This window comes from Engystomops pustulosus, chromosome 11 (genome assembly GCF_040894005.1).
Source record: "Engystomops pustulosus chromosome 11, aEngPut4.maternal, whole genome shotgun sequence".
NCBI lineage: Eukaryota > Metazoa > Chordata > Amphibia > Anura > Leptodactylidae > Engystomops > Engystomops pustulosus.
Window position 1 is genome coordinate 78,928,225 of NC_092421.1, and position 71,878 is coordinate 79,000,102.

A 71,878-nucleotide genomic window follows, 5' to 3' on the forward strand; every position below is an offset into this window, starting at 1 on the left:
TGTATATTGATGACCTGTTGCTTAGCATAGATCTCCCTGGGCAGACCCTGATCCAATGTCGCAGACTGCTCAGTGGTTGGAAGCAGACAGCTCCATATACCATATAGTGGCCATGTTGGGTACTGCAGCTCAGCTCTTATTCACACAAGGCACAAGGGTATTTTGTGAGGTGACCCCTTTCTTTTATTTTTTTGGTAAAGGGGGTCTATCAAACTCATGAAGCAATGCAGAGACAATCATCTTTATTTGGATATGCAAATAGGGCTTTAAGTGCAGAGGGGGCGGACCCAGTTTGCCAGACTGTTGCAGGTTCTCCAGCTTTCCTCTGGAATTGCTGCTCCTTTAACTTAACATTTCCAGCCTCTGTATTTGCCACATCTGCCTGCAGGCCAATCTTTTGCTTCTTCTACCTCCTCCAGGTGACTCGCAGGTTCGGGATCCCCGGCTTGAAGCAGGCCATGGAGTGGTTTGGATATCATGGAGGCGCATGTCGTTCGCCCCTTGTACCACTGACTGCACAGGAGACGAAGGATCTGAGGACGGTTTTTACAAGTAACGGATGGCTCCAGCAATAATAGTCATGAAAGTGAGACACATATTACACTGAAATCTGCTGTAAATCGTAACGTTCTCGTGAAATAAAACTGAACACGAGTCTTATACATTATGGAGCTGGATATATAATTATGATAAATACAGTATTAAAGTGTTATAAAGATTTTTGCTGTATATATTGTTGAAAATTTCACAATATGCACTGCAAATATAGTGAAACCCTTTGAGCAGACCACCCAATTTTGCATGGAAAAACTGTAAATTAAAGGGGTATTCCTCCCACGAAGACAAGTTTCTTATATGTACTCAGCACAACAAAATAACACATTCTCTAATTCACTGTTAATTAACAAAATGCAGCATTTCACAGATAAAAGTCCAACATGTCTCAGGTGGTCAGGTAGATTTCTGTGTGACAGCTGCAAGCTGAGATTTCTATGTCTCTCTGCTGTGAGCCTGTAGCCCCGCCCCCTGAACAGAGCTCAGAGACTCTCACTGATTCACTTTCTTTAATGCGTGCGGTCGCACTTCGATGGTGGGTGCTATTCTGGATTAGGGATCCCACCCCAATGGTATTAAAGAGTAAAGTAATCCAAGCACTCCTTAAGGTAATTTTGTATGCCAGAAAGTGATATTTATTTACAGATTGGTGATCAAATGGTGACGTTTCGGCCTAACATAGGCCTTTGTCAAACACGATCACAGAGGAGGTTAGTGGAAAAGGCTGGCTGGTACATCAGGCAATAAGTATTGACACTGTGGGGCACATTTACTTACCTGGTCCGTTTGCGATCCAGCGGCGCGTTCTCTGCGCTGGATTCGGGTCCGGCCGGGATTCATCAATGCAGTTCCTCCGCCGTCCACCAGGTGGCGCTGCTGCGCTGAAGTCCGCTGGAATGCCTCGAAATACACCGGCCTACCCAGGATGAAGGTGAGTGAAATTTTCGCGACACAATTTTTTTTTAAAATGCGGCGGTTTTTCCGAATACGTCGGGTTTTCGTTCGGCCACGCCCCCCGATTTCCGTCGCGCGCATGCCGGCGCCGATGCGCCAAATTCCGATCGCGTGCGCCAAAAACCCGGGGCAATTCAGGTACAATCGGCGCAAAACGGAAATATTCGGGTAACACGTCGGGAAAACGCGAATCGGGCCCTTAGTAAATGACCCCCTGTGTGTCTGGTAGAAAGTGTCACTGATTCACTTCCTGCCAGAACATTGGGAGCAGAGAGAGGCTGCAAACTACAAGGAGATAAGGGATCCAGGGGAAGGGGGAAGTAGGCACATATCTGTGAGATGTAGCAGAGCTCACAGTGTAACAGTGTAAAAGTCTGTCAGCCTCTGTGTAATAGTCATCTCATGCATCTCATCTCTCAACAGTCTCATCTCTACCTATGTGTCAGTGTGTTAGTACAATGTCAGAAGCCAGATGAAAGTGTATATACACCTGTACCCTGATAATCTAACCACATTGTCACCCCACAGAACTAGATGAATAATAATGTGTCTGCTTAGAGAGTCCCAGCCCACACCCTGGGATTTTGCGCTGAGCAGCTTAGGGAGTGGTGGGAGCTAAAACAGCAATAAAATTTGTAAAGTAATGGGTTAAAATAATCTTTACTGTGTAAACATCACTAGGGGATTGAGATCTGAGAATTTTATTTCATGGGAAAACCCCTTTAACTCCTTGCCGTCAATGGACTTTTTCCATTTTTCATGCCGCACCTTAAAATATCCATAACTTTTTTATTTCTCCATGTACAGAGCTGTGCGGGGCCTTATACAAATTGTATTTCCTGGTGTCAGTATTTATTATTCCACGACGTGTACTGGGAAGCTGGAAAGAATTCCAATGAGATGAAATTGACAAATAAAACGCATTTGCCCCATATTCGTGTGGGTTTTGTTCTTATAGCTTTCACTGTGAGCTCCAAATGACACCTCTACTTTATTCTTTGTGTCGGTACCACGGGGATATGAAATTTATACAGGTTTTAGTAGGTTTTAATAGATTTTAATTAAAACCAAATATTTTTGTTTCTCCATATTATGACTAAAATTTTTCCTACTACAGTGCACGTAACTATTTTGGGACTGTGTTGGGAAATGATGAATAATGATGAATTTCGTTGACTTTTTTAGGGTTTTATTTTCAGGTTTTTTTTAAATGTTTTATTCATTTAAACTTCTTTTTCTTTAATTCTTTCATACTGTATTTCTAGACCCCCCCCTAGGGTAATTGAACCCTAGGGGGTCTGATCACTTATACGCTGCATACATCCTTAACAGACATATGACCTACAGATATGTCTTATGCCAGGTTTAAAAGGGTGGTCTGTTCTTTGGGGGGGGGGGGGCAGTCTCCAAAGTGTTTAATGGGGAGAAAATAAATTGATCACTGAAAAAAAAAGCCTTTGGGCAATTGTAGCACATGCCTCCATTTTTTTTTTTTTGCTATATGTGAATACTTGAATTAGTCTGGACAATGTTGGAGATTTTTGTAAGAAAACAATCCAGAGGCCTCCTTTCCACGTCGATACACAGCTGCCTTCTGAAGTTACTATAAATGCTGTATTCATGCTTATACACTGAGCTCTCCCTAGAGGTTTCTGTAGGCTGACAGTTTTATAAATCTTTGCTAAATATATAATATATAATAATATATATAAGAGATGTCTGGTATAAATACATTGATGGTGTTGAGAATTAAAGGACACCTGTCATCAAGTCTCTGCCACTAGTCCTGTCACCACTACCTGTTGGAGCAGCTCACAACCTTTATCTAGTTATTTCATACATTAATCATTATAAAATCATCTATTCTTTATTATGTAAATGAGGCTGGTCACATGGTCAGAGGCAGTGATGTCACCCCTGTTACCCCTCCCCTCTCCTCTCCTCCCCCTGCTCATGTCTGTGTGTAATGTATAGTAAAGCATGGCTAGTGTGTGTGCTGCATCTGCTGACATGCTGCATCCTCCTAATACACAGGTGAGACACAGACATCAGCTACACATGAATCTGACATGTTCTGCTATAACATGGCTGCCTGAAGCTGCTGTATCTCTCCTATACACACACACATGCACACACACACACACACACATGCACACACACACACACACACATGCACACACAGGCTGCAGGGGGCGTGGCCACCAGCACCAGGAAGCACATCATTATACAGCCTCACACCATTATACAGGCTGTCAGTCATGCACTGGGGGTGTGGCTGTGCCTCCCACTCATGAATAAGGTGGACAGCTTGAATATGCTAATGCTTCATTGGACATTTCACAGGTCATTTGCATACAGCTTTAGGACCTCATTGCTTAGGTTTACAGGCATGTAGAGGGACAATGAAGAGATAGAGGCAATGCTTTCTAATGGCAGTTTATTAAAATATATTTAGTTTAGGGGGGTTAATTTGCCTGTAATACTAATGCATTTAGGTAAGCGAGGTTTTTATTATACAATGCAGCATAAATGAAAATAGTTAATATTCAAAAATCTACAAAAATTTGAGCAGCACAAACCCGCACAAATGTAGCAGAATTGATTGTCTCCAGTTTTGTTTGATTTGGGCGGGAAGTTGATGTGAGAAGGGGGGCTGGTTGGCCTCCGATGACCTCTGGAAAATTTTATTAATATCTTAAAAACGATATCGGCACAAACGAAAATTTCTGCTGCAAAAACATAGCACAAACGTTTGACACCAATTTTGTTAGATTTGAACAAGGTAGGGGGCCAACTTCACTCAGGTGTACAACAGTGCATTGTGGGAGCTTAGATTAGTTAAATTTTTTAATGTCACATGACGATCACAGGGGTGGGGCTTAACTGCAATTTATTCACCGCAGCTCCAACCGTGAAGAAAATGCCATGAAATTCCACCAAATCTGTACAAATGAAACTTTGCAACTTTGTACAAACTCTTATCTAGATTGTAACAGTGACATTTTTTTATAAATTTTTTTTTTTTTTTAAGTTGATTTACATTTTAAGGACTAAGTTTTAATACTTAGTTATTGTATCAGATGTAGAAAGTAGTGACGAGCGGACACAGGAGGATTTGGGTCGGAGGATTCGGCCAAACCTGAACCAAAAGTTCGGGTTTGTGGACCTGTATCCGAACACCTGCAAATGGCGCTTACACGGATTGCGGATGTATTAGCCCTTTAACGGACGTCTACCCCCAGTGCGCTTGGTTTAACTTGAACTTCTTGCTAAAGTCTGTGGACCCGAACCTGCGACATTCGTCAGGGACCGGAATATTGTGGTTCGGTTCTGCTCATCACTAGTAGAAAGTCATTTGAATTCTTCTCAATGATACAGAACAGGGTGCGCGGGTGACGTGAGGTCTCGGGTTGTCATTTCCTTCGGGTCTCTTTCGGTTCGGCTCTAATTTAAGAGAATATGAATGAAATGTGATGCAAACTCCAGAGACGCGCGGTGGACTCGGCGGGGTGTGATAACATTAGCATTTTTCTACATGTTGCCGCCCGTCTCCATTGCACATCTACGAAGGTGTAATGATTACATTACAGTACGACGCGTGGTCTCGGAATACGTCTAGAATTATCCGTGCCCTTCTACCCCGGGCCCATCTCACATTAGCAGCGCATAGAAACGTTCTCATCCAGAGATTCCTGCCGGATGATTTATGCCGAGTTTGTCAGACAGGGAAGCGCTGGTGAAATAACTGATATCCCGGGGGCTCCTTCTGCCTCATATATAATGTACACACATCATTCAGACGATGATGGAGAATGTGCCGGCTGCGTCAGGTTGTAGATGCCATTAGGAAGAGGGCAGGTTCTGATAAACGTACAGGGGATAATGGACACTTACTGTAAATGGGAGGATTACAAGTCACCAAGGACTTCATTCACCATATAAAAGCCATAGTACAGGTGATTTCATACAGAACATGGAGAGGAAAGGTGATTTATAATGTTATTAACCTCTTACTATTACTGCTGACTGAAACATCCTTACTGCAATATAACATAATAGTGTGCCACAGCACAGTACTACTACTCCTATCATGTATGTATGGGTACAGTACTACTACTCCTATCATGTATGTATGGGTACAGTACTACTACTCCTATCCTATATACATATAGGCACATCACAGTACTACTACTCCTATCATGTATGTATAAGCACAGTACTACTACTCCTATCCTATACATATATGGGCACAGCACAGTACTACTGCTTCTATCATGTATCATAGTATCATAGTATATAAGGCTGGAAGGAGACGCAAGTCCATCAAGTCCAACCTTTAAGAATGAAATAAATGTTTTATCCTCATAACCCGTGGCCTCTCCTGCACATGTACATAGAGTCCGCCATAACAACCTCCTGCGGCAGAGAGTTCCATAGTCTCACTGCTCTTACAGTAAAGAACCTTTGTCTATGGTGATGGTAGAACCTCCTCTCCTCTAGGTGTAGAGGATGTCCTCTGTCTATGGTGATGGTAGAACCTCCTCTCCTCTAGGTGTAGAGGATGCTCCTGTCTATGGTGATGGTAGCACTACCTCTCCTCTAGGTGTAGAGGATGTCCCCTGTCTATGGTGATGGTAGAATCGCCTCTCCTCTAGGCGTAGAGGATGCCCCCTGTCTATGGTGATGGTAGAACCTCCTCTCCTCTAGGTGTAGAGGATGCTCCTGTCTATGGTGATGGTAGCACTACCTCTCCTCTAGGTGTAGAGGATGCCCCCTGTCTATGGTGATGGTAGAACCTCCTCTCCTCTAGGTGTAGAGGATGCCCCCTGTCTATGGTGATGGTAGAATCGCCTCTCCTCTAGGCGTAGAGGATGCCCCCTGTCTATGGTGATGGTAGAACCTCCTCTCCTCTAGGTGTAGAGGATGTCCTCTGTCTATGGTGATGGTAGAACCTCCTCTCCTCTAGGTGTAGAGGATGCCCCCTGTCTATGGTGATGGTAGAACCTCCTCTCCTGTAGGTGTAGAGGATGCCCCCTGTCTATGGTGATGGTAGAACCTCCTCTCCTCTAGGCGCAGAGGATGCCCCCTTGTCCTGGTCACAGGCCGAGGTATAAAAAGATCTTTGGAGAGATCCTTGTACTGTCCGTTCAGGTATTTGTACATTGTAATGAGGTCTCCCCTCAGTCGTCTTTTTTCTAAACTGAATAATCCCAAATTTTGTAATCTGTCATTGTATTCTAGTCCCCCCATTCCCCTAATAATCCTGGTTGCTCTCCTCTTCACCCGTTCCAGCTCTTCTATATCCTTTTTATACACTGGTGCCCAAAACTGTACACAATATTCCATGTGTGGTCTGACCAGGGATTTGTATAAGGGCAAAACTAGTCTTTATCATGAGAATCTATTCCTCTCTTGATACATCCCATAATTTTATTTGCTTTAGCAGCAGCCGCCTGGCTCTGGTCACTAAAATTAAGTTTACCATCCACCAATACCCCCAAGTCCTTTTCAGCTCCAGTTTTACTAAGTAATTGACCGTTTAGAACATAATTATACTTTTTGTTTCCATGGCCCAAGTGCATAACTTTACATTTATCTACATTAAACCTCATCAACCATTTCTCTGCCCATCCCTCAAGCTTCCACAAATCCCTCTGTAATGCTAAACTATCGACCTCAGTATTTATTACTTTACACAGCTTAGTATCATCTGCAAATATTGAAACTTGACTGTGTAAACCCACTACAAGGTCATTAATAAAAATATTAAAAAGAAGTGGCCCTAATACTGACCCCTGTGGCACTCCACTAGTAACCTCAACCCAATCTGAGAATGTGCCATTAATGACCACCCTCTGTTTTCTATCACTAAGCCAATTACTTACCCAGATACACAGATTTTCTCCTATTCCCAGCAGTCTCATTTTATATACCAACCTTTTATGTGGCAATGTGTCAAATGCCTTTGAAAAGTCCAAATATACAACATCTACAGCGTCCCCCAGATCCAGTCTTGAACTTACCTCCTCGTAGAAACCAATCAGATTAGTCTGACAGGACCGATCTCTCATAAACCCATGCTGACGCTGGGTTATAAGGTTGTGCACAGTGAGATACTCCAGGATAGCATCTCTAACAAACCCCTCAAATATTTTCCCCACCACAGCAGTTAGACTCACGGGTCTGTAGTTTCCAGGATCACTATTTGATCCTTTTTTGTATATTGGTACCACATTTGCTATGCGCCATTCCTGTGGAATGTATGTATAAGCACAGTACAGTACTACTACTCCTATCATGTATGTATGGGTACAGTACTACTACTCCTATCCTATACATATATGGGCACAGCACGGTACTACTACTTCTATCATGTATGTATGGGTACAGTACTACTACTCCTATCCTATACACATATAGGCACAGCACAGTACTACTACTTCTATCATGTATGTATGGGTACAGTACTACTCCTCCTATCCTATACACATATAGGCACAGCACAGTACTACTACTTCTATCATGTATGTATGGGTACAGTACTACTACTCCTATCCTACACATATGGGCACAGCACAGTACTACTGCTTCTATCATGTATGTATAAGCACAGTACAGTACTACTACTCCTATCCTGTATATATGGACACAGCACAGTACTACTCCTATCCTGTATATATAGGGACAGCACAGCACTATTACTCCTATCCTGTATATATGGGCACAGCACAGTACTACTACTCCTATCCTGTATATATTGGCACAGCACAGTACTACTACCCCTATCCTGTATATATGGGCACAGCACAGTACTACTACTCCTATCCTGTATATATGGGCACAGCACAGTACTACTACTCCTATCCTGTATAAATGGACACAGCACAGTACTACTACTCCTATCCTGTATATATGGACATAGCACAGTACTACTACTCCTATCCTGTGTATATGGGCACAGTACTACTACTCCTTTCTTTTATATTTAAGCACAGCACAGGACTAAAACTACTATCCTGTATATATGGGCACAGTACAGTACTAATACTCCTATCCTGTATATATGGGCACAGCACAGTACTACTACTCCTATCCTGTATATATGGACATAGCACAGTACTACTACACCTATCCTGTGTATATGGGCACAGTACTACTACTCCTATCCTGTATGTATAAGCACAGTCCAGTACTACTACTCCTTTCTTTTATATTTAAGCACAGCACATGACTAAAACTACTATCCTGTATATATGGGCACAGCACAGTACTAATACTCCTATCCTGTATATATGGGCACAGCACAGTACTACTACTCCTATCCTGTATATATGGGAACAGTACTACTACTCCTATCCTGTATATATGGGCACAGCACAGTACTAATACTCCTATCCTGTATGTATGGACACAGCACAGTACTACTACTCCTATCCTGCATATATGGACACAGCACAGTACTACTACTTCTATCCTGTATATATGGGCAGAGCACAGTACTACTACTCCTATCCTGTATATATGGACATAGCCCAGTACTACTACTCCTATCCTGTATCTATGGACACAGCACAGTACTGCTACTCCTATCCTGTATATATGGGCACAGTACTACTACTCCTATCCTGTATATATGGACATAGCACAGTACTACTACTCCTATCCTGTATATATAGGGACAGCACAGTACTACTACTCCTATCCTGTATATACGGGCACAGCACAGTACTACTACTCCTATCCTGTATATATGGGCACAGGACAGTACTACTACTCCTATCCTGTATATATGGACACAATACAGTACTACTACTCCTATCCTGTGTATATGGGCACAGCACAGTACTACTACTCCTATCCTGTATATATGGACATAGCACAGTACTACTACTCCTATCCTGTGTATATGGGCACAGTACTACTACTCCTATCCTGTATGTATAAGCACAGTCCAGTACTACTACTCCTTTCTTTTATATTTAAGCACAGCACAGGACTAAAACTACTATCCTGTATATATGGGCACAGCACAGTACTACTACTCCTATCCTGTATATATGGGCACAGCACAGTACTACTACTCCTATCCTGTATATATGGGCACAGCACAGTACTACTACTCCTATCCTGTATATATAGGGACAGCACAGTACTACTACTCCTATCCTGTATATATGGGCACAGCACAGTACTACTACTCCTATCCTGTATATATGTACACAGCACAGTACTACTACTTCTATCCTGTATATATGTACACAGCACAGTACTACTACTTCTATCCTGTATATATGTACACAGCACAGTACTACTACTTCTATCCTGTATATATGTACACAGCACAGTACTACTACTCCTATCCTGTATATATGTACACAGCACAGTACTACTACTCCTATCCTGTATATATGTACACAGCACAGTACTACTACTTCTATCCTGTATATATGGGCAGAGCACAGTACTACTACTCCTATCCTGTATTTATAGGGACAGCACAGTACTACTACTCCTATCCTGTATATATGGGCACATCACAGTACTACTACTCCTATCCTGTATATATGGGCACATCACAGTACTACTACTCCTATCCTGTATATATGTACACAGCACAGTACTACTACTTCTATCCTGTATATATGTACACAGCACAGTACTACTACTCCTATCCTGTATATATGTACACAGCACAGTACTACTACTCCTATCCTGTATATATGGACACAGCACAGTACTACTACTCCTATCCTGTATATATGGACACAGCACAGTACTACTCCTATCCTGTATATATGAGCACATCACAGTACTACTACTCCTATCCTGTATATATGGGCACAGCACAGTACTACTACTCCTATCCTGTATATATGGGCACAGCACAGTACTACTACTCCTATCCTGTATATATGTACACAGCACAGTACTACTACTCCTATCCTGTATATATAGGGACAGCACAGTACTACTACCCCTATCCTGTATATATGGGCACATCACAGTACTACTACTCCTATCCTGTATATATGGGCACATCACAGTACTACTACTCCTATCCTGTATATATGGGCACATCACAGTACTACTACTCCTATCCTGTATATATGTACACAGCACAGTACTACTACTTCTATCCTGTATATATGTACACAGCACAGTACTACTACTCCTATCCTGTATATATGTACACAGCACAGTACTACTACTCCTATCCTGTATATATGTACACAGCACAGTACTACTACTTCTATCCTGTATATATGGGCAGAGCACAGTACTACTACTCCTATCCTGTATATATGGGCACAGTACAGTACTACTACTCCTATCCTGTATATATGGGCACATCACAGTACTACTACTCCTATCCTGTATATATGTACACAGCACAGTACTACTACTCCTATCCTGTATATATGTACACAGCACAGTACTACTACTTCTATCCTGTATATATGGGCAGAGCACAGTACTACTACTCCTATCCTGTATTTATAGGGACAGCACAGTACTACTACTCCTATCCTGTATATATGGGCACATCACAGTACTACTACTCCTATCCTGTATATATGGGCACAAGAAAAAGCCACCAAATGTTTCCAATCCAATCCCTGTAAGGGGATTACATTAATCCTTCATCCATTGTCCTGCATGCTTCCATATTGCCAGCCTTAGTTCTAGGCTATTTGTGATGCCCCCTATAATCCAGCATGTGAATATACCATTAGTACTTACCTGTGATGATGAGTTACATATAAATAGTTAGAAGGTGGCTGCTCTTTACCTCTTGTAGCAGAACATAGACCGGTGTCTTCAGTGGATTGTGGATCCATAACCAATGATACCAGACAAGCTGAAGACTCAATATGTGACTTTAATGCTTTTCAAGTATAGCAGAATTCAGACAGAAGACAACCAAGGCACAATTCTCCAAACAGACACATCGTGTAGTGTATAGTAGACATTCGATAAGTGAATTTTAAAGTACACGGATAAATAAGCGAGAAGTGCAAAAGACAAAAACATTTACATCAAATGGCTTCAAGTGACTGCACCCCGGCTCCTGAGATACGCCTGCTGGAGCTCCATGTAGGGTCCATGATGGACTCTAACCCTTAACCCTGTACGTCCATTCAGTCCGTAACTTTGTATGACCCGACAATCGAGAGCGTAACGACCAAAGGGTTTCTCCACCTTTATACTTTATGACTTAAATATCCAACTTACACTGATGTATAGGGATTTATATCCAACTCTAAAATACTGGAAATGATCCATACTGGAAAAGATGGGATGGATCTGGCATGAAGTCCGTTGATTGATGTGATCTGCCGACGATAGACTAATGGAGGACAGCTTATCCAATGAGGAACTTACCCAACTCTATATATGACCATAATATGTAGACTAGTGATGGTTCCATTAGACCATATGTCCGGGACCGGGACCCAGAATCATAGTCTCCTACAATACGGTCCTGTAGTAGAATTCCCGGGAAGTCTGGGGCAGGAATGGCAACATAAAGGAAAGCGTACTGACCCTTCTGGATCCTGTGACACTCAGATACTACCAGTTGTTGCCCGAGATTTGCTTAGGCAAATGAGTACCCTCCTTGGACGTTGGGACAACAAATAACGGGACATCCTATGTCTGAGGGGGCAATTCATTGGTTGGAGATGGTCCTGGAGACCCCCGGGAGCCTCTGGCCGATGAAAGTAGGACCAAAAACCAGAAGTAGTGGAGAGACATGAGAACCAGAAACTACAGAAATCCCACATATTATTGACCTTCTATCTGGGATCTGTGGACATAATCAGAAAATGTTCACGATATTATAAATCAAGATGGGGGTGGGTTTTTCCACCATAAAGAAGTTGGGTATATTTGTATTCACATTATATGATATACGTAATTTGGATGGTTATCACTTGGACAGAGGTGAAGCGAAACTCTCTGCTGCGGCAATAGAGGCGGCCCCTCCATCTCCTCCAGTAACAATGTATCAGGTTATTTTATTTAGTATATGGGTCCTCCATGCAGTGTCCATAATCTGTTGTGTGTCAATTCCTGCTTACTAGCAGGTTTTGGCAACCCTGATGCTGCCCCCCCTCTCGCTTCAGTTGGGGCTGCCTGAGGCAAGAGACTCAACTCGCTTCGTGGATGGTGCACCCTTGTCCATGGAGCATAGTTACGATTCACATTATCAAACAATCTCTAATTTTGGGGTGAATAATCTGTGGACAGCTCGACGTGATGACAAAGTTACTGTAGAAAGATCTATGATCTGTCAACTTGCTACTAAGACAACCCTCTATGAAGGGTTCCCCATGACTGTGACTCTCCAACGCTCTTCAGCTTTAGGGATCAAAGATGCCAATAATTTGGAATCTAGTAACTACACAAAGTGGACATACTGCATATATTATATCTCCTGGCCACCTCCATCTATTGCTATAGGACATTTGGTGGGGTGGACCTACCGTACGTGGTGGCCGTTGGTTGGTATATTGATGATTTCTATGAATTTATTAACATGCGTAGAAGGACATGTTGGGATTGGAGCTAAAGAAACCCTTAGACTTGTCTGAAAAGTCACTTTAGGTGTAAAAGGTGTGACATTTTGGCACAGCAGAATAAGGCTGGTGGCAAATATCTGTCTTAGGGGCAACTTTTTACATGAATTTGCTGTTACTTGTATTAGTTAGTATTGAGTTAGTTCAGGGAAACGTATTAAAGCCTTGGAATACAACTGGTGGTCTTCAGTACTGGCCAATGTAGTCTACACTACTTATTGCCAAAATCACATCTCTTGTTAATGTTGGTTCCATTTTTTTGCTCCATGTAAAACCCCAAATATGGAGAAGCAACCCCAGCCGTCATCATCACTGGCCGATGAGGGACTCCAGGGGGGGGGGTCATCAGCTACGGACAGTCAACGATGAGGACAAGTATCACATATAACATTCATAGCAATGAACAACGCAGTGGAATACATTCAACCTGTCCAGTAGACAGTGACATATAACAAGACGATTACATGGAAGGATTCCGAGTCTTTCCTCCTGGAGGATCTGACAATTGGGCGTCTTGGTCAATAGAGTCGATACCTAACTCATTCAGCATCGTGCAGCCTACGGGTCGTCTCAGCTTCCACTTTGCAACCACTTGTCCAATACCATAAGGAACTTAGAATGTGACTCCTCGACACAATGTAGACTAAAATTCTGAACATTGTTAACATAGTTTACATAGAGCCGGTCACCGGGACAGGACCCTTCATGGTAAGCAGCTTTGATGTTATGATGCCCACCCAATAACGATCCAAAACATCAACCAGGGGGGACTGAAAATAATAGCCTAAATATGACCACCCCACAGCCACTGAGCAGTAGCAAGAGGGGCACATGAGTCCTAGGGCACTTTACCTGGTGCCCATATATATTGCTGGAGATATTTGTATATATAGTCGTGTGACTAATCCCTAGACATATAAGAGCGTGCGTTGTACCCAACCTTCTTATATGCAATGGTAGGCAATTCCCTTTTTTCAACCCAGAACACATGCACACTTGGCCAAGCAAACCATTGGCCTCATGAGCTAGAACAGACAGATGTGTAACTTGTATGTAGTGTGACATTTCAGTAAAACCCCTTTAAAAAAAAAAAAAAAGATTTCGTTTCAAATGATTCTGCAATTCGATCATCGTCGTCTAAGTTACCCTTCTTGTTTGCAAACTAAAGGAATGACCCCCTGTATGTACATCACCTGAACAAAACCCCATGCGAACACCTGCCTTATACCTAAAATATCTTCAGTACCAAATTATTGCTGGTAATTATGCAAATTTATGTGACTGTAACATATGCAGGATGGATTTGAACATAAAGGGAACGATTTTGATTGACTACCGATTCCTGGTGGGGTCAAATCCCTTGCAATCTCACTTTGAAAAGTTCCAGAATATCCCTTTAGTCATTGGGAATGTCTAGAATGAATAAAGGGGAGGCACTGCCTAATAACACACGTTCTCCTACCTCATTTATCATTATAAACCTTGAGCCAGATCCTCAGGTGACGTCTAAGATGTGGGCGGTCCTTTCCAGAATCATCCCCGCCCCTGAGGAACAGGATGGGACACGCCTATGCAGTAAGTTACATTATACCACTGGGAGTAATGTCAGTCCATATATTTTGATCAATATACCTCCATGGCTGTGATGACGTCCTGTTCCGTGAAGACATATATCTTCTATTTCAGTCTTCCATGTATAATGCCCATGCAAATAACCTCAAAACTGTGCAAAGACAAAAAAAAAAAAAAATAACCCTGTGCAGAGGATCAAAGGGATCTGTGTCAGAATATACTGCAGGAATTGTATTCGTTGCGAAGCTGCTGAAGCGGAGGTGGACTCACGGGAGGAGGCACTGTATCAGTTCCATTGCACTTAAAGGGGAAGCAGCAGCTTATTACATTGAAGAAGACTCTGTCCCCGTAATAAATAACCATATATATACAGTATATCTATATATTCGTATAGAGCTATATGCCATTCAAAGCCTTGAATACAGCAGTCAGTCTGCTTTTACCAGCAAGCAGTGTAAACGAGCCAAAAAGGGAAAAAGAAAAAAAAAAACTCAAAAAATTAAAGGTGAGTGCACTTGTAGCGTGAGCGGTGACGTCCTCGGACTCTCAGACTGGGTTGGCGGCCAGGCAGCAGGAGGCTTTGGAGGCACTTACGGCCCTCTGGATCACCGCCTGACACTTCTCTCTCTTGACCAGTTTATTGTTCTCGAAGAGACCCTCGCTCCTCGGCATTCCATGGGAACCGTCGGGAAAGGTCAGAAGGCCTGGTCGGGAGGTAAGCGGATAATGGGGCAAACTTTAGAGTAAAGGAGGAAACAGGATGTTTCAAAGTCAAAATAATTTAAAGGGGATGAATGCATTTGTTTTCCAAAATAAAAAAACTAAACAAACAGCGCCACAGCCTTGTATTGGTTGTATCCGGTACTGCAGCTCCTAGAAAGTGGAAGGGCCTGAGCCTCCTCTAAATTTAGGCATATCCTGGTCTAAAAAGGGGCGGCGTTGATAAATAAGACCAACCCAAAATTAATGGTTAAATCTGCGTAGGAATTAAACCCTGTAATGAGTATTTAGTATTTAGTGTTAGGCCGTGTTCACATAGCATTTTTATTGAAACACAATTCAAAAGCTGAGGCCGCCTCACATGTCGTGTTAACGTTAAGTTAAAGGGCATCTGCCACCAGGATGAAGGACTGTATGCAAATGAGCCTCAGGGGTTCCATTAACACCTATGGAGCCTGTAGCCCCTCAGGTTAATTTGCATACAGTCCTTCATTCTGGTGGTAGATGTCCTTTAACATTGTGTTTGTGTAAACATAATGTTAACGCGCTGTAGACGCAATTAAAATACCACGTGTGGACATTCCAGTGACGCAGGACAGCTACCGACTTACCGTAGCCCTCAACCCGGCCTCCTTTAAATTCACCCTCATACTTCATCATGTCGTATCTGGTGAATACGCCGGCTCCTTGGAATTTTCCTTGGACAAACTCCCCTTCGTACCTCATAGGATTTAAATAGAAAAAACACTTTTTATGGGAAAGCGAAATGTTCGATATCAAACGCATTCTCAATTCTAGCGCTAATTTGAACGCAGAATTACAAAAAAATAATAATTTCATAAATTAAACCCAAAATTGATAAATAAAAAAAAATACCGTTATAATTTTTAAATGAAAAAAAAAAATCATGAAAATTTAAAAAAAAAAAAAATTTAAAAAAAAGAGGGTCACATGAATTTTTACTTGACAAATTTCTCTACGTACCTTAAAGGAGTTAAATAAAAAAAAAAAAAAATAAATTAAAAAAAAAAAAAAAAACCTTATTTTGAAAAAAACTTAAGCTGATTGGTTGCATTGTTTCGGTATGTAATGAACAGAGGTGGTGTGAACAGTAGTATATACTGCGCGCTCGTCTTACCTTGAGCCGTCTGGAAAGGTCAGGACCCCAAAACCGCTGAAAAGTCCATTCTCAAACTGTCCAATATAGATGGATCCATCGGCAAACAATAACTGGCCCAGCCCGTGCCTCCGACCTGGAGAGTTAAAAAAATTTTTGTTACAAAAAAAAAATTTCAATTATTCTATAAAGTCTAAATTTTTTTTTTTAAGTCTTTTTTTTTTTTTACCTGCTGCAATAATCGCCGCCCCACTTAACTCAGTGCAGTTGTCATTTTTTCTCTAGACCCCACTAGGAATTAGTGGCATATGGGTAATACCACATGTGGCGTTTTTGGTCCGTTTTTAAGCATTTTTGGTCCGTTTTGACCATTTCCCACGCGTTTGGCAGCTTACAACCTGTTTATCTATTAAGGTAATCCGGAAAAACAGTCAAAAACGGATGCGTTTTAAAACAAACACATGCTTAAAAACGGACCAAAACGCCACGTGTGGCATCACCCTTAGATCTCTGCTGTCAGGTGGGCGGTACTAGATTTTAACCCCAGTTCATCACCGCCCACCTGACACTACAGAGCTTCATTAACCTATGAGATAACAATGCCGAATGCTCGGGGGCGGGGACGGCTACGGAAAAAATTCCAACTGCTCCACAATCAGTAAAGTGATGCCCATTGCAAAGAGGTTTTAACCATTTTAAACTACCTTGCACAAAGCCCGTACTGTAGCCCGCGAACGATGCGATCCCTCCTATCCAATCAGCCGGGGGGCGGTGTGCTCCTTAAAGGGCTATGCCGAACTGAAGCATTTGCCACGTATCCATGAGATTGCAGCTAGAAGGAGTGAGATTGAAGAGGTGGTCCAGTGATAGGACCCCCAGTGATCAGGATCAGGTTCTTACCTTCTCTCCATTCTCCATGATACTCCTCCGCGGTGGAATATGTGAAGGAGCCTTTTATCAGTGTCATCACGTCCGGCAGTCACAGAGGATGATGAAAGCTGACGTAAAAAGAGACACATTAGTCTACATGTCAATTCTTAAGACCCTCATTAATAAGGCCATAGCTGCGGGTAACAGATTGCTTGTTGCTGGGGCAGGCAATGCAGCGATGTCCCATTCATTTAGACTATCCAAAGTGAGACAGGTGATACCCATACCAATTTACACATATACCCCCTAAAAAGATATCATACCCCAGATGCTGCAGAACCTCTTGCCTAAGAAAAAACACAAGTATCCCCTCAATTATTGACAGAAGTGCTGAGCCTTAGCCCTTCACAGCATTTCTTTTCCCTGATCACATTGCACTAATGGAAACCTTGTTCTAGTGGGTCCCTACACTACTGGGTGCGGCATCACATGGCGTCCACAGTCGCCACAACACAGCACCCGTAGGGACCAAGATCACATACTGACCGGTTAAACAGCCATGGCTCTGGTACCTGGGTCTGCACCAGCTGGGGCCATCCCTGTGACGGCTTGGTACCAGGGGGGATCACCGCGATGGCTGGTTACTGGAAGGGGGGGCAATCCCTGTGACGAATGGCTACTGGGGGGAAATCCCTGTGACCCTGACCCCTGCCTAGTGGGGGGGGGGGGGGGAGGGGGGAGAACCCTGTGGCGCCTGGCTTTTTTTGGGGAATCCCTGTGACCTCTGCCTACAGGGGGGGAGTGCATCCCTGTGATGCCTGGCTACTCGAGGGGGAATCCCTGTGACCCCTGCCTACGAGGGCGAAATCCGTGTGACCCCTGGCTACTGGGGGGAAGGGGGGGGGGGCTGAGTGCATCCCTGTGACCTCTGGCTACTGGGGGGTGCATTCCTGTGACCCCTGGCTACTGGGGGGGGGGGCATCCCTGTGACCCCTGCCTACTTTGGGGGAATCCCTGTGACCCCTGGCTACTGGGGGGGAGGGGGGGGTGCATCCCTGTGACCCCTGGCGACTGGGGGGTGCATACCTGTGACCCCTGGCTACTGGGGGGGTGCATCCCTGTGACACCTGCCTACTGGGGGAGGGGTGTGCATCCACGTGGCCCCTGCCTACTGGGGGTGCATCCCTGTGACCCCTGGCTACTGGGGGAGGGGTGTGCATCCCTGTGGCCCCTGGCTACTGGGGACTCCGCAAGGGTCGCAGCATTAGTTAAGTTGATAATCACTGTTCTAGGGAATATTCAATTTTTGTGCAGTGAAGTAGCGCCACCTAGAGTAACATATAGGAAAATGTAAGCCAAAACTGCATAAAAAAATCTGAAAAAAATATAAAAATATAATTACCACCAATTTTGTGAATTTAGAAATAAGTAAAAATATACAGAGTCATTATCAAATCAATTGGAAGTGAAAAAAAAACTTCCTTCGAGCCGGAATCGAACCAGCGACCTAAGGATTACAGCATCGCATATCCACTACAGTCCTCCGCTCTACCAGCTGAGCTATCGAAGGAGCCTGACATCTGCCTGTGCTGCCAGCTATGTAAGCGGAGACCATGTACACACAGGGAGCGTCATCATAGAGCAGCTGCAGCCCCCAGTCATCCATTACCTTCACTTATACAATGGTCACAATAAGTAACATCCCCTATAATCAGGGAATCATCTGCATTTCACAAACTTTTTATATAACTTTTTATAAAAGCTTTTCAATTTAATAAAAGACCTAAGAACAACAACAGCGCCTACGTCCTCTATACTACATAGAATAGTATGTGTTGAAATTCAAACTTTATAAATGATATAAAAATATACAATTATATAAAAGTAAAGTATATATGAAGGCTAAAAAAAAAAAAGAAAAATTGCTGCGTTGGCCGGGAATCGAACCCGGGTCAACTGCTTGGAAGGCAGCTATGCTCACCACTATACCACCAACGCTTCACATTCACGGCAGGGATCATATCCCATCTAGTCCGTGTGCAGTACACAACCACCACCCTAAGGGTTCCCTCTGCCACATGGCCGCTCCCTCTGCCACATGCCCCCCCCCCCTCTGCCACATGCTCAGAAGCGATTACTCCTCTCTACTTCTCAGGCTTTCTTTGCTAGTGAAGTTTTTCTGATCTTTTCATATCAGTTGTATTAAGTGATCTGCTATAAATAATCTTATCGTGTAATTGATTCAGCAAATGAATATTTTTCTAACTATTCAAAAATACTTTATTAGAGATGTTAAACACTTATACTAATAAAATTGGAAAAACTTAAAAAAAAAATAAATTATCTGGAGAATGCGGGCATCGATCCCGCTACCTCTCGCATGCTAAGCGAGCGCTCTACCATTTGAGCTAATTCCCCTTCCACAACACACACTGTGCTGCATCTATATACAGCAGGTCTCTATACATCACAACAGCCAATCACAATCTACTTAGCATTTCTTTCCAGGACGCTTTTCAATATAAAGTCGGACACTGATTGGTTGTTGAGTACATTTAGTTTCCCATCTTCCTGTAGAATATATTAGTAATAGTAATCCATCTCATTTTCCACTTTATACATTTATCAAATTACTTGCAACACTTTTGTTGATTAGCCCTGGAGGAAATTTACATAAAATGCCACATCTGGAGAACGCTTTGCTTAATTAAGGACATTGACATAGGGGGATAAGCAGCTGCAAACTCACCCAATGTATACCCCAGCAGCTCTCCTGCCCCTGGTATACAGTAACTGCATTGTATATAGGGCCGAAATGAACTCATTTGAATAAATCTCATCCACTATGCTGTGACCGTAAAGCACTTCGGGTTAGCTGCAGCGGGATCGTCGCTGGCTAACCCGAAGTGCTTTACGGTCACAGCATAGTGGATGGAATTTATTTGCTGTATGCTAAAGTTTGATTTTAACAAATAGTTTTTGCCAAATTTATTACAGGAGAACCTGTGCCATATTTTCCAACCCCCCAATGTGCACCTGACCTCCAGACCACCTCCAATGACCCCAATATTATGGAGTGTACATGATGCGGATGAATAATATACTACGATAAGCTCTGGATGATTTCACTGCCTGCAGGAGGTTGCAGAGCATAACATTTCAGGGAGCTCCGAGCCTCAATTCTGTAATTTGGGATGCAGCGCTCGTACCAGGAGCCTTGTGTACGTCTGAATCTGTAATGTGTTTTGACTGGGGCATGAAAAATGCATTAAATAGATAAAAATGCCCAGTGCATGAATAAGTAGAAACTGCAGAAGAGATCGGCAGGACACGGGGCGCCACTATTTGGCGCAGTTACTGTCTTCTATAGTTGTGTATTCTCTAAATACAAGATAGTAATTTTCCCCATACATGGTCTTAAAGGGGATGCAGAAGCGCCGCACCTGTCCACAGGTTTCAGGACCATCTCCGATTATTGGGTTTCAGAAATTTGTCATTACTGGGATCTTCTTTTGATATTTCTATTATGGCATCAATATCTGATAGCACACAGTCCAACCAATGAAACCCCCAAAGATTGGGAAAACAGGACTCTGAAAGGTCCCTTAGAGGGGCTGTTCAGACACAAGTTATCCCCTACCCACAGGATAAGGGATAACTTACTGAATGGAGAGGCAGTCAGACTTGGGCAGTAAAACTCCATTCACATTCTATGACGGGAAGGGATGTAGTCAACTAATGCGCCATCACCATCAGCTCCATAGAGACAAAGAAAGCAGCAGGTATAAGTACATGTAGCTGCTCTGTTAATTTGGGGACCCCCTCTGTTCTCAAGATCCATGATAGAGGACAACTTGTTGTGACTTTTCAACCCCTTTAAGTGTGCAAGCTCTTCATTTTCCATCGTTCTTACTAGTCGTCCCAGCAGTCGGACTTCAGGGATCAGATTTTTCCTGTATTTCCATGCATTTATGTGATAGCAGTAACAGATAATAAAACTACAGAAAATGTAATTTAAAAATGAAATAAGAATGAAGATGGTGGTAGATACATCAATATATCTGGGGCGATTTCCTCTGCAGTAGCCATAAAATCAGTAATGAAGGAAGATCCGGCGTCTGCACAGAGGGAGATTAATGTGATTGAGTCCAGACAGAAGGATGGGATGAGTTAATTGTGTAATGGATCCCACTCCTCATGTATGATGTCAGCCTCGTATTCCCAGGACGCCACTTGTCTTAATAACTAAAGAGCGACAACCCCACCTCTATATTACAGACTTACCCCCATCCCCAGGACAAAGACACAAAGTCACCACGTGGAAACATTCATTCGGCAACATGGAAAAATACAAAGATTGCTGAAAAATTGCCACAGCAATTCCAGGTGCCACGTCCAAATCTGATACATGTGGCCAATTGACTTGTTTCTAGATCAGTCCCATTCATATAATTGTAGCTGATGTGAAATACCAAGTACAGCCACTATACAATGTGCAGCGCTGTGCTTGCATAGAAGAGACTACAATGCTTATGCGAACACTGCTATTAAAGATTGGGGGGGTTCCTGGTTTGGACCCCTACTGATTCATAACGGATAACCTATCCTAAGACGGTGGATCAATACATGATACCGGAAAACCCCTTTAACGGTCTTTCAGAATACATTCCCTTTATTTACCGATCAGTAGATCGCACAGAACCCTCGGCTGTTCCTTCCAAGAGCTAATGTGATACCTCGTCTATCAAGTTAGAGTTTGAACAACTCATTTAAAGGGAATTTACCACAAATATAATTAAACCCCGATCCGACTGATAGAGAAGGAGCACAAATGTTCTTAAAGGGGTTTCTGGGTTTGCTGGGGGATGATGGGAGTTGTAGTGTTCTGAGCCTGCTGTAATGCTCAGATGACAGAGCCGCGTCCTTCACCTTCACAGTAAATATGTTCTCTAAGGAACACAATAGCCTCGGCTGCTCTATAGGCAGTGCATGAAAACCAATACCAAAAAGCCCTAAATTATTCCAATACCACAGAAGGGGGCAAAGGTCACAGGGAAACTAAGAGCAGTAAATTATTCCAAAGGAAGAGACCCTGGGGAGGCGACGGGTCATACCCCGTAATCAGTCTCTACAGTGTAATAAGCTGAGGACCCTCATCACTCTGGTTATACAATGTATTGTTAGATTTATAGTGTGTGATACAAAGTAACCAAGAATGAGAAACAAGTGTCCTCCGCCAGTAATCACAAGCTTTACCAACAGGGGGAGCCCTACTATGCCCCTCTCCTGGTGAATCCATATTCATGGCAAAGAACCTTCCACATTTATCCAATCCCCTTATTTTTCACCTGCTGGATCCCCATAACATAGCAATCTTATCATAGGAGCTCCAATACAGGCAGCCGCAGTCCCCCCCCCCCCCCCAATACACGCGCAGGCAGTTCCCCCCCCAATACACGCGCAGGCAGTTCCCCCCCCCCCCCAATACACGCGCAGGCATCCGCAGTCCCCCCCCCCCCCAATACACGCGCAGGCAGCCACAGGCCCCCCCCCCCCCAATACACGCGCAGGCAGCCACAGGCCCCCCCCCAATACACGCGCAAGCATCCGCAGTCCCCCCCCCCAATACACGCGCAGGCAGCCGCAGTTCCCCCCCCCCAATACACGCGCAGGCAGCCGCAGTCCCCCCCCCAATACACGCGCAGGCAGCCGCAGTCCCCCCCCCCCCCCCAATACATGCGCAGGCAGCCGCAGTCCCCCCCCCCAATACATGCGCAGGCAGCCGCAGTCCCCCCCCCCAATACATGCGCAGGCAGCCGCAGTCCCCCCCCCAATACATGCGCAGGCAGCCGCAGTACCCCACAATACATGCGCAGGCAGCCGCAGTACCCCACAATACATGCGCAGGCAGCCGCAGTACCCCACAATACATGCGCAGGCAGTCACACATTGCCCTCCTCACATTGTAGTAGATATGCACTGATCCCATTGTGACTATCACCATGCACTGAGCCCCATGACAAAGTTGAAGCTGCCCCAGAGACCCCATTACTGCTGCACAGCACGAGCCCTGTATTCCAGCAATAGTCAGACATATCAGCTGCAGACAGTGAGGTAAGTGTCTGGACTTACTGTTCCGGGCCTCCAGGCCTCTCCTGTCACTGGCTCCGCTCCCAGCCCTGTCTCTAGTCTCATCCCCCCCCAACCCGGGTATCTGTCTGTCGGGCCGATGGCTGTTGTCATGACAACAAAAATCATCGACGACTCTGATTGGTCAGATCCTAACATCAGGGAAACAGGAGAGCCGCCATGTTGAGTAATGGAAGCTAAATCTAACTGGTACCTTTCAGCAACGCATTTATTCATTTCCAATCTACACCAAGACAATGACGAGGAGATGACTCAAGTTTCTATATTGTGTTGACTATATTGAAAAATTCAAAGTAAATTAGTTTTGTTATGGAAGTCACGGGTACGGAAAGCCCTAGCGGCCATTTTTAAAAAGGGCTATACGTCATAAAGCGCGCCTTGTCACTACGACCCGTCCCCAAATGTAACTGGTCTGACATTCCACGCCCCCTCTCATATTATTGGTTAGGAGTTACAGAAGTATATGCCGCTGTCATGACAACGACAGTAGCCGACCTCTGTGATTGGACGGGGCTGAGTAGGACGGACGCCATATTTAGTGAGGGAAAACAAATGAAAGTGAGGAGCGTTTCCATTCTGATTATTCATTCCTCTCTGAACGGAACTAATTTGGAAATTTAAGATTTGTAAACTTTATAATCTCCAGTGAGAATTATGAAAGCAGCGTTATGACTTAATAGAGAAGGAGCGGTAAAGGTTCGCCGCAGCCATTTTAGAAAAGGGCAAATCTCCGATAGACTGTAACCTGAAGCGTTTATAGTGACAGTGGGTGGGGCTCGGTGATTCCCGCCTATCGCCTACTCTCGCTCCCATTGGCTGTCAGTTCCGGAAGTTTCTATGGGGGTGTTGTGAGTCAGCTGGTTGTCACCTGTCTGCGGCTCCGCTCGCTGTTCCCTCCGGCTGTCACCGGCAGCGCCCGGGCACTTGTTCCCCGTCAGGCTCCTCCCCGTATCGGGTGTCTGTTTAGGCCATGGACGAGAGCAGCCCGCTGGTATCTCCAGTGCGGGAACAGCCCGACTACACACAGTCCGACTACACACAGCCCTGCCCGGTGGCCCCGGCGCCGCTCAGCCCTGCCGCCCGCCTCCCCATAGTGCCCGGGGTGGTGGTGAGGATCCCGCAGCCTTCCCCGCACTGTGTCCCGGCCCCCTCTCCGCCCGAATCCCCCTCAGACAGGGAGAGGCAGCCGCTGCTAGAGCGGCATCCGCACCGGGACAAGAACTGCTTCCCCGACGACCCCGACTTCACTGAAGTAGTCAGGAGGGCGGAGCGAGCCATCGGCAGGGGCATCTTCCCGGAGAGGATCTACCAGGGCTCCAGCGGAAGCTACTTCGTCAAAGATGAGCAAGAGGTAAGAAATACTGAGATCCCCCCCAATGTGCTCCACAGAGGGGGACGCTTCCCGCTCCCCCCACCCTAATGTGCTCCACAGAGGGGGGACGCTTCCCCCTCCCCCCCACCCTAATGTGCTCCACAGAGGAGGGGACGCTTCCCGCTCCCCCCACCCTAATGTGCTCCACAGAGGGGGGGACGCTTCCCCCTCCCCCCACCCTAATGTGCTCCACAGAGGGGGGGACGCTTCCCCCTCCCCCCACCCTAATGTGCTCCACAGAGGGGGGGACGCTTCCCCCTCCCCCCACCCTAATGTGCTCCACAGAGGGGGGGACGCTTCCCCCTCCCCCCACCCTAATGTGCTCCACAGAGGGGGGGACGCTTCCCCCTCCCCCCACCCTAATGTGCTCCACAGAGGGGGGGACGCTTCCCCCTCCCCCCACCCTAATGTGCTCCACAGAGGGGGGGACGCTTCCCCCTCCCCCCACCCTAATGTGCTCCACAGAGGGGGGGACGCTTCCAATTTACATGGTTATCCAGGATTGTATGTTCTCCAAGCACACTGGGGGGGGGGGGGGGGTGTCCTCACACTGCTGTGCTCTGTGCTCCCAGGATTCAGCTGGCCCCATGCACATTCCAGCTGCTCCAAGCTAAAGTGCAGTTTAAGGCCTCTGACCCACGAGTGAGTTAGATAAATGTGTGTCGCCCTCACATCATGTGCTTGCTGCAATGTTGGGCCTAAAGAGACTGGAAGTGAACTCAGCGCGTCAGTTTGGTTCCGGTTTCTGAGCGTTAGGGGAAGACGCTTCAGCGAACACAGGATCCAAGTGTGACGCATCAAACTCGCTTGTGGGAGGGAGGCCTATAGAAAATCTACCACCCAAATCCATCATGATAAACCGGTGTATCTGCTTATATTTGTTATGGTCTCCTTCCTTCTAAAATCAACTTTCAAAATTATGCTAATGATCCTGAAGGGTTCTGGGGGGTGTTACTAGAAGCCCTCCATCCTGGAATATACATCCTTTTTTTGAGTCATACGACACCTGTGAGCTGGATCACATGGTTGGAGCCGGTCTAGGTTTGTGTGTTGTTAGTAGCAGCAGGACTGTGAAATATGGATTGTAACTTCTCTAAGTGCACTGGGGGTGTGTCCTTACACCACTGTCCTCTTAGATTTACCAGTGTTTGGTATTGCCTATCGTTTAATCAGACCTTTGTGTATTTTGGTAGCAGCAGGACTGTGAGTGTCCTCACAATTCTATGCCTTGTGCTCTCTGCATCCGGTGTTAGTTATTGCCCTTTGTGTCTGTGTAGCAGCAGGACTGTGAAATATGTATTTATATTCAAGGATTGTGACTTCTCCAAGTGCTCTGAGGTGTGTCCTCACACTGCTGTGCTCTCTGCAGCCAGTGTTCGGTATTGTCCCTGGAGAGATGTGTAATGACACCTTTGTGTGTTTTTAGTAGCACACACAATGGGGCTTATTTCCTAAGGGTCCGACGGCCTCATTTCCTACGTTTTTGGGGATTTGCGCCGCTGGGACAGGGATTTAGAAGGAGCAATCGCGCCGTTTTTCATGCCACAGAAAAGGGGGTCCGGGCCGTCGAACAATCAGACAGATTCGGACAGAGCGTGGGATTATAATTAAAAATTGTCGCAAGCCATGAACTCACATGCACCAGGAAGATGGTGAAGTCCGGGGACCTGAGCGGGGAAGCGACACATGCAGGAAATCGGGCGCACGATCTTCTTGAATCGCGGCAGAGTGCATTGCCGTCGGACACCTGTGATTACTGCCTAGCTACAATCATCAGCTGTAACAGTTAAGTACAGTAATTTACCAACATTCTAAGTGTTTGTAACTAGGGTTCGGGTGTTCTTAAGTAGGGGACCGCCTGTAATGGTGAAATGTTTCCATTTTGTTAGAGTAGATGGTAACTTGGGGCCCTGTTCTGTTGCTTGTCACTTGACCATTCTGTGCGTTCGCTCCTCAGTACGGATTTTACGTCAGTCGCCTGGTCTCAAGTGCCGCACTTATGGTGAGTGTGTGAGCAGGACAGAGGATCGGTGACGTTCCCAGGATTCCTACACATTCCTACACATACCGTCATGTCGTCAGTCCTCCTTCGCAGTTATTCATTGGTGCAGGTTCCAAGTTATTCAGGACACAGGGGGTAAAGTCAGGACTTCCCATAGACGGTCCCTGAGACCTCCGTCCGGGCCGCACAGATAGAAGAGGAACAGACAGTCGCTGTGTGGGGCTTATTAGATTTGTCTGCTTTCAGAAGCTTTTATGAGGTTACGATTTAATGGCATAATGTTATATTTCAGTATAATATCATTAGATCCCGTGATGTATGTGATAAAGAGCTGCATGCAGGAAGTGCTGAGCTTAAAGGGAACCCGTCAGGGCAATCTGGGAGACTAAACAGCCCACACGTCCTTATGGACCGGTGGTTTAGTCTCCCAAATCGCCCTGTTTGATTTTCAGGAAATGAGTGGAAAAAAAATAAATCAAAGCCTATATACTCTCCTCGTCCATCGCTCCTTCTGCGTCTATGTGGTCCAGCAAATAGTCTAAGCATCACTGCGTGAGTGCCGTAGGTACCGAATACTGTCCAGGCTTTACTTCACAATGTTACTCAGTGTTACTGCTGGTTTGGCTCCTATCACTCAGCGATTGCCAGTGTAAGGTTCCAGAGTGTGAGCGGGGACTCTCTCTGAGCAGACGCTTCATGATCCCGCTGTGCTATGAGATGCTGTGTGCTGACCATGTGCTAAGATTATCAGGGTACAAGGTTTATCTACACTTAGTTTTAGCATCTGAACATTGTACTAGTATCTGACAGAGAGAGAGATAAGACAGATCAGAGATGAGATGCCTATTCGACACAATGACAGTCAGCCCTCCTACATCTCTGCTATTCCACAACACACTGCTACATCTGCTGTGTCTTCCTCCCCATTCCCCAGATAAAGAACTTGTCTGTCTGTAGCTTTACACTCCCTATAGTGCTGCCGGCAGGAAGTCAGTGTCAGTGTGAACACTGTCCTGGAATGGGAGGAGCTAGAGTAGGAGCAGAAAGAAATCTCAACGTCACAACCAAGATGGCTTCCCCGGCCCTAAAGTCAGAAGTTACAGGGTCGTGTCTAGGGGCAACTGAAATTGTGTACAGTTGGACTGATAGAGACAGGTTGGACGTATATCTGTGAAATACTATACATTTTTGTTAATAACAGTGAATCATAGAGAGTGTGTTTTTTTTGTTATCCTGAGTATATTTAAGAATCTTGTTTTTGTGGGAATACTCCTTTAAGGGATGGTCCGTCAGTCCTGGATCAAGGACCTGTATTTACCTGCAGAACCTCCTTTATATGTCTGTGTATTCGGAGCTCCGGAGCAGTGACCTGTCTCGGTGACCTTTCCCTCCTCTGTCACTTTCCTAGGGTTCAGGAGTGAAAGTGCCCGGCGTCTCGGATATCTATCGCTCGTTTCTCGCCTTACGCGTCCTCCTGTTTCACCTTTACCTGGTTATCGTGCTGTTAGCTGTTTATGTAGTTGCTGTATCCGGATCCTGGATCTGCCGAGCTTCTATTTTTGTTTCTCCGGTCGGACCTGCTGGTTTCTAGTTATTGATTTTGGGTCGGCGCCTATCATCGAGCCTCAGCTATCGACAGCTCCTACTTAGAATAACAAAACAGCCTCATGTTTAAGTAAAGGAGACTAAGAATCTGGAGCGGAGAGAATGTATTCCTGCTGCTGCTGCCATCGATACGGTTCACGTTTCTTCCCACCTTCTTTCCTTTCACTTAGCCATTAAATTTTGCGCGATAAGTGATGGGTGACCCTGTTATTTGTCACCCAACCTATTGGACTGGAAATTTTAAAAGGTGTAACCATTCAGAGATGTGTAATGTGTATTTGTTAGTAGCAGCAGGACTGTGAAGTATGGGTTTATATTCTAGGATTGTGAGTGTCCTCACACTGCTGTGCTCTTAGCTCACAGCAGCCTGTGTTCTTTATTGTCCCGTAGAGAGATGTGTAATTATACCTTTTGTCTTTGTTGTTAGTAGCAGCAGGACTGTGATATATGGATTTAGAATAAAAGTACAAATATACCGGTATAAGAGGCAGGAGCTAAAAAACGTATTTCGGGGAAAACCCCATTTCTCATCTGAACAGCAGATTTCTTCATCACGGGTTCGGCTGCTCGGAGTCTCGTGTGCCGGAGTCTTCTTACACAATAGGAAGTCTGTCTCTCTGGTTTAATAGGATTTGTTATGCTTTTGGTTTTTATGAAATCTTATCTTCTGTACATATCACGTAGGGAGGGGCGACACGGCTCAGATTTTATCTTGAATCTATTTGTGTATCTTTTTATAAAATTACTTTTACTCCACCCCAAAGTGGTGTATAATATCTGGCACTTCCTAAAGGGAACTCGACAGTAATTTATGATCATATGGGAATAGCGTTATATCCTAAGCCTCGACTGAAATGCACAGTTATCCCCCCCCACCTCTCTTTCACTTACATGTGGGTTGCTCTGCCCTGCCCTGCCGCTGTGGGCCCCCCCCTTGGTTGCTCTGCCCTGCCGCTGTGGGCCACACCCATAGCCCCCCCCCCACCCCGGGTTGCTCTGCCCTGCCGCTGTGGGCCACCCCCCCCCCCCCCGGGTTGCTCTACCCTGCCGCTGTGGGCCCCCCCCCCTGGGTTGCTCTGCCCTGCCGCTGTGGCCCCCCAGGAACCTTTCTTTAGATTCAGGATAAGATCTTCATGCCCAGCTTATCCTTCACCTACAAGGGCCTATGTCTAGTTTACTGACAACCCCTCGAAACAATGCAGGGTTTTACCCACAATTCTTTGCAGTCAGGAATGGTGGTATCCGCCCATATTCCCGGGATGGGATTTGTGCATTGCTCTTCTCCATGTAGTCTCCTCCTCCTCGTGTGTCCCAGGAATATGTCACAGTCCCATGTTTCCGACCTGCAGCAAATACTTGGGAGGATTATGAGAAATCCCATATACCGGGTGTGGGATTTCACATGAATAGATTAATTACATTTAGCAAGTTGGTGATATCTGCTGCCCATATAGAGGACGGCACTCGTCCTGTCACTATGTACTTGTGTATATTTTCTCCATCTCAGTCACTGCGATTCTCAGGAATAACCCGAGAATAATGACTGTTACAATCCTCTATAAGCAGTATTTCACTTCTCCTTGGGTTGCTGCTCTCATGATGATATAATAGGGACATGTGAGACTTTGCTGACCCCTAGATGATTCATAGCCACATGACCTTCTCCTTTATCTTCCAGGAAATCATTGCAGTCTTCAAGCCGAAAACCGAGGAGCCGTACGGTCAGCTGAACCCCAAGTGGACAAAGTGGTTGCAGAAGCTGTGCTGCCCCTGCTGCTTCGGGAGGGACTGTCTTGTTCTCAATCAGGGATATCTGTCCGAGGCCGGAGCCAGTCTAGTAGACCAAAAACTGGAGCTGAATATTGTACCCCGCACCCGGGTAACGTCACCCTTCCATTATAAAGGCGGATAGATGTGGGATACAGCTCTGGAGTGATGCAGCGCTGGTTTGCTGTACAATTGCATTAAGCTGCATAACATACATTCACCCAGCACTGTCCGAAATATTATTATGTGGATTATGTCACCAAGATTGGGGGCATAACCAGGAGAGGCTGAGCCACCTAGCGGACTAATGCACGGGGCCCACTTTCCCCTGAACAAACAAAATACATCATTTGGAACGGTGAATCCAGCAGCTAGGCAGTTATAAAGACAACGTGGATAAAAAGTATCTGCTAACTATGGAGTAGTTCTAGATTTTGAATATGGCAGGCTACGTGCCAAGTCCCTAACTTCAGCAACATGAAGATAAGGTATTTATAGATAAAAAGTAGAATTTTATTTCATCCTTTAAAAGACGTTAAAAAAGGATCCATGGTTCCTTTTTTAACGTATTTTATCTACGTTGTCTTTATACCTGCCTGGCTACTCGTACTGATCTGGCTCAGTTTGTCCGTGCACCCAGCACTCCAAGACGTGGCTGAAAGAAGCAGGGTGAGCTGAAAGTTTTTCTCTTTTTTTTTTTCTTAAACAAAATACATAGACATTTATACACACAGACACACTAAATATATATCTTATATCCACACATAAAAAGTTCTACACTCATGCACATTTATACATATAAACACTCATATATATCATATCACACATATATCATTATACACACATGCAGTGGATGCACATATACAGTACACATGCAGTGGATGCACATATACAGTACACATGCAGTGGATGCACATATACAGTACACATGCAGTGGATGCACACATATACTCAGCAGTCTTCTTATTCTAGGGGGTGGTCAGAAATACGATTTCATGCTGCTGACCACATGGATGAAGTAGACGTCAGGAGTTAGAGCTGATGGATTCTTATCGCTGCCGTTTTGCTTTCTCCTTCGCCGACATTTCTTGTCTGTGCTGCCGGCTCAAGTGTGTACTGTGGAAGATGTGCCCTGTTGAATACATATTATGCTGCCTATTATATATGTATATAATGGTGCTCATCTTCCTTTCTTTAGTGTGGCAGGTCAGATGGCTGGTGCCCCGTAGCAGCTGTTACGTCTTTTACCCCTGTAGTTAAACCCCTGACAAATATATCAGGTCACTTTTTTGTGCTAAACTATTGACTTCATTTCAACTCAAAAAAGTTGTCGGGGCTTCACCTGGAATTCATGTGATTTAAATTTACAATCATTTAGGCAAGAGTCTAAAGTGAAATAGATCTATTTCCTCTCCTAGATGGCATAGGTCCAGACATATGGGCCATAGACTGCAATTTACCTACCTAAACTAACTGCTATGATATGTAGGGCTATGGCCACACATACATTTGTTTTTATTGTCCGGCTGCTCCTTCCGGACCAAAAGTTCACCTTAGAAATATGCAAATATGGCTGAAGTGATTCGGGTGTGTTAGCGGAGCACCTCAGCTATAACAGCGCCCCTGATACACTTCCAGCACCCAGCGCTTACTCTCATCCATCCCTCCTTTAGCTACATCACTTCTTGCTCATTATCTGCACACTAGGAGCAATGAAGCCCTCGGATCTGTGATGATGCATCTGTTTCCCGGTGCCCCGGGGTTTGGCCGGTGCATGTGGACTTGAGACGAGGAGACATGCGCTGGTATCGCTGTTCCATGTGCGCATTATGCGTAGCTTTCTGCACGTGAGCAGGAATACGCTGGAACCAGAAGTGAAGTAACTGACGGGGAAGGATGAGAGAAGACGCTGGGTGGTGGTAGTCTATCAGGGGCCTTTGTTATTGCTATGGAGCCAGACAGCTGAGGTGCTATCCTAACGCCCCAAAGCACTTCAACCCTAATAGCATATTATTTCTAAAGTAAGGTTTTGGCATGAAAGAAGCAGCTGGACAATAAAACAAAGGTATGGATGACATGGATGTGGGCATTGCCTTACATAACAGAGCAGTTGGGTGTAGAACCAAATTGCAACCAAAGCTGCTGCATCAGAGCTCCTGGAGTGATGGCTACTGACCCAAAAAATTCGTAAAAATTGTCAACATAATATAATGCATATATATATATATATATATAATATACTATATTGCACAACCATTATGACCGTGGGAATTGATGGTGCTCAGATTTTGCTCCATGGTAAAATTCTTAAAATCAAATTGCTTGCACCCCTCCATACCAGTATCCCAGTGATGGGCCCTTAAGTGACCTGCTATGGTGACCTGCCCTAAATGTCAAGTCACAACAAATCATTGGAAGCTGGTAGCACCGGGCTACCGGGATGGTAACAAAGGAGGGGGAGGGTGTTCTGGTTTTTAAAGGAACACTCCAGTCGCAGCTGATTCATTGCATTATACCTTGTGCAGGTTCTAGGAATACAATGAGGATGAGGCCCTGCACAAGGTTTAATGTAATGAACCTTGATTGCTGTGAGACTACTTTACAGGCTGTCCCAGACTTAAGGACACCCGACTTACAGACGACCTCTAGTTACAGACGGACCCCTCTCCCCTCTGTGAACTCTGAAGTCTCTGGATGTTCCTATAGTCCCGGACTGTAGTGATGAGCTGTTACGTGTCTGTAATGAAGATTTATTGCTAATCCTTGTTCCCATGACTGCACATTTTGAAATTTCAATTGTCAAATTGAATTAAAATAATAAGATATACCAGTTCCAACTTACATGCAAATTCTACTTAAGAACCTATCCTGTACATATCCCGGGGACTGCCTGTATATTCAACATGTGATTTTTTTTTTATTTTTTATTTTTTTTATTATTGTTTTTTTTGCTTATTATTATTGTTTTTATTGCAGGTTGTATATTTAGCCAGCGAAACGTTTAATTACAGCGCTATCGACAGAGTAAAGTCCAGGGGGAAGCGGCTGGCTCTGGAAAAAGTGCCAAAAGTCGGTCAGCGGTTTAATCGGATTGGATTGCCTCCTAAGGTAAGGTAGGGGATACAGTGCAACACAAAACATGTAATTTCTTTTTACGGTAGTTTGTGCAAAAATAGTAAAAGGAGAGAAAACTATAAATTTCGTGTAATGCTGTTATTATAAGGATAGCCAGGATAGAGATAGAGGGGGCTCTAGGATTAAGGGTGATGCCACACTTGGCATTTTGAACCCGTTTTTGGTCCGTTTTGTTGAAAACTTATCAGTTTTTGACCATTTTCAATCAAGATAATTGGTAAAACCTGTAAAAAATGCAGGCGTTTTTTTAACGGACTGCTTAAAAACGGACCAAAAACGGGTTCAAAACGCCATGTGTGGCATCACCCTAAGGCTCGGTCATTCTTTGCAGATTACTGGGGTCTTACGTCCAGGTTATGTGTGGATCAGCTGTAGGGATGGAGGCAAATGGCTCCATACGTTCTGCAGTGGCCATACTGTGCAGGTGCAATGTGACTTTCATTGATTTCAAAGGGATCTGAACTGAAATGTGCAGGGCCTAGATGTCAGACTCCATCCAGTCTCTAAATAATGACCTCCACTGACTGTCATTTTTCGGGGAACCCCTATATCATCTTGGCATGAAAAATCAGGCTTTGATCATTCGAAATCTCACACATTGTAATAACAGCGATTAAATACAAGGCGGAAAGTTTTTAAAACTAAGTGAGGTGTCTTAATAATAATATTAATCTATATAGCGGCATCATAGTCCGTAGCGCTTTACAAATCATAGGGGACCTATACAAATAAAATGCTACATCACAGAGTACAGACAGTCATATAGCGCAATAGGGGTCACTTCTGTGTTGCAGAATTGTTCTATAATTGTGGACTGACCGTCTCCATCTTGTGTTTCTCCTGTAGGTTGGCTCCTATCAGCTGTTTGTTAAGGGCTACAAGGATGCGGATTACTGGCTGCGGAGGTTTGAGGCAGAACCTCTTCCTGAGAATACCAATAGGCAGCTGCAGCTACAGTTTGAGCGGCTGGTGGTGCTTGACTACATCATCCGAAATACAGGTAGGTACACCACTACTCTTTAGGCTGGTTAAACACGAATGTGTATACGGAACCGCCGTTCTGGTTCAGCGGTGTGGCCGGCAGAGGGAACGTCCTTCCATTATATCTCTATATAATGCAGGGACTCCTGTCCACTGCACTGTATGCACCCCCTGGGATTGTGCCACCCCGGGCTCCACACGTTCCCGAGTTTCTAGCTTTATTCTGACCCTTCTCTTCTTCTGATAATGAACATATGAAATTCTGGAGCATTTTTTCTCGATGGCATTTTGGAATCTCCATAGAGAGATGGGAAATGAGATCCAAGGGCAAAACAAATGTGCTGCATGTGAAAATGATCAGAAATGCACTTTAGGATCCTTCTGGCATCACTTCCCTTCTAGCTTGGTTATATGTGAATGCAGCCTTATTGCTCCTAGAATCTACTGTATAAATTGGCAGGTGGAATGGAGACCTTTTATAAAGAATGGTAACACCCAGTTGTCAGTTTATTCATAAATAGTCAACAGGAGTGACAGGGGAACAGCATAACGCAGACTTAGGCTATATTCACACTGCCGTTGCCCGCCCGTACCGTAGCGGGCAACGGCAGTGTACGGGGAGAGGAGGAGGAGGTGAGCGCAGCTCACCCCCGCCCCTCTCCATAGCAACCTATGGCGCACTGCGCCGTATTACGGGAAAAGATAGGACAGGTCCTATCCTCTGCTATATTCATACAACCTGCATCCACTTTAATGGGGAAATCGGGCGTGAAAACCGTCTGTAGGCCCTACTTTTTTTTTGCACGGACCGCGCCAGCTGATCACTACACCTCGTCCTTTCCGATTGGACTTGTGTGGCCCTAGGGTTTGTGTTACCCGCCTCTCGCCTCTTTAGTCTCTGGTATTGTCACTAAACTTTGTAACTACAATAAGGAGCTTGTCATTTGGTTATGCTTCATGTGGCCTTTGAACCCCTGCATCAAAGCCATTCATAGTCTATGGGGCTGACAAAGACAACAGAGCACAGATTTGAACGGTGGATGTCACTCCTCATAAGACCTGTCTTCTGTGATTTAGGGTGGTGGGGGGGGGAACTTAAAAATCCATAGTATGGGTGTAGTATGTAATGCAATTGATCAGCTCATTGATGTCTCTGAATTCATTCCTTTCCTTAGATCGAGGTAACGACAACTGGCTGATAAAGTACGACTACCCCATGGAGAACGCAGCAAACCGGGTCAGTACATCATGAAGCTCGGTAATGATATTCAATGCAAAGACTTGATCAAGTCTTTTAGAACCGCTTCCTTCTCTTTAGGATTCAGATTGGGTCTTGGTGAGAGAACCTGTTATCAAGATCGCTGCAATAGACAATGGATTAGCCTTCCCACTCAAGCATCCCGACTCCTGGAGAGCCTGTAAGTCCCAGATATATTCTGTGTTCTGTTATACTACTCCTCCCTCTAATAACCTCTTAGATGTAGTGGTCAGAATTGAATTCGGTACCGAAAAGGTGGCCAAGACCAACGAGGCCCCATAGTGATTTACAGTATGTCATGATGCTAAGTCTGCTCAGTGTAGGTTCTGATGTGCAGCCTAGCTCAGCACCTTGATGAACAGTTACATTGCAATGCAGGAAGGGGTTAAAGAAGTTTCCTCTATATTCTCACCTACACTGACTGATGGACTGTTAAAGGGGTTGTCCACTTTCAGCAAATAATTGATATGGTTTGTGTAAGGAAAAGTTATACACCTTTCCAGTATACTTTCTGTATCCATCCTCCCGGTTTGTTTTCTAGATCTCTGCTTGCTGTCATTCTATAGGAAGCTTCTATGTTTACTTCCAGTGGATAGAAACCTGTCCATGGTCATGTGATGCCATACAGGTGCACAGCTCCTTATATCCATGGTCATGTGATGCCATACAGGTGCACGGCTCGTTATATCCCTGGTCATGTGATGGCACACAGGTGCACGGCTCGTTATATCCCTGGTCATGTGATGCCATACAGGTGCACGGCTTATATCCCTGGTCATGTGATGCCATACAGGTGCACGGCTTGTTATATCCCTGCTCATGTGATGGCACACAGGTGCACGGCTCGTTATATCCCTGGTCATGTGAAGCCATACAGGTGCACGGCTCGTTATATCCCTGGTCATGTGATGCCATACAGGTGCACGGCTCGTTATATATCCCTGGTCATGTGATGCCATACAGGTGCACGGCTCGTTATATATCCCTGGTCATGTGATGTCACACAGGGGAACGGCTCGTTATATCCCTGGTCATGTGATGTCACACAGGTGCGCGGCTCGTTATATCCCTGGTCATGTGATGTCACACAGGTGCGCGGCTCGTTATATCCCTGGTCATGTGATGTCACACAGGTGCGCGGCTCGTTATATCCCTGGTCATGTGATGTCACACAGGTGCGCGGCTCGTTATATCCCTGGTCATGTGATGTCACACAGGTGCACGGTTTGTTAGTATCACAGAGAGTCATCAGAGCCATGTGATATAAAGAGCCGTGCACCTGTGTGATCATAAACCGATTTCTATCCATTGGAAGTAAACATAAAAGCTTTCTATAGCAGGACAGCAAGCAGAGATCTAGAAAACCAGGAATTGATACAGAAAGTACATTGGAAAACTGTAGAACCTTTCCTTGCTGAAAGTGGACAACCCCTTTAATTCTTCAAATCGCAATTGGTTGTTGTTCCCTCTTTCGTAGATCCATTCTACTGGGCGTGGTTACCACAAGCCAAAGTTCCATTTTCCCAAGAGATCAAAGAACTCATCCTCCCGAAAATCTCAGACCCGAATTTTGTCAAAGACTTGGAGGAAGATCTCTACGAGCTTTTTAAGGTTAGTTTTCTGAACTAAGTTACACCTTTTTCAGGAAATTGTTTATTTGGTTGGCTTGGCAAGTCACTGATGAGGTCAGTGATTGGCAACTGCCTAAATTATAGGGGTCAGGTAAGTTTATTGTACTCAGATGCATTAACTGAGTCACAATGCCATTAAGGATGTGTGAAGATCTGACAGGCTGAGCCCTCTGCACAAATAGTGGGTGTTTGCACCAAACACCCAGCACTGCCATCTTTAACATACTGTATTTTTCGGACTATAAGGCACACAAAAAATCCTTTGATTTTCTCAGAAATCAAAGGTGCGCCTTATAGTCCAGTGCGTATTATATATGAACCGTACTTACAGAAAACAGCTGCCTTGCACTGTGCACAGGTCTGCCACCTGCTGGTCATTCATCCTTATAATCAGGTGCGCCTTATAGTCCAGTGTGCCTTATATATGAACCGTACTTACAGACAACAGCTGCCTTGTACTGTGCACAGGTCTGCCACCTGCTGGTCATTCATCCTTATAATCATGTGCATCTTATAATGTGGTGCGCCTTATATATGAAGAGGTGGTGCGCCTTATAGTCCGAAAAATACGGTATTCTCCATATACAGGCAGTCCCCGGGTTACATACAAGATGGGGTCCGGAGGTTTGTTCTTAAGTTGAATTTGTATGTAAGTCTAAACTGTATATTTTATAATTTAAGTTCTAGACAATTTTTTTTCTTTTGACCCAGTGACAATTGTAGTTTCAAAATTTTTGCTGTAATTGGACCAAGGATGATTCATAAATCTTCATTACAGACACCTTACAGCTGATGATTGCAGCCTGGGACTATAGTAAAGCATCCAGAGAGGTCACCAGAGGTCACAGTGGGCAGAGACATCTGTCTGTAAGTCGGGTGTCCTTAAGTAGGGGACCGCCTGTACTGAAATACAGTAGTATCGGAGTATATGTTAGGATCCATCAGCTCCCTAGGGTTAAGGTAAAAATTCTAATCACACCTCCTTTCCCCAGAAAAGATAGAAAAATAAACTAAATCATAAACTTAATTGGCATCACTGTGTCCCAGAAGTCCTAATCTCTCAAAATCTAAAAATCATTATTCCCAGCAGTGAACCCTGTAACTTTTTTTTTGCCATTTTGCAACTCCTATAAAACGGAATTCAAAAAATGACCAAAAGATTGTACAGTCCCCATAATGATAGCAATGAAAACTTCATCCCGGAAAAAAAAATAACACCTTACAGATTGGCAAATACGAAAGTATGAAAAAGTTATTAGCCTAGGAATAGGGCAAAATGAAGAAAAAAATTTTTGTTCAAAAGGTTTTAATTTTTAAAAATACATTTAAACCAATGTAACTTTGGCTTCCCAGTGATCATACCGACCCAACAAATACGCAGAAGGTGTCATTTTGAGAGCATAGCGAAAGACGTAAAAGCATCCACCAAAAATGGCGTAAATGTTTTTTCTTCAGTTGCATCGCATTTGTGTTTTTTTTTTTTTTTTTTTTTTTTTTTTGTTCAGCTTCCCAGTAACTGCCACTTGGAAGTAGAATTTTTGAGGCAAAAAAAACAAGCCCTCACATTTTTTTTAAGACTGAGTAAAAATGTAAACTCAAAAAAACTAAAATGGCCTGGTTATAAAGGGGTTAAAGCAGTTTTGTCTTTGAGTTTTATGACTCCTTTAGGTAGTTTTAAAGTACTTGCTCCAAGTTTCATTGTTACTCTCTATCCGAAGCATAGTAGATAACAATCTGACTACGGGGGTCCCTTCTTGTGATAGGTGGGGGCTCCTTCAATAACGCCCTCACTGATCAGGTTGTTATCCCTTATTCTGTGGATAGTGGATAACAATGAAACTTGGGACAACCCCTTTAATATATTATTATGTAATGTGCTTGGTTTTGTAGCTTTTATCTTAAAGGGTTTGTCTGGTTAAGGTAACCCCTCATGAAATGACCCAGCTGACCTCCCCTGTTCTTACACTTTGACCTCCATGGGCCTTAAAGGGGTATTCCGGGAATATGAACGTCTGACACAAAAACCCATGATGATATAAATAAATGAATACAACAATACTCAATGTCATTAGTCACAAAACGGAGCTAAAATAATATGATTTTATGATTTACAAAATTTATGGCCTCTCTAAAGTAGGTGGAGTTATCACTAAGATGGCTGCCACTGGAAACTACAAGTTCCATGATCCTTTAGTTCTCAGTAACTCCTCCTACCACTTATGCTCTGCTAACAGTGATGATGTAACAGGTTTTCTTGCTCTGTTACCATAGTAATGATGTGTAACTGCCATCACCACAACACTGACCATACTGGATGCACTGCAACCAACCGACTACAGCCAAACGTAGTGGTGATCACATGACCCTGCCCAGGCAGGTACAGGACATGTGATGTGGACATGTGACCAGCGGCCATCTTCTTTTCTGCGACGGACCGCGCGGAGGAAATTAACGGACTGATTAAAGGGCCGGTAGCATTTTAATTCTCCATCATAGTCTATGTCCCCAGCATTTTCTGCTAAGGGGAGCAAAATTTTAAATAACAACTAATTACACATTAGCTTCTATTTTGAGTGCCCACTTGTATATGAATTATGCTTATTCCTGGAATACCCCTTTAAGTGTTGTCTTGGTGTGACGACCCTTTAACTGCTGATCAGTTATGAGAGGAAATGTAAAATGTTGGCATTTTGTAGGTCAGATTCATCCTCTTGTGTTCATCCATGAGCTTCAAAGAAAGTGTTTGTTCTGCGGGTAACAATGGAGCCTCTGTTCTCTGCACGTGTCACATTCCTTCCTACACTTTGGACCGTTTGCCACAGCTTAAAGGGGAAGTTCATGGCATTTGGAGATTGTGGTTCTTTGAAGCCTGGCTTTCCTTATAAGGAGTCCATTACTTATGGATAACATGATGACCCCTAGGCTACCTTCACAGGGAATATAGGGGCTGTCACTCAACCTTTCTTTTCCCTTTAAAGGACATCTACCACCAGGATGAAGGATTGTAAATCAAGCTCAATGAGATACTGGTGTTTGCCCCCTCTGGAAGGATCTGCTCTTCCTAGAGCTTCTTATTCCCTTGTTTTTCCAAAAAAAAGGCTTTCAAAAATATGCAAATGAACCTGGTGGCGCTAGACTCAAGCCCCTTTGGGCTTATTTACATAATTTTTAAAGTCTTCCCCCCCCCCCCTTTCAAACAAGGCATAAAAAGTGAAAAGAAGAGAGGATCCTGCCAGAGGGGCTGCACACCAGTATGTCAGTGTACTTGGTTTACAACCTTTCATCCTGGTGGTAGATTTCCTTAAATAGCACTAGATATATTATGCATTATACACCCCCATAAATAAACTTGCCTTCTACTTCTGCTTCTAAGTAGCTATGGTACGTTATTAAAGAACCAGGAAGCCCAGGATGAATATGAAGCTGATGGCCATTGTTAGTAATGTCGGCAGAGGTGGATCTTCTTCCCATTTTTCACTACTTGCAGGTTTCTGACAGATTTGCTCCAAGTCCTGAGCGGTCTTTATTTCTCAGCCTCTTGTGGTGAAGCCACATTAACCCATTGTTTTTTTTTTTTCATAGAAAGATCCTGGGTTTGACAGAGGACAGTTCCACAAGCAGATAGCAGTAATGAGAGGGCAGGTAAGTGTCTGTGATGCATCCGCAGCAGCCTATATGTCCTATAGAAGCCTCCCACACATTAAATGTATTCCCTTTTCTGTGCAAAGGGAGTAAATGTCTAATCGCTGGGGGTCCAGCAATTATGAGTATGGGGGCCTTTAAGTCCCCACGTGGTGCTTAACCTGCTCTTCCTTCAGATCTGTGGGACTTCCAGCACGGCTGTGTTTCGCTACCCCATACAAGTGAATGAGGCCCAGCTACTACATTCTAACTGGGACACTCTTTGGTATCTGCAGGCCCCCTTGTCGGGATAACTAAGACTCGTATTCCCTTTTTGTGTATATGGGATCATTTTTATTTTTGGGACTACACTTAAGGGTTCAAAATACTGTTATTTATATATCGAATCCTTCAGGGAGTCCTCTGCACAGGAAATGGTGGTAGATGATAGTGAGATTAAAGGGGTTGACCTCTTTCAGCAAATAATAGATTTTCTGTGTAAGGGAAAAGTTATACAGATATACTTTCTGTATCCATTCCTCACAGTTTTCTAGATCTCTGCTTGTTGTGCTTCTATGTTTACTTCCAGTGGATAGAAAGCTGTCCATGGTTTTGTGATGTCACAGAGATGCACATGACCAGGGATATAACGAGCCGTGCACCTGTGTGACATCACATTACCAGGTATATAACGAGCCGTGCACCTGTGTGACATCACATGACCGGGGATATAACGAGCCGTGCACCTGTGTGACATCACATGACCAGGGATATAATGAGCCGTGCACCTGTGTGACATCACATGACCAGGGATATAACGGGCTGTGCACATGTGTCACATCACATGACCAGGGATATAACGAGTCGTGCACCTGCGTTACATCACATGACCAGGGACAGATTTCTGTCCCCTGGAAATAAACAATAAGCACAGAACTGTGAGGAATGGATACAGAAAATATATTGCACAATTGTATAACTTTTACTTACACAAACCATATCAATTATTTGTTAAAAGTGGACAACTCCTCTAAAGGCAATTGGGTCTAGTGTTTATTTGTTTTTTTGTTGCAGAAATGAATAGAGCAGGTCATAATAGTAAACCATTATAGCAAAGCAGCTTCTCTGGGTCTTTTGTCTGCTCCTTCTTTCTCCTGTAGTGAGTAGTGTATCTGAAATCCTATACACAGCCATGGGCCATGTAAACTCTTTCCATACCTATAGAAATTTCCCTTGATTCAGCGCTCTAAGGAGATTGCATTATACTGGGTCTATCTGGAGTTAAGTCATTAGACACTTTATCAGATTCCTCTACCTCTCAGCTGTATCAATGGATACAGGACAGAAATGAAAAATAACAAAAGCATATTTTCACGTTTTTAATTATTTGTCAACTAATTCTGCAAAAAGAAAGTGTTAGTGCCTAAGGTGCTGATTGGTGGGGGTCTCTGATGTACCCCTATCGCAACCCTCGTAGCACCACCGTTCATCTCTAGGAAACTGAGGGAGATTGCCGAGTGCCGTACTCGGCAATCTCCGTCGGCTCCATAGACATGAACGTGTCAGTCTGGCCATCTCGGTGGTGCGAAAGGGGTACATCAGACCCCCGTTCTCATGATCTGTGGGAGTCCCATCACTTGGACCCCCACCGATCAGCAAGTTAGTTGCTTTATGGGGAAAATCCCTTTAAGGACTAGTTTTATGGCTGCCACTTTTCAAGTTTCCTGAAGTTGGCCTACTCAATCATTGCAATGTATCTTCAGTTTTTCCCCTTTGTGATATTTATTGGCTTCTGAATGAAACAATTTCTTCTTGTTACAAGTCATAACATTTTACTTCTATAACTGAAACGATCCACATTTCTGTTTTCCCAGATCCTCAATTTGACTCAAGCACTTAAGGATGGAAAGAGTCCTCTGCAGTTGGTCCAGACCCCCCCTGTGATAGTGGAGACGGCGCGGTCACATCAGAAGAGCAGCAGCGAGTCCTATACACAAAGCTTCCAAAGCCGCAAGCCCTTCTTCTCCTGGTGGTGATCACTGACCGCATCACAATGGTGTCAATGTGCAGCTGCAAAGCCGCTTCTTGGACATCAAACGATGGGGAAGCTACGGTCTGGATATCGGCAGAACTGCTATAAATGACTACTACGCTGCCATGGAATGTATCCCTGAACTTAGGACATTCCGGGTGCATGCATGTGGCATTAGGGATACTCTATAACACATTACTAGAGGCGACCCAGAACCTACAACCTGTAATTCTACTCCTAAGCCTCTTCTAGCCATGAGAATACATCTACATTCTCAGATCTAGTACATGGATTGCTGGAACTTGTAGTTCCAGAGAATCTTAATGCCTACAGGTCACAAGGCAAACTTGAAATAACCTAGTCATGCACGCAAGCCTTCCAATGAAATGGGTAGAACCAGAAGTTACCACGTAGGTATTAATCACACGTGTGCATGTTCTAGATTATTTATCGGCGCGCCGTACAGACTGCCACCTAATGGATGCCAAGAGTATTGCATGCAGTAGACGTGCAGTCTAATATCAAGGCAAAGTAGCTTTCCCCCCTAACTTCAGAGCATCACTCTGTGTGTATTTGGGAAAATAGACACGCCGCCTCACTCTCGATCCCTGCTCATGTCCCAAAGTTTAAGTTACAAACCCCTCAATGAGGGCTGTATTATATTTTTTTAAGCTAAAGATAGGACGGGTTGTGTTTTTAGCTTCAAAAAAAAAAATCTGCTGTTTATTATTATTTCTGCAAATCTTTGTGGATTTGTTAGAAAAGGTAAAAGGCGGTTGTTAAATTGATGATTTTTTTTTTTTAATATGATCCCAATGGCAGATTAAATAAATGTTAACCAGTTAGAGGTCTGTGTTTATTAGACATGTTAAGTGTTTATTAACATCCACACAACAAGGTGTCCAAACTTTATTTTTGTGCTCCTTCAGACTCGCGAAAGAAGCACATGGTGGCCAGAATTCAGACCAACCCCAGTGTCAGGGACCAGACTTCATGCATTATTGTGATGAATGATGCAAGGAGTCCCTGCATCTACTGCAAAACAGCAATTCTGAACTCTAATCATGGTTGCAGGGTCGGCGCTGCTGTTCGATGGGGCAGCAGGGATTCCTTGCATCATATATCCCGATGATGCTCAATCTGTGAAATCCAGCCAGCACTTGATCCTCGATTCACAGGCTGACCACAGTTGGCGGACGCGTTGACTGCGGGATTTAACGGGTTAAACGCCCGCGATCGGAGCCCACTCCGACCACGGGTGTTAGCCGGGGTGTCAGCGGTAGATCCTGCGACTTCATTTCTAATTGAAGAAATGTTAATACGTGGCAGAATAATGAAACTGAATGTGGCTGCCCAGACGAGAATATCCCTTTAAGGTTTAACATTGCTTTGAAAACATACCTGGCTTTTTCAGGCTCATTAGTGAAAAAAGAAAAAAAAAAAATGTTGCATCAATTTTTTTTTGCAGCCCCATAGACTTCTATTGCCTTCCATGATGTGCATCAGTGGAAAAAAAGACACGTTTCATTTTTTTTTCCACGGACAATGGATCTGTAGAAATACAGGCCAGTATGAAAACATCCATAGAAGTCAATGGCTTTGTGAGGCATCCGTGGAAATTACTGAACCACGTAAGGGTGATGTCAAATGTGCCGTCTTGGCTGCGTTTGCAAACGCAAATCAGGCCGCACCCGCCGGTGTTTTGTGTTAATTTAATGCAAAACACCGGCGGCTTGTTCCCAAGCGCAGGCGTTTCCATAGAAACGCCGATGCGATCGGGCCGCGGCCCGCCCCTGCTGGGTGCGGCTTGGTCTGCATTTGCAAACGCAGCCAAGACGGCACATCTGACATCACCCTAAGAGGAAAAACAACGACAATGTGAAAGAGCCCTAGATTTATTCAGACCAAGACCATTGATTCTGGCTCCAGCAGAGATCCCTAAACAAAACCCCTACATTAATTTAGTTACCAAATTAGAACCATAACTAAATCCAGAACCTAGGTGAAGAGTTACAAATTAACCGATTAAGGACCGGGCCCTTTCCTGTTTTTTCATGTCCATTTTTCACTCCCCACCTTCAAAAATCTATAACTTTTTTTATTTTTACACGTAAAGAGCTGTGTGATGGCTTGTTTTCTGCGTAACAAATTGCACTTCATAATGATGGAATTAAATATTCCATGCCATGTACTCGGAAGCAGGAAAAAAATTCCAAATGCAGCGAAAATGGTGAAAAAATGCATTTGCGCCATTTTCTTGTGGGCTTGGATATTACGTCTTTCACTGAGCGCCCCAAATGACACATTATTCTTTGGGTCGGTACGATTAAGGGGATAACAAATTTGTATAGGTTTTATAATGTTTTCATACATTTACAAAAATTAAAACCTCCTGTACAAAAATAATTTTTTTGATTTTGCCAACTTCTGGCGCTAATAACTTTTTTATACTCCGGTGTACGGAGCTGTGAGTGGTGTCATTTTTTGCGAAATTTGATATTTTCAATGACTGTAGGACTGTATGACCTTTTTATCACTTTTTATAGATTTTTTATATTTTTCAAAATGGCAAAAAAGTGCCATTTTCGACTTTGGGCGCTATTTTCCGTTACGGGGTTAAATGCATTGAAAAACCGTTATCATATTTTGATAGATCGGGCATTTTCGGACGCATTGATACCTAATGTGTTTGATTTTTACTGTTTATTTATATTTCAGTCAGTTCTAGGGAAAGGTGATTTGAAATTTTAGGTTTTTTATTATAATTTTTTAAACTTTTTTTAATTTTTATTTATACTATTTTTCCGACTCCCTAGGGTACTTTAACCCTAGGTTGTCTGATCAATCCTATCATATACTGCCATACTTCAGTATGGAAGTATATGGGGATTTTCCTCCTCATTCATTACAATGTGCTATCAGGCTACCATGGAGACGGATCGCCGCCCCCCTGATGACGTCACGGACAGCGGCGATCCCAGGTAAGATGGCGACGTCCATGCGATCGCGGGTGTTACCGGTAAGCCTTTGCTGCAATATGCACGGCGGGCGGTCGCGAACCAGTTAATATAGACCCAAGATCAAGCCCATATATTAATCCATACTTCAAATGAGACACCCAAATTAAAAAGACAGAAATACCCAAAGTTGAAATCAGCCATCAGACCTTGAGGGTGATGCTACACGTCACATTTTTGGACTGTTTTAAAGCATGCGGTTTTTATTCACGTCCTTGCCTGTTTAGCATGCGTTCAAAGCGGCCAAACGCATGGTAAACGGTCAAAACCGCAACTAAAACCGCATGCTTTAAAACGGTCCAAAAAATGTGACGTGTGGCATCACCCTTTAGATGTGGTCACACGTGACGTTAACTAGTATAGAATCGTCCGCCGGCTTTAGACGTCAGTGGATCCAGGTCCAGAGACATTGCTGCAGTTTTCTACTGCTCCCATGCTAGCAGGACTTGGTCTGATATATAGAGACTATAGGAAGAAGGGAGATGCAGTTCATTACCCCTTCTCCACTCCTCGCAGCATCACACTGAATGAATTTAGACCAGGTCTAAACAGAGCTGCTCCGGCTAATTAGACCCAGTCCAGCTCTGAAGAGAATTTCCAGTCACAAATGGTCATTTACCCTGTAACAAAGGCCCTTATAACGCCTCTGCTACGGGAGGAAAACTTAAAAATTAAAGTAAAAAAAAAAAAGTGAAAATGTCCTCCAGGGGTATTTTATGACCTCACTGGGGACATAAAGTAAAAATACACACAAAAAAAAAAAAAAATTCATAAAAATACAATATGACATTTCCCCATATATATATAAAAAAAAAAAAAAAATCCCCCGCTACACTACAAAAAGCATTGCCATAGTCGCCCCGCTTGGATTTGTCCAAATGTAGAAGTACTCTCCTATTCACAGGTCCATTGGTCAGATGATCATCTCCTCTCCTGTGCACACCATACAAAATCCAGAGTGGATTTGATGTAGAGGAGGAATTCTTAGTATAGAGCAGGGAGAGAAGTAATGATACGGATGAGCAATGCTACGGAGTCACTAGGCAGAAGATCAGATCTACAGCTGTCAGTATACGAATGCTACAGGGGAACTGTAGGGCTTCACGACTTACTCAGCAATGTTCACCATTGTATTTGGAACCCCATGGAATCTGTTCATATAACTACATTATGCTGTCCCTATGTTACTCCTTATAGAAATGTATGAATACTTTACCAATTTTTATCAATAGGGTGTGTCCTTACTGTACAGCACTGCTTGGATAGTGTTAGCAGAACACACCCAGCTATTTCATTATAACACAATTACATCTGGAAAAAAAAAGATTTTATAGACCGACCACCAGTAAGAATCACATCCATCAGTTTTTATTTGTTGCTCAGTCCCAATTATATAAATGAGGCTGAGCAGCAATACCAAAAACAGCCACTATACAATGTAAGGTGCTGTGCTTGGTAGCCTGAAGATGAAGGGGGAGGCTCCTGCTGCAGCCAGATCTCTTTACACCAGGAAAGAGACCCAGGGTCAACATCTGCAAAGAGTTTGTATGTTTTATCCGTGTTTGTGTGGGTTTCCTCCGGTTTCCTCCCACACTCCATAACATACTAGTAGGTTGATTAGATTGTGAGCCCCATTGGGGCAAACTATGTGCAGCGCTGTGTACTCTGTGTGCGCTATATAAATAATGATATTATTATAGAGGAGGGAGTGGGTATAGCTGTGTCTACAAAAGAATGCTACTAAATGGAAACCTTGTATTAGGAGCATAAATTGTTCCAGACATCATTACTTGTAATCTAAAAGTTGCTTGTATATCAAAGCAAGTTTTCACGCAGAAAATTATTAAAAAACGCAGACTGTTTGTTTCACACCCCAAAAATATTTAGTCAAGTGTAGTACTCACACTGCTTATATTATGAAATTGTAAACAAAGTTACAAATTTTTTGGAGGATGCAAGCAAAACACAGACCAAGTTACTCGTAATCCAATTAAAAGGGTTGTCAGAGTAAAAAATAAACAAAAAAACTAAAACCCAAACATACTTAAACGTGACCGGGAGTGAGCTGCTTTAAAAAAAATATATATATATATACTTACTCCACCCTCCCCCCCCCCCCCAGTGTGCCACGCTGCGTCTCTCCGGGGCACAGAAGCTGCACCGAGTTTGCACTGAGTGTGGCCATGCCCAAATATCTCACCCCTTTAATTTCAAATCAAAAAACAAAGTCTGTTAATAGAAATGATATTCATGGTTACATTTATACATCTACATATAGGGCAGGGATAGCAAACCTTTTGGAGACAGAGTGCCCAAGTTACAACCAAAACCCACTTATATGTCGCAAAGTGTCAACATGACAATTTAAGCAGTAATTTATTGATCCCTGCTGTATCACAGGTTTTAATCGTATTGGCGTCCTGAGTTCACCAATACATTAGAAAGATGATGGAGAAATATGGATTGTAGCTTCCCTCCTGGGTCTCCTGAAGAGGCAGAATCAGGGGACCCAGAGCAGGAGCTCCAATGACAATCCATCCCTTCATGCTGCTCCTGTAGTTCTGGCAGCCAAATAGCGCTGAGCATGGCGCATTCTGGGCTATATTGAATAACAGGAGAAAACCTTGAGTCCTAGCTGGCAAACTCAGTGTTTGTGAGACCTGGGTGCCCACAGAAAGGGCTCCAAGTGCCACCTCTGGCACCCGTGCCATAGGTTCACCACCACTGATATAGGGTATTCCGCTCATGGTGTATAGGAGATGCCATTACTTTCTGATCACTAGGGATCCAATCTATAACCCTGATATGTCTAATCTATATCCAATCTATACCCATGAGTGTACTGCATGGCAGCTTGTAGTGGGAATGTACATAACATTTTTATTGATTGAGCAGATGAGGGTTTTCCCAGCATTATGCACATGTGTCTACTACATCCATTGATATCATTGTGTTCAAGGGATCTGCATCTGTTTGTTCAAATTTGGTTAAAGGGGGTTTTCTTGAGAGTCAGAATGAGCCCTTATGATGTGCAAATCCCTGGATAAGCTGCAGTTTTTATTGAAACTAATTTGAGGCTCCACATCAACGGCTATTGAGTATCACAAAATCATAGTGTATTTATATTGTGCAACTCATTTTTGCATCAAAGTAGAGAAGTAAAACCATATATACTCATCTCTGTGGCACCCAATCCCATGAGACTGGCGATGTTGCCATAAAGTGCACATGACAGCAGAGCCAATCGTTGGCCTCAGTGGTCAGACGCCATTCATTCGGATATGACCGCTGTGGGCAGAAATGGGTTCAGCCAACATGCACTATATTTGTGACCTCGTACACATCTCATCTTAGGTTACATTGACACGGACATTGCTCGCCCGGCTGAGTGCGCTGCTCACTCATGTCCTATATATCGCCAGTCACGGTGCGAGTAGACAACGTGTGCTCCCCGCACTGGGGCCATAGGTTTTTATGGGAACCAATATCCATCCACAAACGGTGCAGCCAGATATCGGTCCACATTAGGTTTGTGTGAATGAGCCCTTAGGATGTGCAAATCCCTGGACAGGCTGCAGTTTTTATTGAAACTAGTTTGCGGCTCCACATCAGCTATTGAGCATCACAAAATCATAGTGTATTCATATTGTGCAACTCATTGTAGGAAACAAAGAGCTAAGTAAAATCTGTATGTAGCCCCCTCCTCGGATACCCTCCTGTGATGATGACAATTAGTTCAAGTCACTCCATAGAAAGCGGGAGATTACTCTCATAATGATATGCTTTATATCAGAGGGTGGACATGATATTGTAGACAGTGTAATCCTTCCAGAAGCCAATCTGTCTCTGCCATAAGAACTTTCCTAGAAGTCAATGAATCAGGTTCTCCATGATCAATAGATCCATAGTGTTTCGCCCCTGCAGCAGGGAATAAATACCATAAATAACTGCAGGATGGACCAATGCTCCAGAATATAAAGCTACTGTAGATGAGCGTGGATCTGGAGTGTTATATAGGGATATTGCTTCAGTAGTGCAGACTGACAAGAAGCAGCCAATCAATGGTTGTAGTCGGCGGCTTTTCCTTGCGTTAAAGTTTTCCGGTCCTTATGTTAGCAGCAGTAACACTGTCCCAGAGACTACGCACACTTCATCGCTTTATTTGGTGCAAGTAGCTTGAGATGTGTCTCTCTTGATGCCGTCTTAGTTTAGTCTCAGTTCTCTGGGTTCCTGGTGCTTTCTTGGTCCCGCAGCATGTCGGCTTGTCCTGGGGATCACTGGCAGGCTGAGGGCGATCCTCATCTTCTGGAGGCTCTTCTTCCTTAATGCTGATAGAGAATTATAAAAAAGGGTTAATGTACCCCTATTAAAATATATTTAATCTTAAGGTAAGCCAAAATTAACAACTTATCATCTATGCACAAAATTGGGGTCAAAATGTTAGAATCAGATAACCATTTGGTTACCTGCTGACAAGAACAGGAGTCTCAGACACATTCAACCTTCCACTCTATTCAATACTAAATATGGAATTGGAAATTACTAAGCAGATTGTATGGGTATTGCTAGCACGCTTGTAGGCAGTGCAAGTGTCTGGAAATACCCAAGCACTGTGATCAGCATTTTCCAAAAACTCCTTCAGTATTAAAAGGATGGACTGGATAAGCATGTACCCAGGACCCCTGCTCTTGTGAGTCCCAGTAGTCAGATCGCCACAAGTCAGATTATTATCCCTTTTACTGGTTGAAGTCTGCTGCAAAATGACAGCACAGGGCATGTTATTATGGGTCAATGCGTGTGGGTCACGGCCCGAAAAAGGGTATAACTACCAGCAGGCTAATAATAAAAGTAAGGACTATGTCCACCAGGGCTAAAGTGGGACATATGGACAGGGGATGTATTAATTAGAAGGCCCTTTACATCATTCTCCACAAGTAGCGGTGATCTCCTGACTGCTGTCCACCCAATAAAGCCCCTTACCAGAGTCTACTGAAGTTCTGCACGGACAGTCCTCCCAATCCATCTCCGCTTAGTTTGGGATGCGACAAATGAAACCCCTTGTTCTTCTTCTTCCTCCGGAGCTTGGCGAGAGCTTCTGCGATGCGCCTGTCCCCGGCATAGTTATAAATGATCTGCGCCCGCTCGTCCGCACACTCATCCCCGCTGGTACGGAAGAGCGTCTGGATCTGCAGGAGGTCAATGTCTTTGAAGATGTTGGCGGAGGCCTTCTTCCTGATGCGTGGTTCTGGGGCCTGCCATGTAGACGGAGGGCAGCTGATGACAGACGCTGGCGTGCCCATGATATAGTAGACTGGCAAATGCTGCAAGGGAAAGAAACCAAGCTCAAGACTTGTATTCACATGTGATGGAGGGCATCTGCTTTATATGTTTTCTATCCACCGCCCACAAGATGAATAAAAATAGAGTTTCAGTTCTTTATTCTTTATAACTAGTTCTGCTTTCTGCCACTGTGACCTAAATCCAACATCAAAATCCATACTGATAAACAAGGGACATTACTCATAGATCCAGGCACCCGGACTGTAATAATCTTCTTATATTTGTTAACCATGTCCTCCGTCCTTCTAAAAATCTACTTTTATAATTATGCTAATGAGATAGAAGGGCAATATGAGCATTACCAAGGCCCCTTCATGATGTAACTTTTCAGCATGTTACACTGTAGCCTCTGCCCTATGCCTGCTGCAATCTCACACAGTGGAAGGGGGGGTGCAGCATGTGAAGTTAATGCCCACCAGAGCCCTTCTGACTCATTAACATAAATTGAAGACTTGATTTTAGAAGGAAGGAGACCACAGATAACTATAAGAAGTTTCTCTGCATACTTTAGGTCTATGCACTCTCATGTTCCTTATATGTTCATATTTCAGCGTCTGAGAATGCTCAGTTGTCGAAACGTCACACTGTATTTACCTAAATAAAGACTATTTTTGCAAGAATCTATGTTCAGACTTCAGTTCATATCTAAATGGGGGTAGGATCTTAGTCTTGATTGGAAGTGAAAACTGTACCTTCTTGAAGAAAATTACAACAGTCCCGGTGCCTGGATCAGGATTTTAAAGGTAGATTTCCTTTAATGCCAAGAAATATTTGTGTATATGCAAATTAGCATTTCAGGGCACCATGGGCAGGTGCACCCTCTCTTGTCCAGTTTCCCATTAAAGCAGGGCCCTGCTGATTAAGTATAAGTGGGAGGTTAGAAGAGATGATGCAGAGAACCTCAGAGTCTTGCCCATGGTAAACTGCAATTTGCATATTCCTTTTTTTTTTTTTTGTTTTAAAGGGGTTTACCCATCATCACAGAATCTCTGTTGTTACCACTGAGCACTCAATTTCTATAGAGTAAGGGATATAGCCACACGCCGTGCCCCAAAGCCACAATCCAGTCGTGAATCATGTGACCAGATCACTGCCCCCAGAATGGCCGTGTGAGTGTACCCTAAGCACGTGGACGTGAGCTTCATGGATCTGTGTGAAGGTAGTCACATCCACATGAACCAGCCACTTCATAGGGTGATTAGTGCTGTAAATAATAAAAGTCCTTTAAAGGACATCTACCACCAGGATGAAGACTATGCAAATGAGCTTGAGGGGCTCCAGGCGCCATTAACACCTTTGAGGCTTGAGCCCCTCAGGCTCATTTGCAAACAGTCTTCATCCTAGTGGTAGATGCCCTTTAATGTAACATTTCTTCGCCACATACCAAAGCAAAGCAATAAACCCAACCCCAACAATAAAATCACAAAACAAGAAGCCACAATACACAATGTTCTCAGATTGGGGCTGGGATCACACGGTCTGTGGTTAGGAGTACAGGATGTTACCAGTCCTACATGATAATAAACAGCCATATGTCACACTACTGGCGTACACATGACAGCCGTATACAACACCCACTGCTGCTGCATTACCCAACACTTGCCAAGCAGAACAAATCCCGGCTAACACTTCCGGATTAATCTGCGATTAGCGGGCATCTCACGTCCTGCCCTGGAGCCATGCCAGACTTATGATCCCGGCCTCAGCCCATGTGAGTCACAGAACTGCTGTATACAGCAGGGGTCACAGTGTAGAATTGTACACCCTGGTATGTGAATATATACTAGAGTATACTGCCCCTTATTGGCAGGTGCTTGTATCCCCTATATATTCTATAGGACTGGGGATGAGCCACAGAGGGCACAGTGTCCTTGTCCTAACATAATAATATCAGTGTCCAGTTTATTAAAGCTATAAAAAGTAACGATTTGAAGTGTAAATATTTCTATTTCAAGTGTAAATAATATTTTGTTATGAAGTCTATAAATATTTTCGGATTCCATTAATATAAATATAATACTTTGAGTCTATTTGCTACCATTTAGCCGTGAAGATTCCATTCACTGACAGCAAGCATCGCAGTTACCCTGCACAAACCTCATACAGGTTAAACGTTACTAGGATTGTATCCAAACTGAGATAAATATAGAATTTATCTCCATTACAGATGTTTTGCAACAATGTATCAGAGTCTAATCTAGTATCTGCCTGGAGTCTAGGCCAATACAACTGTGACAACTCCTCAGCTGTGCACAGAAGCATTAGGTCAATGTGAGAATTTGGTGCATCGGATTCTACCTTTCTCTACTAGATATCCAGGGCTTGTATCAAACACCAAATCAAGCTGTGGCCCCATATACCCAGAGTCAGTTATATTAACAAGCGCCGTGTCCGTCTCATGGGGCCGTTGTATCCCCCAGTGACCGATATGTCAGGTCTGTGACGTCAGAGATAACAGGCTGCACCCGGCTCCGCTCCTGTTGTGTTTGTTATTCTTGCAAGAGTCTTAAAGGGAAAGTGCAACCTGTGGCTGCGTTCACACGTTCCTCCCGAATTGTGTTTCATGCCCGACGCTCCAGTGCTTACCGATCGCTTGAGTTTCTCTTGAAACACATACGCAATTGCAGCAAGTCCCTCCTTGTTATGGCCGGATTGTGTTTGAAATGCAATCCAGACAGAAGGTATGAATGCAGTTTGAGGTCTGCTGCAGTATGCATCTGCAGGGCATGCTGGGAGTTGTAGTTTTACAGCTGGAGACCAGTGCTACATAGTACACGTAAGTTTTAGGCCTAAAACACAGTGATGGATCACAGGAATATTATATTATAACAATCAGTTCCATAAAACATAACACTGCACAGCCAGTGATTCATGGTCAAACGCCTAGGTTGCGTTCACACATACAACAGCTGAGATTTGCCCATTTACATTGCTGTTAACATTTGCAAAACGCACTGTTAACATGGTGTTAACACATGCATTTTGTAAGTGCAAACGTTAACAGTAATTAGGCAAATCTCTTCTCTTTAGCTATTGTGTTGCGGATCAAAACGCAACGTAAACACCACGTGTGAATGCAGCCTCAGGCCCCGTTGCCGATTAACGTGTTCAGCCCCTGGAAATGGACTGAGCTCCTGACATCATACAGAAATATGATGCAAGGACTCCCCGACTCAGCAATTGAGCCTCACCTAGAAGCTGAATACACAAAACACTGACTACAGGCATCCATATCTTTCACGTTGCCAAAGACTGAAGGCTCCATACATTACACATGATATATCTTACACGATATTGTGTGTATTACACATATATGACTACTACACACGTTACTTATATCATGTAACATACACAAGACAAGATACTGTATGCATTACCTAACCTACATCTGTACATATATGACACACTATGCATATAACACACCAGCACATACATGTGATAGGATACTGTGTATGTATTACACATCTACCCTATATACAGGTACCATATGTGTACACGGTACACGCAGGACACACAGTACATACAAGGCTATAGACACATACGTTATAATAGGAGCACATACCAGTGCAGACATCCGGTGAGTGCGGTTCTCTGTGCGGTAACGCTCCGGTACCGGCCGCTCTGCTCCCCAGTCCACACTGACCTCCGGTCTTTACCTCTCAGGCCCCGCCCCGCCTCACTCGTTTGACGCAAACACTCGGCTCGGCCAATAAGCGCTCTCGGGGGCGTGGTCTCGCCATTGGCGGGAGACGTGGCTCAGGGCCATTGACGTCATGAGGGAGATGTGAGGTGATTGTGTCTCCAGTCAGGCGGGAACAACCGCAACCCCTGCCCGAGGCCCCGGCCGCCTGACTGCCTGCCCGCAGCGGCCTCAGTGCGGTCACCGTGTACCATACCTCACCAAGGAGGCCGTAGTCACATGCACACTGTACACACAGATTCAGTTGCGTTTTTATGGTATGTTAACATTGTATTTTCCAAAACACAAACGACGCGTGCGAACACCGCCCGAGTGACAGGAAGTTTCAGCTCACGTTCACACTTGTGTTTGCTGTGTTTTTTTCTGGGTGAGGCTTGACCAAAACACATAAAGTCGTTTTAACCCCTACGGGACTCAGCCTCTTTTGGCCTTAACCCCTTAATGACCGCCGTATCAGCTTTTTACGTCGGTCATTAAGGGTACGCGTACGCCTTTCTACGGGACACCGGGTCTCGCCGGTGTCGGGCTGTGATCTCACAGCCCAGACCCGGCACTAACACCCGGGATCGGAAAAACTCAGATCCCGGGTGTTTAACCCCTTACACATTGCGGTCAAGCATGTCGCTGCCCCGGGTCCCGACGAGTGACCCGGGGCTGTCGGCTTCTCTCCCTGCCGGGTTCTGCCTTCCTGGCAGGACCCGGCTGTAAGTAACTGAGCATGCGCGGCATGCTCAGTTACTAACACTATACACCGCAATACAAGTGTATTGCAGTGTAAAGGCTTGAATAAGCGATCGGGTGAACGATGAAAAAAAAAACTACGAAAAACTTCCCATAATATACAATTTTTCATCAAACACCATCACAAAAAATGTTCTAAAAAGTGATCAAAAAAAGTTACGTTCCCTAATATGATACGACTGAAAAGAACAACTGTTTTCGCAAAAAATAAGCCCTCAACCAGATCTGACAACAGAAAAATACAAAAGTTATGGCCCTGAAAAGTTGTCAATAGTAAAAACAATGCGATTTTCTCCAATATTGGTTTTGCTCAGGAAAATTGAGCAAAAATAAGAAAAACTATATAAATGAGGTGTCACCGCAATCGTAGTGAACCAGAGAATAAAGAGAAAATATTTTTACATTACGCTGAGCGGGGGAAAAAAAAATGCTAACAATCCAAAATAAAAATTGATGATTTTGTTTGTGTCCCCCTTGAAATAGTTAATAAAATCTCATGAATAAGCTATAGACTCCCTAAATGAATTATCTATACATTGTATCTCATCCCGTAAATCAGTGATTTTCAACCAGTGTGCCGTGACACATGGTCAGGTGTGCCGCGGGGGAAAGTTCCCCAAACTATGGTGCCCCCTGTGTTTTGTTTCCTGGCAATGCGCAGTCACGGCTTCTTACAATGTGGGAGACGTATACAATAACACATGCGCAAGCTTTGAACCTCGTGCGACAAAATGACGTCACCGAGGCCGGCGCATCATCCTGAGAGCGGAGAGACTCTCGCATTTGCCCACCACCAAGGTAATGCCCACCAATAATGCTGACTATATGAGCTTTTACCTGAGTATATGAACTGTTGGCAGAATACTCAGCATATGAGCTGGTACTTTTAGTACTCCTGCAGTATACTGCATATAACAATGAGAAATGTAAAATGAGAAATACTATAGGCATGAGGCTGGAGTACTAGTGCCAGCTCATATACTCAGCATATGAGCTGGTACTTTTAGTACTCCAGCAGTATACTGCATATAACAATGAGAAATACTATAGTCATGAGGCTGGAGTACTACAAGTACCAGCCCATATGCTGAGTATATGAGCTGGCACTTGTACTCTGGCCTCATGGCCATAGTACTTCTCATTGTACCCCTTTGTTTTGCAGTATATGAGCCACATAATAATCAGCACCATATACTAAAACCAGGGAGAAACTGAGAACTGTTGAGGAAGAGCTTCGTGTGTGTCTTTCCTCCATTCCTGCCAGGATATCCCTTTTGTGTTTATCGAAACAGGCCCAGGTTTCACACTGAGTAAAATAAATTTAGAATGTATATTATTAACTATATGTATAATATGACTGTTTTAGTGTCATTTTGTGCTATTTTGGTTGGTGGTGTGCCCCAGGATTTTCTAAGTATAAAAAGTGTGCCGCGGCTCAAAAAAGGTTGAAAATCACTGCCGTAAATAATAAGCCTCATATGTTCGCATTACCAAAAAAAAAAAAAAATTTATAGGTCGTACAATGTGACAATACAAATCTGCTGTGAATGGCCGTGCGCCCGTACAGCAGTCACCACCACATATGGGGTATCGCTACACTCGGGAGGAATTGGGCATCAAAGGTTGCAGTGCGATTCATCATTTAATTTATTCTGAAAATGTCAGTTTTGGCCTAAATGAATGTATTTTCCAAAAAAATTCTATAGTTTCTAAATCGCAGGTCCATATTGTTTTAACCCATGTGAAACACTTAAAGGGTTAATGGACTTAATAGAAGTTGTTTTACATACGTTGAGGGGTGAACTTTCTTTAGTGGGGTCATTTATGGGGTTTTACTATTATTTAGGCCTCTCAAAGTCACTTGGAAGCTGAGTTTTCCCTCAAAATGTGAGTTTTGGCAATTTTCATGAAAATAAGAAAAATGGCACCTAAAGTTCTGCACCTCATAACATCCTAGAAAAATGAGAGGACGCATAAAATATCATCTCAACATAAAGCAGATATTCTGTGAATGTTAATTATCAAGCTTTTTGGGTAGTTTTACTTCCTGTCTGGAAAGCAGAACATTTCAAACTTAGAAAATGAAGAATTTTTACAAACTTTTGCCAAATTTTCACTTTTTTTCAGAACGAAACGCAAAACTTATCACTTAAATTTTATAACTAACATGAAGTACAGTGTATCACGAGAAAACATTCTCAAAATCACCGGATATGTTAAAACGTTCCGAAGTTATAACCAATTATCGTGAGACATGTCAGATTTGAAAAATCGAGTCTGGTCATTAAGCTGAAAACTAGTGTCGGTGATAAGGGGTTAAAGAGGACCTGTCACCCCATTTATCGGCACTAGGTGATGTTACTAAAGTAAGCAGCTCCTAGTGCTTGAACAAACGCCGCAGTGTTAGAGTGAATTTATACACTGCGGCAGGGTATAGTGTAATTGTCAAACAGCTCGCAAAGCTGTCCGACGTATTCATGAGGGGGCGGGGTTGGGGAGTGACTAGGGGCGGTGACTGCCGCCTAGCGTGCGGCGGTGACTGCCGCCTAGTGTGCGGCAGTCAATGCCAGCCTATGGAGCGAGCGGGGCGGTCTGGGGTAGAGGCAGCGCCTCGGACCGCCCCCTCATGAATACATTGAACAGCTTTGCAAGTTGTCCGATGATTACACTATACCCCGCTATCACTGTAACACTGCGGCGTTTGATCAAGCACTAGGAGCAGCTTACTTTAGTAACATCTCCTGGTGCCGAAATTATGGGTGACAGCTCCTCTTTAAAGGGGTTATGCCACGAAACAATTGACTGCAAAAAGCTGTCAAAGAGGTTAAAATATTTCAAAAATCTATTTGTAATATGATGCTTGTTCAGCCTCTATTCTGCTCCACACAGAATCAGATGTGGGAGGGGCCAGGCACATGCACAGCACTGACAGTGGCAGTTATTCCACACCTCAGTGCTACAGAGCACTCAGCCTTCAGAGTCTCCTTCCACCTGCTGTGCTCAAATAGTCCCTGCATTACTGATCCAATAGTGGTCCAATTGAAATGTCATACGCCCCATGTTAAAAGTGCACCAAAAAAAGTTGTTGCAGTCTGTCAAAGCAGTGCAGGGGGCACCAGATTCATGAAGAACGTGCGCCAGAAATCCTGAATCTGGCACCCCCTGCGCACTACACATGTACTATGTATTCTCACAGCATCATGGTCAGTCAGGCTGACATGCATGGATGCTTAGATAAATAGGTGACAACTTCTCACATGTTACTGATCTTTAGCTACTTCCCTGCTAGTCAGGCACAGGGGCCCCTTTGCAGGAGAGCAGTGTAACATGGAGGGACAGTGTATGGAGGAGAGTACAGGAGATGCATCAGGAGAGATCAGAGCTCAGCCTGTTACTTGTGTTATCTCTGCAGCCTCCTGTGTGACCTGACTAATGGTGGAGGGAGGAGAGGGCTGATACATTGCTATGATCCATGTTAGGGGACGACTCCTCTGAGCAGCAGATAGTAATGTCTGGCTGCATTTACCTTGTATCTATTGCTGTAGGCTCCTGTGTGACCTGACTAATGGTGGAGGGAGGAAGGGCTGCCATATTGCTATGATCCATGTTAGGGGGGACTCCTCTGTGCAGCAGATAGCCATGTCTGTCTGCAGTTACCTTGTATCTGCTGCTGGAAGCAACTGTGGAGCAGTGGAAATCACCTCATTCACTGGTGTAGACGGCTGGGCTCTCTACCCCCTGTCTCACTTCCTATTGGCTGCAGTGTGTCAGCTGATCTCTCAGTGTGGAGTGATCTGTAGTGCAGAGCAGCTGGGGGAATATTTGTGCGCAGACTCGGCCAGATCAGCTGTTGCTCAGGACGGGACACAGCTGCCACTAGGGGGCGCCAGCAACCAGAACAAAAGGAGTTATCTCAGTAAGCCTGCATATTTTGTAATAAGTGTAAATGGTGAAAGTACTTGTCACAATGCATTGGACACTATTACAGCCATTTGCTATGGTGACACAACCCCTTTAAGGATGCGGCCCCATTTTTCAAATCTGCCCTGTGTTACTATAAGTGGTTATAGCTTTGGAATATGAGATATCCAGGGGATTTTGAGATTGTTTTCTCGTGACACATTGTACTTCAAATTAGTTTAAAAATTTGGATGAAATCTTTTGCGTTTAGTTATGAAAAAAAAACTAAATTTTGAAAAATTCTTTATTTTCAATGTTGTAAATTCTCTACTTTTGATGCAGATAGTCATAGCACCCAAATAAATTTATAACTTACATTTCCCAAATGTCTGCTTTATGTTGGAATGGTTTTTTAACCCCTTAACGCTCTGCGCCGTAGCTCTACGGCGCAGAGGTATAAGGAGTGTATGAAGAGGGCTCACGGGCTGAGTCCTCTTCATACAAAGGTGGGGGTTTTTGCATTTTGCAGAAAACCCCCACTGCTAATAACCCCAGTCGGTGCTTGCTCCGATCGCGGCTATTAACCCTCTCAACGCCGCCGGCGCGGGCACCGCCATCTTTTTTTACGATCGCCGCGCCCCCGAACGTCATCGGGGGGCGGCAATCAGTTGCCATGGTAGCCTCGGGTCTTCTTTTGACACGAGGCTACATGGCTTCTGCAGGTTCGTTACAATGAGCCAGTGGCTCATTGTAATGTATGACCTGGAAAAATGCCATATATTGCAATACAGTTGTATTGCAGTATATGGTAGGAGCGATCTGACCATCTAGGGTTAATGTACCCTAGAGGGTCTAAGAAATAGTGGGAAAAAAAAGAAAAAAAAAGTTAAAAAATATTAAAAATTCAAATCACCCCCCTTTCCCTAGAACTGATATAAAACATAATAAACAGTAAAAATCACAAACATATTAGGTATCGCCGCGTCCCAAAATGCCCGATCTATCAAAATATAAAAACGGTTACGGCCGGCGGTGACCTCCGAGACGGGAAATGGCGCCCAAATGTCCGAAATGCGACTTTTACACCTTTTTACATCACATAAAAAATGAAATTAAAAATGATCAAAATGTCGCACAGACCTCAAAATGGTAGCAATGAAAACGTCGGCTCTTTTCGCAAAAAATGACACCTCACACAGCTCCGTGCACCAAAGTATGAAAAAGTTAATAGCGTCAGAAGATGGCAAAAAAAATTTTTTTCTTTTTTGTACACATTCGTTTAATTTTTGAAAATGTATTAACCCCTTATCACCGACACTAGTTTTCAGCTCAATGACCAGACTCGATTTTTCAAATCTGCCCTGTGTCACGATAATTGGTTATAACTTCGGAACGTTTTAACATATCCGGGTGATTTTGAGAATGTTTTCTCGTGACACATTGTACTTCATGTTAGTTATAAAATTTAAGTGATACGTTTTGCGATTCGTTCTGAATAAAAGTGAAAATTTGGCAAAAGTTTGTAAAAATTCGTCATTTTCCAAGTTTGAAATGTTCTGCTTTCCAGACAGGAAGTAAAACTACCCAAAAAGCTTGCTAAATTACATTTATGGAATGTCTGCTTTATGTTGGGATGATATTTTATGCGTCCTCTCATTTTTCTAGGATGTTATGAGGCGCAGAACTTTAGGTGCCATTTTTCTCATTTTCATGAAAATTGCCAAAATTTTCCCTCACATTTTGAGGGAAAACTCAGCTTCCAAGTGACTTTGAGAGGCCTAAATAATAGTAAAACCCCATAAATTACCTCACTATAGAAACTTCACCCCTCAACGTATGTAAAACAACTTCTATTAAGTCCATTAACCCTTTAAGTGTTTCACATTTAGATTTAGAAACTATAGAATTTTTTTGGAAAATACATTCATTTAGGCCAAACTGAACAGTTTCAGAATAAATTAAATGATGAAACGCACTGCAACGCTTGATGCCCAATTCCTCCCGAGTGTACGGATACCCCATATGTGGCGGTAACTGCTGCATGGGCGCACGGCCGAGTATAGAATGAATGGAGGCGCCATTCACAGCAGATTTGTATTGTATTGTCACATTGTACGACCTATAAATTTTTATTTTTTTTTGGTAATGCGAACATATGAGGCTTATTATGTACGGGATGAGATACAATGTATAGATAATTCATTTTGGGGGTCTATAGCTTATTCATGAGATTTTATTAACTATTTCAAGGGGGACACAAACAAAATCATCAATTTTTATTTTGGATTTTTAGCATTTTTTTCCCCCGCTCACCGTAACGTAAAAATAATATTTTATCTTTATTCTCTGGTTCACTGCGATTACGGTGTTACCTCATTTATATAGTTTTTCTTATCTTTGCTCAATTTTCCTGAGCAAAACCAATATTGGAGAAAATCGCATTGTTTTTACTATTGACAACTTTTCAGGGCCATAACTTTTGTATTTTTCTGTTGTCAGATCTGGTTGAGGGCTTATTTTTTGCGAAAAGAGTTGTTCTTTTCTGTCGTATCATATTAGGGAACGTAGCTTTTTTTGATCACTTTTTAGAACATTTTTTGTGATGGTGTTTGATGAAAAATTGTATATTGCGGGAAGTTTTTCGTAGTTTTTTTTTCATCGTTCACCGAGTGGGTTCAATATTGATTTAGATTTATTGTGCAGATTAATACGGACGCGGTGATACCAAATATGTACATTTTTCGTGTGTTTTTGTGTTTTATATACTGTATTTGCATTATATGTGTAACTGGGGAGATTATGGGACTTTATTTTATTTATTTAATTATTATTATTATAAAATGATTTAATCTTTTTTTTTTTTACTTTCACATATTTTCCACATTTTGGCTTGAATAAGCGATCATCCGATCGCTTATTCAAGCCTTTACACTGCAATACACTTGTATTGCAGTGTGTAGTGTAAGTAACTGAGCATGCCGCGCATGCTCAGTTACTTACAGCCGGGTCCTGCCAGGAAGGCAGAACCCGGCGAGAAGAGGAGCAGGAAGCCCCGGGTCACTCGTCGGGACCCGGGGCAGCGGCAGGAGGGATCGGATCCCCCGGTAAGCACACCAGGGGGGTCCGATCCACGGGGGACACACTTGCACGCCGCGGTCATGCTTGACCGTGGCGTGTAAGGGGTTAAACACCCGGGATCTGAGTTTTTCCGATCCCGGGTGTTAGTGCCGGGTCTGGGCTGTGATATCCCAGCCCGACACCGGCACTATACTGACCCGATGTCCCGAAATCTTCTGACGCGCACCCTAAATGCGTAAATGCTTGTGTACATGCCTATTTTTTACTTGCACAAAAATTCTTAAATAGCTCATCTTGGCTTATCCTCTAGTCAATTTTTGAATTAAAAAAAAAAACAAAACATCCATTGTCCCCGATGTTGATTGCGGCTTATGATCCCCGTTGCGGCTCCCTGTGTTTCATTCTCTATCTTCTCTCTTCTCTAGCTGGCATAGTTGCATCCATGCAATCTGATGGCCGTTGCACACTGTGATGCAGCGCTGTTGCCGCTGATGACGTCATCAGTGTCAACAGAGCCGCATCGTATTGTGCTACGGCCTGCAGATTGCATGGACAAAACTACGCCAGCTAGAGAAGAGAGAAGAATCCGCCGGGAGCCTTGACGTGGATCGGGCTCAACAGAGGGTGAATATAAATTTTTTAGTTAAGTCTGGTTTAAAAAATAGGGGGGGGGGCAGGCTGTATACTACATGGGGGCTACCTGTATATACTGTATGTGGCTGGCTATATACTACACCCTGTGCTTACACTTGAGTCAATAGATTTACGCAGTTTTCGGTGTTTAAATTACTGGTCACGGCTTAGATTCGGATCCCCTTATACTCAAGGTTTTTTTGGGGTTTTTGTTTTAAATTTTTAAGTTTGCACTTTACAAATACAAAAATGAAAACAAATGGTCAAATAGAATTAATACCGTTTTAATTGGTAAACGTTTATTGAAATATTTTAAATTTAAATTGTCCATAAAAGTTACATTATAAATAACACAATGAAAAGCCAGAAGATGTTTGACATGAAACCAAATTAACAAATTTATAAATTTATAGTTGTTATTTACAACATTAAAACACTTTGCATAGAAAAATAAAGACAAATTGTGCGCTCATACATAGGTGAAGGAAAGACCAATGCTATGGGACTTACAACACAAACATTATGCCAGCAAAAGCAAAAGAAGTCAGGCCTGGATTCAAATATGCAAGGAATTAACCAGCGATTGGGAGGAGATGGAACCACGTGAACAGTGGAAAAGGGTAAGTGCAACAATGTTTTTTTTTTTTTTTGGTGTCATTTTCGATTTTTGAAATTTACTTACAAAATTAAATTATCTTTAAAAAAAGAACAGCAGGTTCGCACTAGGTGGCGGTCATGTAGGGATCGCTTCAGACGAGAAGTTGCAATAAATGAAAAGAGTGGCTCCTCCCCGTCTCGCAAAAGGCCTTATCAACATTTTGAGGAATTACTTTTTCTCTTACCAACTCGTACTCTTTGGCCGTAAGTTTTTTTTTTTTTTTGTATTCATGTATTGAAAAATGTTATGTCATTTTCTTTGCACAAAAATATAAAAAAAAAAAAAATTTATAGATGACCAAGTATACTCGTCAAAACTTGATGCTGGTTCTAGTATTGGCATACTGGGAATGGCTCGTTGCTTGGACGAGTATTTCCCCTGCTTGAGATTTAACATTTAATTATGGAAACACAGAGAAGAAAAGTAAAGAATACAATGAAATCATTGTTCAAAGGATAATTGAAGTGAAGAACACAGTGAAAAAACACAGATTAGAACACATTGCAGATGTTACAAACATCTGCTAATTTATCGGTATACACACGTGCCAAATTATGTGTGAAGAACACTCTGCTGTTGTCTGGAAACATCTGCAATCTGTTCTTAACACATATTGTTCTTCATATCCTATTGTGAAGAACACCATTTGGCACGCGTGTCTTTGGATAAGTTAGCAGATGTATGGAACATCTGCAATGTGTTCTTCTTTCAATGTGTTTTTTCAGTTCAAAATGCTCGAGTCTCCCATTGACTTCAATGGTGTTCGTTATTCGATATGAGCACTCAAGCATTTTAGTGCTTGATCATCTCAAGTTTAAATGTATATATTTACAAAAAGAAATTTTAAAACATTTTAAGAATGTAGAATGAAATTAATGCATCTTAATATGAAAATTTGCAGTACAATAATCAAAAATGTTATTTTTTACTGAACCCAAAAAACATCTTAGGACTCAAGGAAACATTTCAAAAAATCCAAGAGGACAAGCACACGAACATCTGGATACAGATGACCAGACAATGGAGCAGAGGCACACATCTTTGCTTGAAGATGCACATGGAACAGATTCACAAACAAACGTGGAAATTGACGACTCTCCACCAGAATCACCACCCATCAACACCAGGCAAACTCGAAGAAGGGCAGCACGTTTGCAGTCAGATCCAATAACTGCTATTGAACATGAGGCAGTAAACATGATGCCTCGTGCAGGGTCACAAGACATGTATGATGGGGTGGGTGTTGTAGTAGCGGGCCAATGCAGACGCTTCCCTGCTGGGAAACGCAATTTATTTATTGCTTATGTCATGACTGTGGTGGAATTGTTTGACAATTGTGATATGTTGCCTACTATTGATGTTTTAGTCAACAATTTTAAAGACTTATTGTGTCCAAAAACAACAACCACACAACCATTACAAATTAGTCCAACTATTAGTCTTGAAGTATGCAAGTAGAAAAGAGTTTTTATGCAGCTCACCCACTCGTCACCCGGACAAGATTCATGAAATTCAAAAAGGTGAGCAAACGCGGCACATCTTAAAACAATGTTGAGTTTATTTGGAATTTCTTTAAAACATCACGGGAGGGAGAAGTATCGCCTACGCGTTTCAAGCACCTCCGTGCTCTTAGTCATTGCAACTAGTCTGGTTACTGGTATTGAAGCATCACCTCCAAAAAAACAAACATGTACACAAACAGAAACTCAACAAACTCATGCATTGCCAAGCACATCATATTCCGAGGATCCAAATAGTTCCTATCTTCGAATGCTGCTTTCCGATTTGAGCCCATGGAGGCAGCAAAGGCTACATGAAGATTTGCAGACAGTAACTGCATTGCCAGCCTCAACATTTTCCTTTTCACCATCACATAGTCCAACTCAACCCTATGACCTAACGCGACGCAATTAGCAGTCTTTATTGGTACAGTTTCCGTTTTAATGTTATTTAACCAAGTTTACATTTTTTATAGTCAAGGCATTGTAATACAGGCAGATGTTGTTCAACCAGTCTGTTTATAATGCAACCCAAGTGAAAAGGGGGTTAGCCTCTGCCCATGCACATATGCATTTACCTTGAGACACATGCAATGTGGCTATTTGTCACATGCATATCCCTGTAAGCACATATGCCATTTGTCCAAGTGCGGCCACCTTTGCACTTGTGTTGCAATATAAACTGCCTACAAGTGTCAGTGGCTTTAACGGTCCGGTCCTAATGAAATGCTGGTGCACAGGGGGCGCACCTTTGTCAATACTTACAAGCCTTTCCAGGCAAATGCATGTGATCAATTTGGCATTTGCAGAAGTGTACCTCAAAATGCATTTTTGGAAAGGAAAAGGACCGTCCCCTATGCGCTAGTGTTGCATTATGAACGGACAGATACCGGAACGTGTGACCATGGCCTTACTTGCTGGGTTTAAGCATAATCCAATTTTGTACAATGATGTTTTACATTAATTTTAATATTTAACAAAATATAAATTTAAAAAAAAAAAACGGTTTAAGAGATCCAATGGATCATATTGTGTTTGAAATGTTAAACACATTTTGAAAAAAATTTTGTTTTAAAAATATACATTTGTTCAACCCGTTTGAAAAAAAAAAACGGCTAAAGCAACATAATGGGGCAGATTTACTTACCCGGTCCATTCGCGATCCAGCGGCGCGTTCTCTGCGGTGGATTCGGGTCCGGCCGGGATTTAATAAGGTAGTTCCTCTGCCATAGTTCCTCCGCTGAAAAGCATCTGAACGCACTGGAGTTCACCGGCTCGGGCTGAGTGAAGGTAAGCGCGTCCCAAGCGACACATTTTCCCGTTCCGTCGGGTTTTCGTTCGGCCACGCCCCCCTATTTCCGTCGCCAAAATCCCGGGGCAATTCAGGGAAAATTGGCGCAAATCGGAAATATTCGGGTAACACGTCGGGAAAACGCGAATCGGGCCCTTAGTAAATGACCCCATTGTTGTTTAGATGTTATTTTTTTGGTGCATTGAAAAAAAAAATTGTTTACAGGTGTATTTTAATTCATTGAACATTGTTAAAAAACAAAAGAAAACAATCAAGAAAATTATGATTTTATTACATCAAAAACAATAATGAATTGCAGATTAATTGAAAAAAAAAAATTATTAAATGCTATCATTCTGCCAAGCAACTGCCCCGTGCTCACTATTGAAATATTTGAGAAATTCATCTCTTGTGCGCCATCCTGATAAAGCACGGCAATTGCAATGCTCTATTGTGTTTGCAATGTTGACATCATTAGCCACGTCAAGCAGTGCATGTGGAGACCTACCAATCCTTGTGAAATTATGAAGCACACAGCATGCCTTCACAGCAGTGTCAACATTTTCAACACTTAGGCATATAGCAGTTTTAAGTAACCGCCATGCCCACTTACAATGCCAAAAGCGCACTCCACAGTCCTGCGTGCACGTGCCAAACGTGCATTATAAATCGTTTTCATGTTTGTCAAACCCCCCTTGCAGTAGGGTCTCAATAAATGAGTGCTGAGACCAAATACCTCGTCGGCCACAAAGACATGCGGGAGAATTGTGGAGGTTCCAGTAAGTGCTTTGGCTGGAGGAATATTAAGATGGTTTTTAATAAGCTGTCTTGCCATTGCACTGGTTTCTAAAATTCTTGAATCGTTTGTGCTGCCATACGAACCAGTTTCTATGGCAATAAAGTTACTGTCACTGTCTGCAATGGCAAGTAACACTATTGAAAAAAAATTTTTGTAATTGTAAAAGAGTCCCAGAATGAGGTGGTTGTATCACTCAGATATGCTTCCCATCAATAGCTCCAAGACAATTTGGGAAATCCGTCTTTTCCTCAAAAGCTTGCGATATGGCTTGCCAATAGTTTATGGTAGGAAAAGGCATGCAGCGAGGCTGCAAAGTAGTCCATATCACAGTGCAAGTATGCGGGATTATCTTGCACAATGTACTTTTCCCAATGAGAAATTGATGCTGCATGGAGTGATAGCTCCCCTCTGTGGCCAGGAACCTTTATTGAAAGAAAGAAAAAAGATATCACTTTGGTGTAATAATTTCTTATTTAAATAGAAAAATTATGAAACCAAACAAACCTTAACGTTACAAGTAGACGACGTTCAGGACATATTGCTTGCCTCATCACAGTTGATTGGAACGTTATTTGCAGCTTAATAAGGCAAAGCAAAAGGTCATACTGCTCAATACTTACCGTAATCGGCAATATTCCTTGAATTTAGTAGGATACCTATGAGACAAAGAAGAGATAACTATTTCAAAAAACGTTAACAATTAAGTTGTTTATAAAATGCACACATACATAAAACCAATACAGTTTTGAAAATAAACCAGATTTTTAATTTTTTCAAAATATGCTGTAAGAAAATTTAAGACACACAAAAATGTTGTCTAAAATTTATTAAAAAAAGGATACTTGGCCAACGGCAGCCACAATTAAAAACGTGGATCCCCAATGTGTGCGTGGCTACTCTTCTGTATTGCCCGTGTCCCCTCCTCTGTCTTTGGTGTTCTGTAACAGCCGCCATAGACGCGTCCATGTTATCTGCCAGCCGTCACATAATATGACTTATTAATCTGCGGCATCATAGTATGTGCCTGTCTGCATCTATGCCACTGGATACAGAAGGCCAAAAAAATACGAGGAGCCGTGTGGAAGAAAGAAGAGCAGCCACGTCAACCTCGTGGAGCCACGCAGAGCATCGGGGCTGCCAAAGGGGTGAGTATATAATGTAACATCATAAAAAAAGGATTGACCTGCCTGTATACTTCTGTTGCCTTGTTGGCTATATACTGAAGTGGTGCTGTGACCAATGCATTTCCCACCCACACCTTAGACTTGAGTCAATAAGGTTGTCCATTTTGTTGACAAATAGGGAACATAGCTTAGACGCTGGTCCACAGATATACGGGAAATGACAAAACCAGGATAATGTAAGAAACATTTAAAATATATATTTATACCTGCGTAATTCAACAAACAATTGAACAAACTGTCCGTGGCTATCCCGTCCTTGCAACAAAGGATGAACCCATAATCGTCGTCTCAAATGCCGCTGACTTTGTTCCTTTTAAAAAATAAAAAAATAACATCCAAAGCAGTGCAAGAAAAAATATTAATCAAAGTGTAAAAGTGAATGAAAAATACCTTTTCCAATTGGCAACGACGCGCTGCAAGTCCAAGAATAATTGCACCACATCCCATTATAATATTTCGGCTTGGCCCAGTATATGGCTCCATCATTAATTCAAACAACATAGACACCACCATCAAACACCAAAAAAACGGACCTGCGTTTGCACTTAAATATTGCTACACAGGTGTCCATGATTTGCAATCAGGGGTTGCCAATGAAAACGCATCCGTCACAGTAACGCATGCGCTCTTGAAGCATGCGTCAAACGCACGCGCCAAACGTGCGCCTCGCAACGCACGCGTCAGGCGCATCGTGTGACCGTGGACTCAATCTGAATGACACAGGTGAGGGTGGTGGATCCATAAACCCGGTTCACTGCCAAGGAAAGGATTGTTGCAGGGAGGGAGGGGATTCCTTGCATTATATATCACTATAATGCACTATAAGTCCTAAGCCTAGCAACGTGGTCAGTACTTTCTAAATGCAGTTCAAACGCAGTGCGTGAACGCAATATCAAGAACAATCAACATATACAACACAGGTGATCCAACGTATCCCATACATCTCATATAAGGTTTGCAAAAATTGTACATGCTAAAAGGAAAAAAAAATCTCATCCTGATTTATTGGATAGATTTCATTTCCCTGCAGATGTATCTGTAATGAATGTTCCACATGTGGCCATAGTCCTGTGATGTAACTGGAAACCAGTTGCTCAGGCTTTCAGTCATGCTTTAGTTCCATCCATCTTTCCATTCAGTTTCAGGATGTTCTCCAGTGTGTTAGTCTCTATTGTCGGCTTTCTATGTATGGATTTATATTAGAGCATGGAAATCACTGTATATCACTGTAGCTTTGATGTAAGGAAATGGAATATAACAAGCCAATGGCTGCAGAATCACCAATGAGTGTATGAAAACTGTTGTAATAGATGGATAAAAAATGTAGCAATTCCATTTTCTATACTTGTAGACTGTTCTGGGGTTTGTTCTCAGGTTCGTTGAGCACATGCAGCGTTTGTGTTGCGTATTAAGGGCGTGGTCAATCGTTCCGCTGGTGTTGCATTCATAACGTGATGCTAGCACACAGGGGGAGGGCCCCGACCCGATCGCGTATGCGCCTGCGGAGGCGCCCCCGGCGAAGGGGACGCACACCGCGGCGCACGGAAGTGGGCCCACCGGAGGTGAGGCGAGCTGGGCGGCGGCGAGGGGGGCGGGGGGCGAGAAAGAACGCCGAGGGAGCGGGAGCCGCTTCGCGCCCCAGCCTGACTGACCCAGCCCTTAGAGCCAATACTTATCCCGAAGTTACGGATCTGACTTGCCGACTTCCCTTACCTACATTGTTCTAACATGCCAGAGGCTGTTCACCTTGGAGACCTGCTGCGGATATGGGTACGGCCCGGCGCGAGATTTACACCATCTCCCCCGGATTTTCACGGGCCAGCGACAGCTCACCGGACGCCGCCGGAACTGCGGCGCTTTCCAAGGCTCGGGGCCATGGCATGACATGGCTACACAACCTTAGGCGGAGGACGACAGCCGCTCACAGGGAGCGGGGGATTGCTGCGCGACCAAGACTAAGGCGAAGGAACGCTTTACCATAAACCGGCCAGGGCCAATCCCCTGACCGAGCAAAGTGCCCTGCCCCGCCGGGTCGCGCTGTGTCAGATCGATCGAAAGAGCGGAGAGTAGAGACTCTACTGCTGGGAGTTTGTGGAGAACGGTCTGGCTTGCGTCCCGTCCTCCCGCCCCGACCTCACATGGCTAGCCTCACCCGCCGGGCGCCACCCCATTGGGGACCGTAGGGCGGAGAAGGGGTCTCCGCGTCCAGGATTTTTTTTGTGGAGAGCGGCCTGGCTTGCGTCCCACCCTCCCGCCCCGACCTCACATGGCTAGCCTCACCCGCCGGGCGCCACCCCATTGGGAACCGTAGGGCGGAGAAGGGGTCTCCGTGAGCAGGGCACATGTACAGTACATACAGGATGTATATGGTGACAGCCCGGCAGCTCCAATCACATGGAGGAGCAGGAGACATGTACAGTACATACAGGATGTATATGGTGAAGGTGACAGCCTGGCAGCTTCCATCACATGGAGGAGCAGGAGACATGTACAGTACATACAGGATGTATACGGTGACAGCTTCCATCACATAGAGGAGCAGGGGACATGTACAGTACATACAGGATGTATATGGTGACAGCCCGGCAGCTCCATCACATGGAGGAGCAGGGGACATGTAAAGTACATACAGGATAAATACGGTGACAGCTCCCATCACATGGAGGAGCAGGAGACATGTACAGTACATACAGGATGTATATGGTGACAGCCTGGCAGCTTCCATCACATGGAGGAGCAGGGGACATGTACAGTACATACAGGTTGTATGTGGTGACAGCCTGACAGCTCCCATCACATGGAGGAGCAGGGGACATGCACAGTACATACAGGATGTTTATGGTGACAGCTCCCATCACATGGAGTAGCAGGGGACATGTACAGTACATACAGGATGTATGTGGTGACAGCTTCCATCACATGGAGGAGCAGGAGACATGTACAGTACATACAGGATGCATATGGTGACAGCTTCCATCACATGGAGGAGCAGGGGACATGTACAGTACATATAGGATGTATATGGTGACAGCCCGACAGCTCTCATCACTTGGAGAAGCAGGGGACATGTACAGTACATACAGGATGTATGTGGTGACAGCCCGGCAGCTTCCATCA

General features: G+C 43.8%; 4 protein-coding genes, 2 long non-coding RNA genes and 1 other non-coding gene across 13 annotated transcripts in view; 3 read left to right on the forward strand and 4 right to left on the reverse strand.

The window, feature by feature from the left end:
• The window catches only part of HOGA1 (4-hydroxy-2-oxoglutarate aldolase 1), a 22,861-nt gene extending 20,332 nt beyond the window's left edge, over positions 1-2,529 (forward strand). For 2 of the 3 annotated variants that reach the window (XM_072129901.1, XM_072129902.1), the window contains exon 8: positions 420-662. In XM_072129901.1, coding sequence (XP_071986002.1) covers positions 420-575 — 156 coding nt within the window. In that variant the 3' untranslated portion in view covers positions 576-662. Of the gene's footprint in view, positions 1-419; positions 663-2,316 lie in introns of those variants that run through there. The other variant, XM_072129903.1, reaches the window with a different exon arrangement.
• Positions 2,530-11,369: 8,840 nt separating this feature from the next.
• MORN4 (MORN repeat containing 4) lies at positions 11,370-23,603 on the reverse strand. Of its 3 annotated transcripts, none has more exons than XR_011850637.1 (6): positions 23,500-23,603; positions 17,398-17,495; positions 16,519-16,633; positions 15,992-16,101; positions 14,721-15,364; positions 11,370-14,633 (listed from the first exon to the last, which is right to left on the reverse strand). XR_011850637.1 is itself a non-coding variant. In XM_072129911.1 (6 exons), exons 2-6 carry the CDS (start codon positions 17,462-17,464, stop codon positions 14,806-14,808), a joined length of 408 nt encoding a protein of 135 aa, XP_071986012.1. In that variant the 5' UTR covers positions 17,465-17,495; positions 23,500-23,603; the 3' UTR covers positions 11,370-14,805. The 3 variants fall into 3 exon arrangements, 2 of the variants coding, with proteins under 2 accessions (XP_071986012.1, XP_071986011.1); XM_072129911.1 differs by having other exon boundaries at positions 11,370-14,811; positions 15,255-15,364; XM_072129910.1 differs by having other exon boundaries at positions 11,370-15,364.
• Positions 18,847-18,937, reverse strand: TRNAY-GUA (transfer RNA tyrosine (anticodon GUA)). Its single transcript is given in 2 exon segments — positions 18,847-18,882; positions 18,901-18,937. It is a non-coding gene; the product is annotated as a tRNA-Tyr (tRNA).
• Positions 23,604-24,294: 691 nt separating the features above from the next.
• PI4K2A (phosphatidylinositol 4-kinase type 2 alpha) lies at positions 24,295-43,766 on the forward strand. Its single transcript, XM_072129906.1, has 9 exons — positions 24,295-24,868; positions 30,175-30,375; positions 33,240-33,371; positions 34,245-34,398; positions 35,555-35,616; positions 35,698-35,797; positions 37,115-37,248; positions 40,851-40,910; positions 42,764-43,766. The coding sequence occupies exons 1-9, from the start codon at positions 24,488-24,490 to the stop codon at positions 42,923-42,925; spliced, it is 1,386 nt and encodes a 461-aa protein (XP_071986007.1). The 5' UTR covers positions 24,295-24,487; the 3' UTR covers positions 42,926-43,766.
• A 5,641-nt stretch (positions 43,767-49,407) lies between these two features.
• On the reverse strand, positions 49,408-59,398 carry AVPI1 (arginine vasopressin induced 1). Of its 3 annotated transcripts, none has more exons than XM_072129909.1 (3): positions 59,377-59,398; positions 50,919-51,259; positions 49,408-50,266 (listed from the first exon to the last, which is right to left on the reverse strand). In XM_072129909.1, exons 2-3 carry the CDS (start codon positions 51,236-51,238, stop codon positions 50,089-50,091), a joined length of 498 nt encoding a protein of 165 aa, XP_071986010.1. In that variant the 5' UTR covers positions 51,239-51,259; positions 59,377-59,398; the 3' UTR covers positions 49,408-50,088. The 3 variants fall into 3 exon arrangements, with proteins under 3 accessions (XP_071986010.1, XP_071986009.1, XP_071986008.1); XM_072129908.1 differs by lacking the exon at positions 59,377-59,398 and adding an exon at positions 54,841-54,980; XM_072129907.1 differs by lacking the exon at positions 59,377-59,398 and adding an exon at positions 54,821-54,960.
• Positions 55,035-65,518, forward strand: LOC140105810 (uncharacterized). Its single transcript, XR_011850638.1, has 3 exons — positions 55,035-55,235; positions 63,810-64,191; positions 64,939-65,518. It is a non-coding gene; the product is annotated as an uncharacterized lncRNA (long non-coding RNA).
• Positions 65,519-67,131: 1,613 nt separating this feature from the next.
• Positions 67,132-69,351, reverse strand: LOC140105952 (uncharacterized). Its single transcript, XR_011850687.1, has 3 exons — positions 68,968-69,351; positions 68,198-68,233; positions 67,132-67,999 (listed from the first exon to the last, which is right to left on the reverse strand). It is a non-coding gene; the product is annotated as an uncharacterized lncRNA (long non-coding RNA).
• Between the last annotated feature and the right edge of the window lie 2,527 nt (positions 69,352-71,878).

Bases quoted from the DNA above. Each gene is read 5' to 3' on its own strand.
- MORN4 (XM_072129910.1), bottom strand. From the start codon at position 17,464: ATGACACTGATAAAAGGCTCCTTCACATATTCCACCGCGGAGGAGTAT. The intron at 16,634-17,397 runs GTAAGAACCTGA...TTAACTCTCCAG, and splicing joins TCATGGAGAATGGAGAGAAG to GTCGGAGGCACGGGCTGGGC. The intron at 16,102-16,518 runs GTAAGACGAGCG...AAATCCTATGAG, and splicing joins ACCTTTCCAGACGGCTCAAG to GTACGAAGGGGAGTTTGTCC.
- PI4K2A (XM_072129906.1), top strand. From the start codon at position 24,488: ATGGACGAGAGCAGCCCGCTGGTATCTCCAGTGCGGGAACAGCCCGAC. The intron at 33,372-34,244 runs GTAAGGTAGGGG...TTTCTCCTGTAG, and splicing joins GGATTGGATTGCCTCCTAAG to GTTGGCTCCTATCAGCTGTT. The intron at 37,249-40,850 runs GTTAGTTTTCTG...TTTTTTTCATAG, and splicing joins ATCTCTACGAGCTTTTTAAG to AAAGATCCTGGGTTTGACAG.
- AVPI1 (XM_072129907.1), bottom strand. The intron at 50,267-50,918 runs GTAAGGGGCTTT...ATTCTCTATCAG, and splicing joins CAGAACTTCAGTAGACTCTG to CATTAAGGAAGAAGAGCCTC.